At 36.9% G+C, this 72,089-nt stretch overlaps 1 non-coding gene and 1 pseudogene across 1 annotated transcript; both read right to left on the bottom strand.

Annotated features, from left to right (window-relative positions):
* Positions 1 to 47,568: 47,568 nt before the first annotated feature.
* On the bottom strand, positions 47,569 to 48,252 carry LOC125352778 (annotated as a pseudogene).
* Positions 48,253 to 59,603: 11,351 nt separating this feature from the next.
* Positions 59,604 to 59,710, bottom strand: LOC125341197. The gene has a single exon (XR_007208910.1). It is a non-coding gene; the product is annotated as a U6 spliceosomal RNA (small nuclear RNA).
* Positions 59,711 to 72,089: the final 12,379 nt, after the last annotated feature.

Genomic DNA, 72,089 nt, shown 5'->3' with positions numbered 1-72,089 from the left:
AAATACAAAGGTAATTTGATATATTGTCTGGTCTAACCCATTGATATATCATTAGAAAGTTTTAATATGATTTAATGATTTAGGTGAACGCCCAAATAACGACTGTGACTGTAACTTACTCAATGTGTGCTATGAATCAGGTACCATGCTGAGTCTGACAATTACTCTGTATTATTTAATATTTACAAAAACTTTGCACCTCTATTGAGGTGTGGGAAAACTAAGTTTTAGAAGAGAGGAAACTGACTAAGGTCACTTTGCCGGCCAGAAGTAAAACCCAGATCCAATCTCATATACATATCACTCCCCCAGTCAAAGGCTGTAGAACTGCTGTTTTCCACAGAGGTGTCTTTGCAGGGAGAGTTGTATTTTTTATAAACAGTATGAAAGGTATATATGTGCAGTCACATTCATTTTATAGATAATTATTATTATATAAAATAATAATATGCTGTGATCATCACTAGCACCATTTTTAAAAAAATTTTTATTGTCAAACTGATATACAGAGTGGTTTGAGTTTCATACATTAGGCATTGGATACATTTTTTTTTTGGCCAGTCCTGGGCCTTGGACTGAGGGCCTGAGCACTGTCCCTGGCTTCTTTTTGCTCAAGGCTAGCACTCTGCCACCTGAGCCACAGCGCTTCTTCTGGCCGTTTTCCATATATGTGGTGCTGGGGAATCGAACCAAGAGCTTCATGTGTAGGAGGCAAGCACTCTTGCCACTAGGCCATATTCCCAGCCCTGGATACATTTTTTGTACTGTTTGTTACCTCCTTCCTCATTTCCCCCTTTCCCTCCCCCTTCCCCTTTCCCCCCATGAGTTGTTCAATAGATTTACACTAAACAGTTTTGCAAGTATTGCTTTTGTAACTGTTTGTCTTTTTTACCCTGTCTTTCTCAATTTTGGTATTCCCTTTCAGTTTCCTAGTTTTAATACCTGCATACACGGTTTCCAATGTACTCAGATAAGATACAGAGATAGTGCAGGTACAACCACAGGAAAGGGATACAAGAGGATCATCAATAATAGAAGCTATGGTTTCACATCGCATGTTGAAAGTAATTACAACAGTGATATAACAGTCATTTCCATAACATGGAGTTCATTTCACTTAGCATAATCTTTTGTGTTCATAAGGGTATAGCTATTGGGCTCTTGTGATCCTCTGCTGTGAATAGCCTAAACCTGCACTAGCACCATTTATAACTTCAGTTTTACTTGTTAGCTTTTGCTTTATTATTTCATGCGTCAGTAAGATTTACTTGAAAAGCCAACAGCCTTCTTTCTTTTAGACCCTGAACAGAAACATTTTTTTTAATTGGGGAGAAGTTAAACAGATAGGAGTTTAGTGCAAGACTTACTGTAAGTTTGGAATACTCAGAATCTTGTGCTGTAATTGCAGAAAGATCTATTTGAAGAAAGCTGTCTTTTTCTTGGTGACTCAGAAAAAGCAGTCTCTGAACATGAAGGTGAATAACGCTGGAGCTGTAATTGACTTACTGAGTGTGTGTGTGTGTGTGTGTGTGTGTGTGTGTGTGTGTGTGTGAAAGACTAAGGCACCGTAGAAATGAGATATTGTCCATTCTTTTAGGTCACATGGCTACTGCAACTGGGTTAGGGTGTATGACAATTTTTTTTTTTTTTTTGCCAGTCCTGGGCCTTGGACTCAGGGCCTGAGCACTGTCCCTGGCTTCTTCCCGCTCAAGGCTAGCACTCTGCCACCTGAGCCACAGCGCCCCTTCTGGCCATTTTCCATATATGTGGTGCTGGGGAATCAAACCGAGAGCTTCATGTGTGGAGGCAAGCACTCTTGCCACTAGGCCATATTCCCAGCCCCGTGTATGACAAATTTGATAAGAGACAATCTGAAGCAAAAGTTAAAACCAGACCACCTGGCCAGATGCACGCTCCAAATTTATAATTGTATCTTTAACAGGAAAAAAGAAGGTTCATATATTTGGCATATAAGAAATCAGAGGAAAACCCCTTAAATTCCATCCCCAGAATACTTTAGTGGCTTTTTTTTCTTTTTGTCAGCCATGGGACTTGAATTTTGAGGTGCTGTCCCTGAGCTCTTTTGCTCATGGTTAGCCACAGCACCCCTCATGGTTTTCTCATGGTTAATTGGAGATAAGAGTGTCATGGACTTTACTGACTATGCTGACCTTGGACCAAAATATTCAGCTCTCAGCTTCATGAGTAGCTAGGATGGCACACCTTTGTTTCCTTCAAAGATTCAACTTTGCACAGAGTTTAAAGACTCTTTACCAAGTAGAATCTAGCCATGCAGCTATCTGAGTACCCTAAGGTAATGTACATGAAAAAACAATGGAAAATAGTAAAGTCAAATGTAAATGATAGAGAATAAGTACATGTACATATTAGAATCCTTGGTTCATTGCTTTAAATTTCATCTCTTTAAGCCATTGAATTCATATTTAGTAGACAGATATAGGTATTTTGTGACTTGGCCAAATGTTAATATTAGTATTATATAATCATCTTTTCCAAAGTACATTTATGTTTAAGAGATTTTATATATCCTTATACACATATACTTATATACACATATACATGTATATGCATATTGTGGCAAATGAAATAAAGGTACAGGGCATATTGTGAAAAGCCTAGGAAAAAATTTCTCCACATTTGAATGAAGAATTTATTGTTTTAGATGATAAACCCAAGAAACCACTTGTTATTTTTCTGAAGTGATGGGTGATAATTAAATTTACATTACCTGCTAATGAGATTATACTCTTTCCAATGTCATACCATAACTGCATAACTAATTTTATTGATCATGATGATTATGTGCTGCTTCTCCCCATTGAACAGATGGCTTTCTTCATTTGGAATTATTATTTTCATATTTGATACCTATTTGTGCCATGTTCATTGTGCTATCTATACAATATTCAATGGCTGATGACACTGACTTCATGAAACTTGGAAGCTAGTAGATAAAATAAATATATCAACCAACACTAATAATAATAAATAAATTGAGAATAACGACTATGTAGGGCACTGATAAATGGTGACAAAGCAAACAGTTCAGCTATAGTGCAAGTTAAGGTATGCTTAACATTGTTTGGTATGGTCAGTATGTTGTCAGCAAAGATAAACATGGGCTGTCTTAACAGATCAGAAAAATGTACACTGTGTCAATGCATTTTATAAAGAAATTCCTTAGCCTTTTGAGTCCTTTTCATTACCTGAAATCACCTGTAAAGCTAAGGAGAAAATGAATACTAGTTCACCACTTTACATATCCTTCATAGCTGGCCTCACACTTCATGGGTGATATTCAACACCGGTGGTTGCATTTTTTAGCCTTGATGGTCTCAATTAATATGGAGACAGAAGGACTCATTTAAAAATACAATTAACAAAGGTTAGTGTTTGAGTGTGAGTACTAGTAGAAGGGAAAGGGTGAGTGGAGAGGGTGAAGAGGGTAAAAGTGGTTAAAACTATTTTATGTATATCCGTGAACATGAAGTAATGAAGTTTGCGTAGAATGATTTGGGAAGAGGAGAAAGGCAGAATGGGGTAAATTTGATCAAGATGCACTGTGTGCATTTATGGACTTGTCAAAAGGAAACCTCTTTGTACAACTAATCCATGCCAAGAACAATGTGAAAGAGAATAAAATACAATGAGCCAATGAAATGCCCAGCTTTCCATATAACACTGTAGCAGAAGTGGATGTGAGATTCCTTCTGTTAACAACTACCTTCCCTTCAGGCAAATTGAAGTTGCCAAATTATAGAATCACAGATGCAGTTTCTTTTGGAATTGGGACTTCCGAACTTCCAACAAGATAGCATTTGAATTAAATGTTTGACTTCCAAATTGGTGGGGATCTAGGAAGTATTCTTAGAATGACATAAACACAGGTATTAAGTCATCTAGAACAGAATTCTAAACCCTTTTCAAAATCTGAGAGGGGTGAGAAAGCATTCTTCCTAAGTGAGATGGGTACAATGAAGTTTCTCCCCCATCTGTAGAGCAGAGGGACATATCTATTATTCAAATTTCACCTGAGACTTCCAGCTTTCATGGTTCTCTTAGGTCCTGACAAATGAAAACATGGTGAATCTAAGTTTTCAGACTATCAAAACAGTAGCTCATATTAAAATATCATCAGATATTGAATGTGTGCATTAGTGTGTGTGTGTGCATCCGTGTGTGTAGCATATTTAGTTTTCATACTTTCACAATTTTATTAGATCATCTGCATATACCTTTTGTTATAGTAACTAAACAAGTGGATTGTCTTTGGACAAAGACTAGCTATAATTAAGATATGACAGAGGCAGGTGAAATGTTAGCATATTACAATTTTGGTTTAAGCACCCATATGCTTTTCATTCTTTCTGTAATGAAATTCCCAATTAGTAAAACTCTTTTATGTATTTATCAACTGGTGATACAAATATGATGTGATTTCCAATAATTCACAGTTATTAATGATGAAATAATTATTTGTTAGGTAATAGTCATTATCACTGTTTTATATTATTTCCTAAATAATTGTTCTGGCCTAGTGTGCAGATATTCAATATCTCCTCCTTAAGACTATTCTAACCTTCATCCTTAATCATATCAAGATTTATGTGAGAATTCAGGGTTTAGGTTCATTATTAAATAATAATTTTATTTGTTAATTCAAACTCAGGGCCTTGGGCTTATTTGGCTTGCATGGTTGGCAGCCAATCATTCTACAACTTGAGACATGCCTCCAAACTGGCTTTTTATTTGTAATTTTGGAGATGGGAATCTCATGCACTTTCTGTGTAGGCTTTAAAGTGTGCTTGGATCTTACCCTCTGGAGTAGCTAGCATTACAGGTATGAGCCACTGGCCCAGGAAAGGGGGCTGGCTCATTTAAAAGGGATTAGTTCTGCTTCCAGTGACATGTAGTAAAAAAAACTGAGAAGTCTTGTTTGAACATTAACACCAAGGTTTCCACTCTACAGACCAGTTTCTGCTGCATACTGTTGAAGGCAGGAAAGATTTTGTATACCTATGGATGCCATGCTGCATACATCTATGCTGCTAGTCCATTATTACCATAGTTTTGAGTTCCCTGGTTCAAGTTTGTTTTGCTCATGTGCATATGAACAGTCATTGTCTCAATCAATTATACTCAATAAAACATTCCTCAGGTCTTTCAATTTTAGTCATACAAACACAAACTATTAATAACATCAACTCTCCTTTTCCTTCCTTCCTTTTGTCTCTTTCCCTCCATTCTTTCTTTTTTTTTTCTTTTCATTGTATCTGTAAGGATTCTTAGTTCATGTAAGAAAATCTACAAACTTAGTCTTAAACATAATCATCTCTTGCTTGAACTACTAATTACTGCTGGATTTTCCCAGTCTGTCTGCTTCACTCTTCCATTGGCTGGCAAATCAAAGGAGGATTGGAACTAAAAAAAAAAGGTCATAAAAATATTAATTCTCTCAAGAGACATGATCCTTATCTTTATTCCATTCCTCTTTTATCCTTTGGAAAATTTAATCCCCTCTGAAATGCTAGACTGTTCAGGAAATTAGAGAGGAGTTAGAGAAACCCAGGAAAGTCCTATGTTCCTGGTACGTGGAGGGCCACATTTACATTGAGGCTTTACCTTAGTGCGGCAAGTCCTATGACCCTAGTCTAACAAATCTACTAGAGGTTGGGGGACAGTGTGGATCCTCAGGGTAAAATGCAGTCTACACTTCTCAGTAAAACCTGGTGCTTCTTTTGGTTATACATAAAACACATGACACAAAACCTTAAGATTTATACTCCAATAAGGACCAGGGAAGTGAGAATATTCCTGAAATTCATAACACTTCACCCTTTATTCTACTCACCAATCCCTTTAAATTATTTTTGTTTCCATTTTACTCACTGAAGTTTATAAGTTGGTTTTCATCTCAGAGAACTTCATCTTTTTCTGACACACCAAAGTGCTACAGGGTGCTTCAATTTTACAAATCTTATGGAATCAATCAGAATGACAGCAGTGTTAAAAGTTATTGCACTCAAACCTATTCACAATGCAGCAACTCTCATACAAACAGAATCAGCCTGTAACATGACATTATGATCAGTAGAGGAACTGGGAATGTGGCCTAGTAGTAGAGTACTTGCCTCATAGACATGAAGGGCTGGGTTCCATTCCTCAGCACCACATATATAGAAATAGCCAGAAGTGGCAATGTGGCTCAAGTGGTAGAGTGCTAGCCTTGAGCAAAATGAAGCCAGGGGCAGTGCTCACGATCTGAGTTCAAGCTCCAGGACTGGAAAAAAAAAAAAGAATCAGTAGAGGATCCTTTCTTCCTTTCTTTTATTCTGCTTTCCTGGATATTGGTGGTGACAGATTAATACAAGACATTCTATATTCATTAGTACTTCTTATTCTAGGATTTCCTTTCTGTCTGCACCAAGTTTTAGAAAATAGCACATCATGTATGCTAGGGTATCATAACTAGCCAATACCTTAATTTTCAGCAGCAACAAAACTGCTCACATAGTTTTCTTAACTAAAGAAAATAAAAAATTATATCCTCTAGGGATTTTAAGCCAAGTTCAAATAAAATTTGGCACTTAAAATGGTGAGTTTCTATGCTTTTTACAGCATGATCTGTTGAGACAGAAACCCTTTACTTGTAATTATGGATTTCATATTTGCTTTAAGGAAGTCTCTCTCAGGAGTGGTTCCAAGAACGCAGGTAATTTGTGTTTATTAGCAGGTGCCTCTTTTAAAAGTTAGAGACTGGGCTTGATGAGGCAGGGATGACTCCAGTTGACCTTACAAGACACATAACACTTTCTTTTTCAGCACAAGGAAACACTGGGTGGCTATGCAACTAAATAAATCTAAGCTAGTTCTAATCATCATATTGTATTTATTATTACTACTAGTGATTTCCAGTTTAGTTGCACAACACTGGGATACTTTTAGAAATATTCAAACCTAACAGTGCTTATTTGCCAGCAAGTCATTAGAGAAGTACTGGTCATTTGAAAGCAAAGGTATTTTTCATTTGCATAGCTGCCTGGGTATGCCATTCTAGTAATATTCCGCCTGGGTGATTGCATTTGCAAATGTATTAGGATATCCAGTTAATGTATTCTACCCTAGGCAGGGATGGCAAGGGAAAAAACCAACAACAACTCAGACTGTTTTTAAGCCAAATACATTTGAGAGCCTGGAATACAATTTGAAGCTCAAGCCCCTAGGGATGCAACTGCAATGGCTAGCTGCAAACAAATTTCTACAGAAATCTTCTACAAGAAGACTTGCAGCGTAAATACTCACTTGTCAGAAAGTCAAAACCTGCATCAAGAAGTCATCTATGAGTGAATTATGAGGCTGAGAATCAGACAAGATTTCCAGTCTTGGTTCTTCTACTTATCAGCTAGGTATTCTTAACCTTGTTAGGTTTTAGGGCCTTATGTGTAAAATGGGAATAATCATACTAATCTCAAAGGGTTTATTTTAAAGAAGACAATGCTAGTATAGGACAAGCACTGTGTTCAGAAAATATTCCTGGCACAATTGATGGTTATTGTAGATGAAGAAGGGTTTTTCTTGAAGGCTATCCATCTTTAAATTATCTTTGTTTTTTTCAAATTTTTATTATCAAACTGATGTAAAGAGAGGTTACAGTTTCATACGTTAGGCATTGGATACCTCATCCCTCATACCCCCCTCCCTCCCCCCCTATTCCCCCCCCCACCCAGGTGTTCAGTTCACTTACACCAAACAGTTTTGCAAGTATTGCTTTTGTAGTTGTTTCTCTTTTTTTACCCTGTGTCTCTCAAATTTGGTATTCCCTTTCAATTTCCTACTTCCAATACCAGTAAACACGGTTTCCAATATACTCAGATAAGATTAAAAAGATAGTGTAGGTACAACCACAGGAATGTGATACAAGAACATCATCAATAATAGAGGCTACAGATACACAGGGATGTTGAAAGTAGTTACAACAGTGATATAACAATTGTTTCCATAACATGGAGTTCATTTCACTTAGCATCATCTTATTTGTTCATAAGGGTATAGCTATTGGGCCTTGTGTTGCTCTGCTATGACTTGCCTAAACCTGTACTAATTATTCCCAATAAGGGAGACCATAGAGTCCATGTTTCTTTGGGTCTGGCTCACTTCACTTAGTATAACTTTTTCCAAGTCCTTCCATTTCCTTACAAATGGAACAATGTCATTCTTTCTGATAGAGGCATAAAATTCCATTGTGTATATGTACCACATTTTCCTGATCCATTCGTCTACTGAGGGGCATCTGGGTTGGTTCCAGATTCTCGCTATGACAAATTGTGCTGCGATGAACATTGTTGTGCTGGTGGCATTACTGTGATTTTGTTTGTGGTCTTTTGGATAGATACCCAAAAGTGGGGCTGCTGGGTCATAGGGGAGTTCTATATTTAGCCTTCTGAGGAATCTCCATACTGCTTGCCAGAGTGGCCGAACCAGTTTACATTCCCACCAACAATGAAGTAGGGTTCCCTTTTGGCCACATCCCCTCCAACAATTGTTATTACATTAAATTATCTTTTGAAACCTCTGGGGAAAGTGGATCTTAGCAATTCAGAAGTGTTGTCTGTATAACATTTTCCATGGCAGGCCTTTCAGGAAGAAGCATTGTCTGGAAGCATAAGGATCATACTCAAGGTCACCTGAGCTCTCCTCTTCCTTCACCATGAGGGCTAGAACATATTCCTGTCCTGTCACAGGAGTAGACTCTTTATAGACAGCACTCCCTATGTAGTAGGAAATATTTCCTGCCAAATTAGCTGGCTTTCTGTAGATTGAATTTCTTAATCCATCCATATAACATTTTCCTTATGTACAAGTGTAGCCCAAGAAAAATGGACATAGTGGGACTTTTTTCCCCTTTCTCCTTCCTAAATCTCCATGTTCTCTCTGGTTTAGTGCAGAGGCTGACTATCTAAGGGACTTCCTTTTCTGATACCAATTGTATTTTTCATTCAGGGACTCCATTATCTTTACTTGATACTAAACACTGATTGCTGTCACACTTTCAATCTTAGCCTCTCAGTTTCTTCCAGTCTAGAAGGCTCCTGGGCTTCAAATGCAAATTGGTATACTCTTGACCAGAATTCTGCATAGCCAACATGGGAGACCTATTTCACTGAGACATAAAGAAGCAACTTCACGTTGACCTTATTCAACCTCTTTAGACTGAAACTGCTAGTATAATTTTCATGCTCCAGTTTCTCAGTTACTCCTCTATATTATTTCACCTAATTGCCTAAAAATATTAAATAATTATAATACCTAATACATATTATGTGAAGGAAATATTATCATTTTTGTTTTGCTGTTGAAGTAATTGAAGCATAGATCAAATTTATGCCCAAGGTTATACAAAATTGAGAAAACTGAGAACTTAACTCAGTTATAGTAAATCTAGCAATTATTCTTCAGAAATCTAGAAGATTATTTTTCTTCAAATTATTCACAGAATGATAGTTTGCATGTAAGTAGCACAGTAGCCTGATTTCTATTTTGTAATGAATCATTTAAAGCTATCTATCAACCTGTCTGTCTGTCTAACCACCCACCTACTACGTACCTGCCTGCCTATCTACCTATTTACTCCTGTTGAAACACCTAAGAATAAACATTGAGTATCAAACATAATTGTTTGTTATAATAGAGACAAATAAATAAAAAAATATCAGAATATAGTACTCAGGTCTAGCACTACTGTTAGTCTGGTGTTCTTGTTTGGCTTGTATAAGAACAATTGTTCTAAACTTTTAAGATTTTTATTCAAAAGTACAGTTTCCACTAAGGCATAAAATGGTCTTCTAAACACTTGCTCTTGGCTCAGTGTTATCTATCTCCATCAGAAACTGGCAAATGGCAGATTTATGGACTTAGAAATAATGGGAAGACAATGTCATTTTTAGTTTTCTTATTTTGCTGATCAGTTTTACATAGCAGAAAAAAATGTGGATTTGAAATATGACAGATATGGATTCCTAATAGAAAACCTTGGTAAATGACTGGAAATCTTTGAGTCTAGCTTCCTTTTATGCTACAAGTCCCTGAGTATATAAGGCACTGACCTAGAAAGTGAATCCATGTCTACGTGACTCCAAGATTGGTGCATATAAGTCACCAGACCACACCGTCAGGATCTCTCCCTGATCCTTGTGTCCCAATGTTCAAAAATCATATATATATATATATATATATATATATATATATATATATATATTTTTTTTTTTTTTTGCCAGTCCTGGGCCTTGGACTCGGGGCCTGAGCACTGTCCCTGGCTTCTTCCCACTCAAGGCTAGCACTCTGCCACCTGAGCCACAGCGCCCCTTCTGGCTGTTTTCCATATATGTGGTGCTGGGGAATTGAACCGAGAGCTTCATGTGTTGGAGGCAAGCACTCTTGCCACTAGGCCATCTTCCCAGCCTACAATGAGAATATTTTAACCATAAAGACATTATAAAGTTTGAGAAGGCATATTTAACCTTATTTAAACATTATACATGGCTCTGTGTGGGTACACACATATATATGTATATATACTGTATATGGATACATGGATATGTGAGTGTATGTGTGTATGTATACGTATATACATATGCACACTTTCTATTTTTATATGATGGTCAAAAAATTAATGAGAAATAAAATGACAAAGTGGGAGCTCAAAGTCAAAGTACCTTTGACTCAAATAAAGTATTTCAACTTATAGTCTGATATTTCATGATTTAGTCTTATGCTCTATATGTTATTGCAAAGAAATATATATCCATGTGTAGAAATTCTTGATAAAGATTTATTCCTTAATAAGAATTATTCCTGTTATTATTCTATTAAATATATCAATGATGAAGTGATTTGGGAAGATATTTACAGATTTATTTTCTGAGAAAACTTGTTGGGTCATGCATGAAAATAGACATAGAGGAAATTTGCCAAAAAGACATTAATATTCCATAAATTGTAGGGGAATGGAAAGGGGAAGGTGCAAAGCATTCTTTCAAAACATCTCTATTTTCTCTCCTAAAGATAAGGTCTTTCAGGCCAGCCACATACAGGGCGCGTCTGAAGTTCAGTTTTCCCCAGAAGATGCAGAGGCAGCAAGAAAGGCAAGTTTAGCTTTAGGCTATATTCTTAGCTGAAACCAGACTAGGGCAAGCAAGAGGAGTCAAACTTTGAGCACTTTCCCTTTATCCCTTCTAGAAGAGAAAGCATGAAATAACCACATTCTGTTATCGATGCATTCCCCATCTGCACCCATTTCTCTCAGAGGGCTCAACCCATTAATGTGCTTGTTTCATATTAGAGTAGCAAACTTCCAAATTTAAATTCAAGAAGATTCTGGCCTTATTAAGGAGATTGAGCAAACAGAGAAATGACCTGTGTAGTTTTCCTGTGAATACAAAGCCCCGTAGACATTTTTGTAAGGAGTGTACTGCATGTACTGCATGGGATTGATTAGCCTTTCACAATTTTTACAGTGGACAAGAAAGGGATATATTCAGTCTGCATAAGTGTTCCTCTGGAAAAATCTTATAAAAACAAGCAAAGCAAAACAAATCATAACAAGTCATCTCCATCAAATAACATTCTGCTCTGTTCAACCAATGATGCTAGAGGACTGAATATGCTATGCAACAGGAAATTTTTCAAAATAAACATGATAATGAAATAAAAAAGGAGATGGCTGTACCTAAGAAGAAATATGAAATAGCCTAATTTAATAATTCTTAATGTAATGATATGTTAAATATTACAACAAACAAGATAAACCTGTACAAGTCAAAATTCTAAATTTGATGTTAGATATACGCTTGTGGCATTTCACTAAAATGTAGAAAATTATGCTAGAAAAGCAAAAGTAGACATTAGATGAAGCAAATTGACCAAGGGTATCACTGATATAACCTTAGGAGTCACAAAGAAAAGCTGAGTGCAAATGGTCAACAATGAAACACGCTCAGATATATCAAAAAGAAAAAATTTCTGGTGTAATGATAAAATTTGAAAAGTGAAAATGATTTTTATTGGGCTAAGCAAAATTAAAGACACAAGGTCAACATTTATATATCTTCGGGATGCAAGTAATTAGTTTAGAAAACACAGTTTAGAATCATGAAGGAGCACTCCACTCTCCTCTAATATTCAAACCTGCATTTGTTTCCCTGAAACAGTTACAGTAACTGCCTATGGACTTGTATTTCATTTGTAAAGTAAAACTTGAATACATAACTAAATTTTATTTAAAAGCACACAGAACTGGAAAAAATAATGGTAGGCAAAGCAAATTGATAGATGCATGGTTTGTTTATCTACCAATGTTTTTACAAAACATTCATGAAAAAGCAAACCTTTCAATTAAAAAATGTGCAACAAAAATTGGGAACCACAATGGGAAAAGTAGAAAAGAGAGTTAAAATTAAGCCCTCAATACACAGTTAGATAAACAGATAACAGATGAGCCAATGAAATATTTTGTTGACAATAAGCTTGAGACAAAGTATTAGACACCCATAGATTTTTTGAGTAAAAACATGCATGAAGTATTATTTACTGGCAATACCTAAAATGCAAATTAAATATTTGTCTTTTTATACACCAAGGATACAAAAAAGTTTTCAGTGTGTTCTCCAGAAGTGAGAAAAACATTGACATTCTCATTCTCTGCTGCTGAGAACATAAGCTATTAAAAATATACACACAGGACCTTACTTCCTAGTGCAACTTCAATTCAAACCTTGGTGAATGGAACCTTAGGATCTGAATCTGGAAGAAGGAAGGGTACAGGTCCCTTGGTAGCCCAAACCTCAGTTCCATGGTCTGGTCTCTGTTACTATGTTGCTCCAGGGTGCAGTGGATTAAGGGGCACAACAATATAAAAATAAATATTATATCCTGTTCCTTCACTGAACTCAGTTATTGACTATAATAATTTTTAGTGAATTGTCATTTTTTAAATAAAAGATAATGTTTACTTTGGGAGCCAGTGTCTGCTGCCTGTAATCCTAGCTACTCAGGAGGCTTACTTCTGAGGATTGCAGTTGGAAACCAGTTTGAGCAGGGGAGTACATGAGGCTCTTATCTCCAACTAATCTTCAAAAAGCTGCAGCTCAAGTGGTAGAGAGCTCTAGCCTTGACAGAAAAAGCTCAGGGACAACAAACAATTGCAGAGTTCAAGCCCTAGAATGGCAAAAATAAACAGGCGATGTTATCTGCACATAAAGATAATTACACACAGAGATGGTAATGTGGCTCAGCGGTAGAGTGGTTGCTTAGCATACATGAAGCCCTGGGTTCGATTCCTCAGCACCACATACACAGAAAAAGCCAGAAGTGATGCTGTGGCTCCAGAGGTAGAGTGCTAGCCACAAGCAAAAAGAAGCCAGGGAAAGTGTTCAGGCCCTGAGTCCCAAGCCCCAGGACTGGAAAAAAAAAAAAAGATAATTCCACTCCTTCCTTATGTACGTACACGCTTATGTTTCTATTGTCAATTTGACCTTGCTAGCAACTCCAGTACAGTACAACTTAAAAGTGGTGGGAGTAGATATATTTACCTTGTTGCTGAGCTTAGGATACAAGTACATGTGGTTTTACTGTTAAGTAAGATATTGGCTATCAAGTGTTCTTTTTTTAAAACAAACATTTTTATTAACATATTTCATTTGTACAGGTAATTTAATAGTGACATTTTAATACAAGAATACAATTTACTTCATGAACTCATTCTTCCGCATCCCCTCTCCTTTCTAAAATAATTTCAACAGATTCCATTGCTCTATTTTTTTAAATAAATGCTTGTATAGTACTTTAACAGAAAGAACATAGTCAAAATTGACTGTTTACATGTATGAAAGTAAAACAATGAAATGCGTCAGAAGTATTTTACAACATGATGAAGGGAGGGAGATATGGGGGGTGATACTGAATAGAACATTATAAACATATATGAAAATGTCACAATGAAATCCTAAATAAATAACATATATATTTTCTTTTGTTTCTGTCTTGGCACTGTCCTTCAGTTCTTTTTTTCTCTCCTAAAAGAAAAAAAATAAAAAAAAAATTACACACAGTGAGACCAAAAGCAGACACTTTTAAGAGAGAAACACAAATACACAATCCCTATGTGTCTCTTTATATAAAATTACATATATATATCTACATACACATATACTTATATATTTACATGAAGGTACAGACTTGAGGAAAAAAGGGTGAAAAAGTGCAGCAGTGGAGCTCACTGGACACTGGTGAAAGTGAGCTATACAACTTGTGGGAACGAGAGACTGGAAGAGAATGAGGAAGACATCGTGAAAGGAAATGTACTCATCACCTGATTCATGTAATTGTAATTCCTTTGTACACCTTCTTTATTAAAACAATAAAGCAAATTAAAAAATAATTAGAGGTAAATTTATCTGTATTTATAAAAATCTTCTGCTAACCTATGAAGCTATTAATTCCATTTATTTTCTAGCATGAAAGCATATTCAGTGAAGATAATTCCTAATAGATTAAAACCAAGAAGACTTTAAATGTCAAACAATAGGAGATCACTAAATATACTCTCATAGAATTTCAGAAGGTGATTTAAAGAAGTTGAGAAATCTCTACAAAGTAATTTAAAATAAAAAAACCCACCCCAGTACATATAATCATAATTGAATTTTATTTTCTTACTGTTTCTGTGTTTACAAAGTAATGTATATATAAATAGTTTCATGTTATCTGTACTTACATATAACTCTTGAAATTACTGGTGATTGAGTGGATACCTAAGGGGTGTGTGTGTGTGTGTGTGTGTGTGTGTGTGTGTGTGTGTGTGTGTTGCTATCTTCTAAGTTTCTATAAAGAAAAATATTTTACTTTAGAAATGAAAAGAGCTATCTCTGTAAGGGTTCTATATATTTATATTATATATACTATATTATATTACTAAGAGTGCTGAGGTGGAAGGAATTTTAACACATGCTTGTTTTGATTTTCTTAGGATCATCTGGAGTTCTAGTGGGAAATAGGACATTGAGTTTTATGTAGAAGATATAAAGAGTGTATGGATAATGATTCCTCACATGGCTTTAGAGGTCATTTTTCCCAGTTGTAATAAGGTAAGGAAAAGCAGTTGACATTACTGAGTCCCACTTACGGATCAAGTAACATCAAAGAACTTTCCATTGGTTATTTCCTTTTATTCACATAAGAGATATGACAGGGATTAGCATATCATTATCATCCCTATTTTTCAGATGAAGAAATATGGGCCTAAATAATCCAAGTGCAGAGTTTAAGTTCAGTAGCATACTACATGGATAAGCTTGGATTTAAATTCAAATAATCCAATCTCTCATGGGGAAAATTTATACACACACACACACACACACACACACACACACACACATATTCTTTTTTGAAATTTAAAAAGTAAATTTATTTCCTTCACTTTGAGGATTTGAGGCTACTCTTACAGTGTGTTTATAGACACCTGACAGAGAATGCATGATGTCTTTGGAGGCTGGAAGAGAAAATAATCGAAGCTGACATGGCTGCTTCAAATCATTCTAACTTGGAATTCGTTAGGGGAGATACTGAAGCCAATTTGCTCAGGAACTGCACGTATGAGACTGTCCTGTCAGAGAGCCATCCAATCATGCCAGGCACCTCCACAGTTCATTCCAAGAGACACCTGTCAAAATAATGAACTGGCAATCTGGTGTTCTCCTAGCCACATGAGGAAGAAAAGTATTTATCTTTCAAACACAGCTTTCTATTTTATTTACACATTTTAAGGGTGATGACTAATTTCACCCTCTAAGTCAGAAGAAGGCCTGAGGATATAGATTTTAGTCCTATGTAAGATTCTTAAAAGTGGATGCTTATTGGGCAAAATATTATCTTCCTGTGTGTAAATGTTACTTTTTCAGCTGAAGTATAAATACAGAATCTCATTTTTCCCTTTGATTATTTGAGTTACACCATTACTAGGTTTATTTTTATTTTTTAATTTAATTTAATTTCTATTGCCAAGGTAATGTACAGTTACATACTTATGGCATAAGGCAGTGTGAGCATTTCTTGTCTAACTTCTTACATCCTCATTTTTTCCCACCTTCCTTCAGCCCCAATTTTCCCCACCCCCAAGTTGTACAGTTGGTATACAGCAGATTGTCTTATAAGTATTTCTGTTGCATTGGTTCGCCTTTTACTTTTTGTCTCACCATTTTGATGTTCTCCTTCCCTTCCCTAGTTCGACTAAACCTATATATAATATCAGGGGTACCAAAATCAAATACAGTGACAACAGGGGTAAAAGCATAGGGAAGAACAACAAAAGAAAAAGGCATTATGTCAGATAGTATGTTGAAAATAACAACTACAATGACAAACCACGTATTTCCATAACATGGAGTTCATTTTGCTTATCATTATCTTATGTGATCATATGCACATAGCTATTGAATTATTGTATTCATCTGTTAGTCCTATCCTAGAGATTTACTAATTATTGCCAATGAGGGAATCTATACAGTCTACGTTTCTTTGGGTCTGGCTCACTTCATATTAGAGCATAATGCAACGTTGAAATGCAGGTATCAATCTGTGATCAGAATTTGAAACTATTCAAAGATTTTCTTTCTTTTTTGAAATTATACACTGGTGAATTAAAATCCCAGGAAGCTAGGACACAGAAAGGTGCTAAGGGCTATATTATCTGAAAAACCAAATGAAGTCATTTTTTTTTTCTTTCTGAACTAATACAACAACACAAAGAATTTACTCTGTTAGGGCTGGAGACACAAAGATAAATAACCCAGCCATCCTAACAGCCAGGAGTTTGGAGTCCAGAAAAATACACAAAACTGTAAACAACCTCCACACTGCTTTCCAGAGGGGGTGAACAAGTTTGCATTCCCACCAACAATGTAGTAGGGTTCCCTTTTGGCCACGTCCTCTCCAGCTTTTGTTATCATTGGATTTCCTGATAATGGACATTCTTACTGGGGTGAGGTGGAATCTCAATGTCATTTTGACTTGCATTTCTTTTATGGCTAGTGATGCAGAGTACTTTTTCATGTCATTATTGGCCATTCTCATTTCCTCTTCAGAGAAGTTTCTTTTTAGGTTTTTAGTCCATTTGTTGAGAGGGCTGTTGGTTCTTTGATTATTTATTTTGGAGGAATTTAAATTTTTAAGATCTGTGTATATATTAGATATCAGGCCTTTGTCCCGATCTGTGGGCTTTCTATTTATCTTGGAAACTATGTTCTTTGCCATGCAGAAGCTCTGCAGTTTGATACCATCCCACTTGTCAAACCTTTAATTTGTTGCTTTTCTGGGCCTTTGGTGAGGAAGTTTTTTCCAGTACCAAAGAGTCCTAGAGTTTCTCCTATTCCTTCTTGGAGGTTCCTAAGAAGGCTACACATAAAGCTCCCCTATGACCCAGCAGCCCTACTTTTGGGCATCTACCCAAAAGACTACAAGCAAGACCACACTAAAGCCACCAGCACAACTATGGTCATTGCAGCACAACTTGTCATTGCTAGAACATGGAACCAATCTAGATGCCCCTCAGTAGACGAGTGGATCAGGAAAATGTGGTACATATACACAATGCAATTCTATGTCTCCATCGGAAGGAATGACACTGCCCCATTCACAAGGAAATGGAAGGATTTGGAAAAAAATCATATTAGGAGGACTTCCGGGAAGACGGCGGAGGAGCAGCAGAGCCCTAGCTGAGCTCCCGCCGACATCGCAGTTTTCTCACCCCATAGAAACTTTTACTCCTAGAAAGACAGCCAGAGTAAGTTCTGACATTACAGGAATTCTGGCTAGGAAGGAAAAATAGACTTTGCTCATCTGAAAACACAGATTTGAGCTCCAGGCGGCATCCCGCCGCCTTGCAAGTGCTGGCGCCAGCACAGCGCCCGGCACAGCAACCTGCACTCCACACGGCTAAAGCACACGGCATAGACCAGGAAGAAATCCTCCAGATGGTGGCTGAGCACGGATGACCTGAAATCGCAGAGAAAGCATGAGTACCCCACGAAAGATATTCTCACTCGAGCCCACAGAGCAGCTTTTGGAAGGCAGCCCTTCCCCCACTGCCAGAGCAAAACGCCATATTTGCCACTGGCATAGGATCAGACTAGACTGGAACTAAAGTAGGCCTGGGGAAAGCGAGGACAAAGGAGCCATCTTTGAAAAGGGCAAGAGGAACCGACCAGTGAGAGCCAGCTCCGCCCAGGAGAACGCCCCCTGCCCTGGCTGGAGGCGAGTCCTGGGCCTTGGCTTAGCCAGAGGTGCCCCGCCCTGCCTACCAGAATTTCTAAATTTAAAGCAATAGCGGCGTGCAGCTACCAGTGGCACGGAAACACCAGATGGGGGAACAAACAGTTCCTGAGACAGTTAAACGGTCCCGTCACAGAAGAATCCCAATTCCCAGCCCGAAACGGAGCTGCATTACATAGCCACCTCCGCCAAGGAGGCCACCCCGCCCAGGATGGAGGAGCCTCCCCCAGGCAAGCAACTCTCAGCCAGGTAAAACAGGCCAGAGGCGCCCCGCCCTGCTGAGTACACAGCCTATTCAAAGCCAGGCGTCAAAGGCAGCGGCCCCACAGCAGACAGAGGGCCCACAGTTCCTGAGAGTGCTCACGTCCCCATCTACAGAGGACGCCCAAGGCCTACCTGCAAGCTGTGCGAACCACAGAGACCCAGGATTGCACCAACAGGGGAGAAGGATCAGAGCAGATCCACCCCCTGCAAACTAAAACCAAGTCAGACCAGCCAATCAGGAAAATAGACTGGAGACCATCGCAAGGAAACCAGAGACTGGGGAAGACCACCCAAACAAGGGGGACTCAATTTTTTTTTCTTTTCAAACATTTTTTAAACTTAAAAATTTTTTAAAAAAATTTTTTCACTTCTGAAACATCGTTGGTTTTTGTTTGTTTGTTTGTTTTCCATTTTTACCGGTTTGTTTTATCAAGTTATTTTTTTTTTTTTTGTTTGGGTTGTTCCTTTTCGTTTTTTTTTTTTTTTTTTTGTCCAGTCCTGGGCCTTGGACTCAGGGCCTGAGCACTGTCCCTGCCTTCCTTTTTGCTCAAGGCTAGCACTCTGACACTTGAGCCACAGCGCCACTTCTGGCCGTTTTCTGTATATGTGGTGCTGGGGAATCGAAACCAGGGCCTCATGTATACAAGGCAAGTTCTCTCGCCACTAGGCCAGATCCCCAGCCCCTCCTTTTCTGTTTTATTCCTTTTATTTATTTTCTTTTTTTAAATAATTTTTCTCTGTTTTGTGGATCTGTCTTCCAGCATTTTTACTTTATTTCTCTCTTTGCGTTCTCTTTCTTTAAAAATTACTTTCCTATGAATAACACCTCCACTCTTTTCTGCTAACTCTCCATTGTCTATCATTTTAACCTTGTTCTTTCTACTGATTCTACTCTTCTCCACATTTCCACGTCACTGAAACTAAACCAAAATCACCACCCCCCCCAATACATTTTACTCTATTCTCTTTACTACCTCCAACTTACCCTCCTGACATACTGCCTGGACCTCCAGGTTCCATTGACTCCTGGTTATTGGATAGAGGGTATCCCTCCTTAATCCGAGTAAATCAAAGGGGTACATAGAGAAAGCCAGTCCTAAAAGAACTTAATATAAAAACAAGAATTACTTATAGGGTTGTAACTGTAAACAAGTAACTATTGAATACAGGGCCCAGGATCAGTTGTTATATTGAAACTGCATTCTTTAAGAACACCAAATCTAATTTTATAGACAGGTATACAAGGTATCTGTATATAATTGTGAACTTGTAAGATTTACACAACTGTGCTTGGTAAGGTCTGCTTTGGGTCTTAAACGGTGGTCACAGGTGCTGGTAGACTGGCATTCCCAATCCAAATGGGCAGAAGGAACACAAGAAAGATGGCAAACAATGAAGTCTTATCCCCCACTCAAAACAAGCAGGAAGCAGAGCAGTCAATTAAAAACATATAAGAGAACCCTCAAAATGCTCTAAAAGTCTACTGATAAACATAATAAATGAAAAGTTTGAACCTCTTCAGTCAATTATTCTAGAGCGTGAGGAGGCAAAGCAAAAATTAATGGAGAATTTCATGGCATCGACAAATAGAAAGATAAATGAACTGCTAGAGTCAAATGAAAATATAGCTACCCAGCTTAAAGATTTGAGAGACAACACTCAAAACCAGAGTAATGAAGTTAATGAAGTAAAGAAGTCCATACAAGACCTAAAAATGACATGAAAATCATCAGGAAAGACCAGTCAGAAGGAAAAGAGATTTGAAATCAAGTAGCTAGCCTACAGTCCCGACTAACTGAAGCAGAGGATCGAATCTCAGGAGCTGAAGATTCCTTAGATTCTTTGGAGAAAGATAAAAAATCAATACAAATCCTGTCCAATCAACAAAACAAATAGCTAAAGGAGATTCAAGACACAATCAGGAAGCCCAATTTAAGGATAATAGGTATTGAGGAAAACTTGGAGAAAGAGGTTAATGGGATAGGCAATCTATTTAACAGAATGTTAGGTGAGAACTTCCCAAATATCCAGAAGGAAAGGAATACAGATACAAGAAGCATTTAGAACCCCAAACCGACCAGACCAGAATAGGACATCCCACAGACACAATGTGATCAAAACAGGATCAGTAGATTACAAGGAAAGAATCCTTAAAGCTGTTAGGGAGAAGAAAACAATCACATATAAAAGAAAAGCAATCAGAATTACCCAAGATTTCTCAACAGAGACCAAGAAAGCAAGGAGAGCCTGGAATGAAGTATACCAAACACTAAATAAAAATAAATACCAACCAAAAATTCTGTACCCAGCCAAGCTCTCATTCACAGCCAAAGGTCAAATAAAAGTCTTCCACAGTAAGGAAAAACTGAATCAATATATATCCACCAAACCAGCCTTACAGAAAACCCTCAAAGATGTACTATACAGGGAAAATAATCAAGATCCCAATACAGACAGAGAAATGAACACTAAATAGTAAACATCAGATCAAGAAATGGGAAGACACAGCTTTAAACAAGATAGTGATAATGAAAGGAACAAACCATCATCTCTCAATCCTAACTCAACATTAATGGACTTAATTCTCCAATCAAATGACATAGGCTCATAAGTTGGATCAAAAATCAAGATCCTTCTTTCTGCTGCCTCCAAGAGACATATCCAGCAAAAGTGAACATCTTCTAAAAGTGAAAGGCTGGAATTAAATCTATCAAGCAAATGGCCCCCATAAGCAGGCTGGAGTTGCAATCCTAGTATCAGACAAAATTGACTTCAAATTAAAAAAGGTAAGAAGAGACAAAGAAGGCTACTACATACTAGTAAAGGGATCTCTCCTACAGGAAGATATAACCATTCTAAATATCTACACACCAAATGAAGCAGCACCCAACTTCATCAAACAAACACTACTGACTCTAAAAACACTCATAGACCCAAACACATTGATAGTTGGGGACTCTAACACTCCACCATCACCTCTGGACAGATCAACACGCCAAAAACTGAAAAAAGAAATCACAGAACTAAATAATTGCATAGACCAACTAGACATAACTGACATCTACAGAATATTCCACCCAGTAACAACAGAATACACATTCTTCTCCGCAGCACATGGAACATACTCCAAAATAGATCACATCGTAGGGCACAAAGAAAATCTGTACAATTCAGAAGTATCAAAACCATTCCCTGCATTCTCTCAGACCACAATGGAATAAAATTAGAGCTCAATTCAAACAGCCACCACAGAAAATCCTACAATTCATGGAGGCTAAACAACACACTGCTGAACCTTCAGTGGGTCATTGAAGAAATTAAAATGGAAATTCAAATGTTTATGGAATTCAACCAAGTTGAGGACACAAAGTACAAGCTCCTTTGGGACACAGCAAAGGCAGTAGTCAGAGGAAAATTTATATCTCTGAGTACATACATCAACAAACTGGAGAAACAGCAACTCAATAATTTAAGGAACCACCTTAATTTCCTTGAGAGAGAACAACAAGCCAAACCCCAAGTCAATGGATGGAAGCAAATAATTAAAATCAAATCAGAATTAAATCAATTAGAGACTAAAAAAACCATCGAAAGAATCAACAAAATAAAGAGTTGGTTCTTCGAAAACATCAACAAGATAGACACACCCCTGGCAAACCAGACCAAAAAACACAGGCAGCACACTCAAATAAATAAGATAAGAGATGAAACAGGTAACATCACCACAGAAATAATCGAAATTCAGAAAATAATAAGGGGGTATTTTGCAAACGTTTATGCCAACAAATTCGAGAACTTGGAAGAAATGGATGATTTCCTAGAAAAAAATTCATATCCCGAAACTTAAACATGAATATTTAAACTTTCTAAACAGACCCATATCCAGTATTGAAATAGAAATGGCAATAAATGATCTCCCATCCAAGAAAAGCCCAGGTCAACACGGATTCACTGCAGAATTCTACAAGGCCTTCCAAACAGAACTCACACCAATATTTCTCAAACTCTTCAATGAAATTGAAAGAGAATGTTCACTACCAGACTCATTCTATGAAGCCAGTATAACCCTCATCCCAAAACCAGGCTGGGACTCATCACGGAAAGAGGACTACAGACCAATTTCCCTGATATACATAGACGCAAAAATTCTCAACAACATTCTGGCCAATCGACTTCAACACGTCATCAAAAAAATCATACACCACGATCAAACTGGATTCATCCCAGGGATGCAAAGTTGGTTTAATATAAGCAAGTCAATTAATGTAATCCACCACATCAACCGGAACAAGGTAAAGAACCACTTGGTTTTTATCTCTGGATGCGGAAAAAGCATTCGATAAAATCCAGCACCCATTTATGCTAAAATCCCTGGAAAAACTGGGATTCCAGGGAACATTCCTGAATATAATCAAGGCAGTTTATGACAAACCAACAGCTAGCATAACTCTAAATGGTGAAAAACTAAAGCCATTCCCTTTAAAATGAGGAACAAGTCAGGGATGTCCACTCTCTCCCCTGCTCTTCAACATAATATTAGAATTCCTAGCCAGATCAATTAGGCAAGAAGAAAATATAAAGGGGATCCAAATAGGAAAAGATGAAGTCAAGCTTTCTCTCTACGCAGATGACATGATCCTATACCTAAAGAATCCCATAGGCTCTACCCCCAAGCTACTAGAGCTGATCCAAACTTTGGCAATGTTGTAGGATATAAAATAAACCTTCAAAAATCAATGGACTTTCTCTATGCTAACAACCTGAAGACTGAGGCTGAAATCAGGAAAGCAACTCCTTTTGCAATAGCCCCCCAAAACATAAAATATCTAGGAATAACCTTAACCAAAGAAGTGAAAGACCTCTTTGATGAGAATTTTAAAAGCTTGAAAAGTGAAATTAAGTCAGAACTAAGGAACTGGAAAAACCTCCCATACTCCTGGATTGGGAGGATTAATATAATCAAAATGGCAATATTGCCAAAGGCTATCTACAAATTCAATGCAATACACATTCATATCCCAACACCATTTTTTAAGGAAAAAGAGGAAGCAATCCAGAAATTCATATAGAACAATAAAAGACCTAGAATAGCAAAAACAATCCTAAGCAGAAAGAACAGTGCTGGAGGAATTACAATACCCAACTTCAAGCTGTATTATAAAGCTATAGTAATAAAAACAGCTTGGTATTTGTACCGGAACAGGCCTGAAGACCAATGGAACAGAATTGAAGACCCAGAAATGAACCCACAGAACTACACCTACTTAATCTTTGATAAAGGAGCTAAAATAATAGTATGGAAGAAAGATAGCCTCTTTAACAAATGGTGCTGGCAAAACTGGCTCAGTACATGCAACAAACTAAAACTAGATCCTCATATATCATCCTGCACCAAAATCAATTCCCAATGGATTAAAGTCCTCGAAATCAAAACAGACACCCTGAAAACACTAAAGGAAGGAGTAGCAGAAACACTTAGGCTCCTTGGTGCACGACAGAACTTCCTTAAGAAAGACCCAGAAAGGCTACAAATCAAAGATAGGTTGGACAAATGGGACTGCATCAAACTGCAGAGCTTCTGCAAGACAAAGGACATAGCTGGCAAGATAAACTGAAATCCCACAGACTGGGAGAAGTTCTTTACTGGCCATTCAATGGACAAAGGCCTCGTATCTAAAATATATGCAGAACTAAAAAAATTACCTTCTTCCAAAACAAAACCGCAAAGAACCAATAGCCCCCATCATCAAGTGGGCTAAATACTTACAAAGAGACTTCTCTGGTGAGGAAATGAGACAACTACAAAAGCAATACTTGCAAAAATGTTTGGTGTAAGTGAACTGAACACCTCAGGTGGGGAAAGGGGGAGTAGGGAGGGGGGTATGAGGGACAAGGTAACAAACAGTACAAGAAATGTATCCAATGCCTAACGTATGAAACTGTAACCTCTCTGTACATCAGTTTGATAATAAAAATTTGAAAAAAAATCATATTTGGTGAAGTGATCCAGACCCAAAGAAACATAAACCCTTTGGTGTCCCTCGTAGCGAATAGCTAGTACATGAGTAGGCTAGTCATGGTAGAAGATCAAAGTACCCCAATAGCTAGACCCATATGGTTGCATAAGATGATGCCAAGTGAAATGAACTCCATGTTGCGGACAAGGGTTATACCACTGTTGTAATTATTATCAACATGCCATGTGAAAGTGTACCTTTTGTATTTTTTTTTGCTTTTTTTTCTTGTCTGTTTGATTGTTTTGTTTAGTTTTGTTACTCTTGTATTCTCTTCATGTGGTTGTACCCCCGCTACCACACTATATCTCATCCAAATACCCTGAATATTATTTATATGATATTAGAATTGGGGAAGGGAAAAGGAATATCAAAATTGAGAGACAAAGGACAAAAAGACAAACCATTCCAAAAGCAATACTTACAAAACCATTTGGTGTAAATCAACTGCACAACTCTTGCCGGGAGAGGGAAAGGAGGAGGGGGGAGGTGGAAGAAAATAGGGGATGAGGTAACAAGTTGACAAGTAATGTACTCACTGCCTTACATATAAATCTTTAACCCCTCTGTACCACACTTTGACAAGAACAAAGTTTAATTAAGAAAACCTGTAAACAAATGGTTTGAGCACACAAATAAAGCTTCTTTAGAATGAAGAAGTAAGTTGATGATAGCCTCATATAGTCTAAATTGTGCAGAAGAACAGAAGTTATATCACCTAGCGCTTCTAGGAACAGAAGGATTTTCGAGGAGAGGCAAGGTTGGTGCTAATATGTACCAAACAGATGAAATGAAAAAGAAAGAAAAGAAATAAGGAAGAGAAAGGGGAGGGGGAGGTTCAGGTAGAAAAGTAGGGGAATGCAGGAAACTTTTCAAGCAAGAAAGCATGAAATTACACTGCTTATATTTCCACAAATGTGACTGGCTGTGTGGTTTGGCGAGGGAATGTAAAATTGAAATATCTGCTTTATCTAACATGCAATTAATTTTTCAGTGCTTCTGCTCCCATTTTACATTCAGTGCTTTCCATGCCCCTGACTGAATTTTAAGCACTATTACACTTGCTTGTAGCAATTAATGTGGAATCCTTAGTAAGAACTGACTGACTTACGTGAGTGGAAGCAGCCATGAATGTACCACGACATATACTCATGAGAACTTCTGATGCTACCGGAAAAGATATGGTATGATAATAAACACATGGACTACTCTCTTTTAGTTTTTTAATTATCTGTAGGTAGTAGTACAAAGGTGTTGGACATTTAACAAAGTAGTTTATGAATACACTAACTTCTTTATTTTTTGTTTATATATATATTTTTATTATCAAACTGAATTACAGAGAGGTTACAGTTTTAGGCAGTCACAGCAGAGGATCACAGGAGCCCAATAGCTATACCCTTATGAACACATAAGATCACGCTAAGTGAAATGAACTCCATGCTATGGAAACGGTTGTTATATCACAGTTGAATACACTATCTTGATCAATGCCATCCCTTTCGACATTCTCACCCATCCAGCCCTACCCACCTCTTCCCTCACCCTTCTTAGTTTTGTAGCATTTACATTCGATTCTTGTCGGCATTTTCCCCCTATTCTCTTCATTCAACTACTTTTTTATTTTGAGCCCTACCTCATTCCCTTTGCATACCCACTTCCTGGTGTCTTATTTTGCTAAACTTTGATTTTTGGCTTTCTAAGGAATTACAATATCTTATTTCTCCATGAATCTATCATATTTCAGTTAATACAGTTGCATGCACTTGCATACCACACACTGTATGTACCTATGAGATCTGTTCTCTGAGCAAAACTTTTAAGTACACCAAACAATCTTGTTAACTACAGGCACCATGTCATTTAGTAGATCTCAAGGACCCAATCAGCTATATAACAAACCCACAGTATATCCAGTGCTACTTAATAAAAACACAGCTAAGGAAAAAGCCACAAACACTCTGCTCTCATGCAACTGGTAAAACAAAACCTTTTAGAACCTAGATGTTAAAACACAATCCAATATTTTGGTTTTTATTTGTACTTGCCTTGTAACTTACAGAAACTTACCTTGTCAAGTGGAAATCTCATGTGATATAAGGAGAACTTTTTGGCTGATTATTCATTCGGCTATTTTTGTAGTATCACAGATATTTAAAAATTTAAATATGAATATTTAATTGCTGCTAACATATTTTCCAAAGTATTATATTGAGATGAAACATGGACTTGAAAATTTATTTTTCATATAACCCATCTGCTTGCACAGTAATACAATTTATGACAATAGAAATTATCACCTTAGAAAAAAGGATCCTGGAATTTTCAAAGAAGTCACTCAGGTGACAAACATCATCATGTCAATATCTCCCATCAGACTTGAAAAGGAAACTTTTCAATATTCATGCTATTATGCAATTAAAAGAAAACACAAAGAAACAAAACAAAGCAAAACAACATCTTTCCCTCTCATAAATTTGGAAATGAAGTTGTATCTCCAGGATTTGATTTTTCTTGAACTACATCACAAGGAACAAAGGCCTTGGCAAGCCAGACATTTGAAAGAAGAAATTAGGAAAAACAGCAGGCCTGGGTCATGCTTCTATTGCTGTCTGTGGAGATTGTAAAACAGTGATACAAAGGAAAATTTTACAAGAAGTATTGGAGAATAATTCAATGTTTGGCTATGTAATATTTTTTTCTATATTAATTTCAGGTTTCTCTTTCCTTTCCAATGTTTTGGTTAAATCATGGAGTTGAGAGGCGATGGAATGCAGTAAATAATTCAATGCATATCCTACAAAATTAAGTGAAGGAAGGTGGGGGGAGGGAAGAGTGAGAATGTTGAAAGGAGTGACATTGTTCAAGAGAAGAGTGAGAATGTTGAAAGGAGTGACATTGTTCAAGATTCATTGTATTCAGAAACTGCTTTGTTAAATGGCAATTTCCTTTGTACAACTATCTAAAGATAATAAAGTATTTAAAAGAATATATTTTAGAAGTGAGAAAATGAGTGTTATGTGATGTTCATGACACATATTTTTCACATACACATGTTCTTCCCACATACATAGCAAAAAAAACTGCAATAGAACATACCAAGAATACGATTATCTTTCTTTTTTTTTTCAAATTTGTATTATCAAACCGATGTACAGAGAGGTTACAGTTTCATACGTTAGGCATTGGATACATTTCTTGTACTGTTTGTTACCTCGTCACTCATTACCCTCTCTCTCCTCCCCCTTTCCCTTTTCCCCCATGAGGTGTTCAGTTCACTTATACCAAACAGTTTTCCAAGTATTGCTTTTGTAGTTGCTTGTCTTTTTTTTACCTTGTGTCTCTCGATTTTGGTATTCTCTTTCAATTTCCTAGTTCTAATACCAGTATAGACGGTTTCCAATATACTCAGATAAGATTACAGAGATAGTTTAGATACAACCACAGGAAGGTGATACAAGAACATCATCAATAGTAGAAGCTACAGATACACATGGGACACTGAAAGTAGTTACAACTGTGATATAACAATCCATAACATGGAGTTCATTTCACTTAGCATCATCTTATGTGATCATAAGGGTATAGCTATTGGGCTCTTGTGATCCTCTGCTGTGACTGGCCTGAACCTGTGCTAATTATTCCCAATAAGGGAGACCACAGAGTCCATGTTTCTTTGGGTCTGGCTCATTTCACTTAGTATAATTTTTTCCAAGTCCTTCCATTTCCTTACAAATGGGGCAATGTCATTCTTTCTGATAGAGGCATAAAATTCCATTGTGTATATGTACCACATTTTCCTCATCCATTTGTGTACTGAGGGGCATCTGGGTTGGTTCCAGATTCTAGCTATGACAAATTGTGCTGCGATGAACATTGTTGTGCTGGTGGCATTACTGTGATTTTGCTTGTGGTCTTTTGGATACATACCCAAAAGTGGGCTGCTGGGTCATAGGGGAATTCTATATATAGCCTTCTGAGGAATCTCCATACTGCTTGCCAGAGTGGCTGAACCAGTTTACATTCCCACCAACAATGAAGTAGGGTTCCCATTTGGCCACATCCCCTCCAACAATTGTTATTGTTAGTTTTCTTGATATATGACATTCTTACTGGGGTGAGATGGAATCTCAATGTTGTTTTGATTTGCATTTCTTTTATGGACAGTGATGTAGAGCACTTTTTCAATATGTCTCATGGCCATTCTCATTTCCTCATCAGAGAAGTCTCTTTGCAAGTCTTTTTAGCCCACTTGAAGAGGGGGCTATTGGTTCTTTGTGGTTTTGTTTTGGAAGAAGGTAATTTTTTTTAGTTCTGCATATATTTTAGATATGAGGCCTTTGTCCGTTGAAAGGCTGGTAAAAATTTTCTCCCAGTCTGTGGGCTTTCTGTTTATCTTGCCAGCTATGTCCATTGCCATGCAGAAGCTCTGCAGTTTGATGCAGTCCCATTTGTCCAACCTATCTTTGATTTGTAGCCTTTCTAGGTTAAGGAAGTTCCGTCCTGCACCAAGGAGCCCAAGTGTTTCTCCTACTCCTTCCTTTAGTGTTTTCAGGGTGTCTGTTTTGATTTCGAGGTCTTTAATCCATTTGGAATTGATTTTGGTGCAGGGTGATATATAAGGATCTAGTTTTAGTTTGTTGCATGTGTTGAACCAGTTTTGCCAGCACCATTTGTTAAAGAGGCTATCTTTCTTCCAAGCTATTGTGTTAGCTCCTTTATCAAAGATTAAGTAGGTGTAGTTCTGTGGGTTCATTTCTGGGTCTTCAATTCTGTTCCATTGGTCTTCAGGCCTGTTCCGGTGCAAATACCAAGGTGGTTTTTATTACCATAGCTTAGTAATGCAGCGTGAAGTTGGGTATTGTAGTTCTTCCAGCACTGTTCTTTCTGCTTAGGATTGTTTTTGCTATTCTAGGTCTTTTATTGTTCCATATGAATTTCTGGATTGCTTCCTCTATTTCATTAAAAAATGGTGTTGGGATATTAATGGGTATTGCATTGAATATGTAGATAGCCTTTGGCAATATTTCCATTTTGATTATATTAATCCTCCTAATCCAGGACCATGGGAGGTTTTTCCAGTTCCTCAGTTCTGACTTAATTTCGTTTTTCAAGCTTTTAAAGTTCTCATCAAAGAGGTCTTTCACTTCTTTGGTTAACGTTATTCCTAGATATTTTATGTTTTGGGGGGCTATTGCAAAAGGAGTTGCTTTCCTGATTTCAGCCTCGGTCTTTGGGTCGTTAGCATAGAGAAAGGCCGTTGATTTTTGAAGGTTTATTTTTTATTGTGCAACTTTGCCAAAGTTTTGGATCAGCTCTAGTAGCTTGGGGGTAGAGTCTATGGGATTCTTTAGGTATAGGATCATGTCATCTGCGAAGAGAAAAAGTTTAACTCCATCTTTTCCTATTTGGATCCCCTTTATATTTTTTCTTGCCTGATTGATCTGGCTAGGAATTCTAGTACTATGTTGAAGAGAAAGGGAGAGAGTGAACATCCCTTCTTGTTCCTGATTTAAAAGGGAATGGCTTTAGTTTTTCACCATTTAGAGTTATGGTCTATAGGCCTCTTTCCGTGATGAGTCCCAGCCTGGTTTTGGGATGAGGGTTATACTGGCTTCATAGAATGAGTCTGGTAGTGAAAGTTCAATTTCAATTTCATTGAAGAGTTAGAGAAATATTTGTGTGAGTTCTGTTTTGAAGGCCTTGTGGAATTCTGCAGTGAATCCGTCTGGACCTCAGCTTTTCTTGGATGAGAGATCATTTATTGCTGTTTCTATTTCAATACTGGATATGGGTCTGTTTAGAAGGTTTAAATCTTCATGGTTGAGTTTGGGGATATGAATGTTTTCTAGGAAATCATCCATTTCTTCCAAGATCTCGAATTTGTTGGCATAAAGGTTTGCTAAATAATCCCTTATTATCTGTATTTCAGTTATTTCTGCGGTGATGTTACCTGTTTCATCTCTTATCTTATTTATTTGAGTGTGCTGCCTGTGTTTTTTGGTCAGGTTTGCCAGGGGTGTGTCTAATGTTTTTGAAGAACCAACTCTTTGTTTGTTGATTCTTTTGATGGTTTTTTTAGTCTCTAATTGTTTTAATTTTAATTATTTGCTTCCATCTACTGGCTTGAGGTTTGGCTTGTTGTTCTCTTTCAAGGAAATTAAGGTGGTTCCTTAAATTATTGATTTGCTGTTTCTCCAGTTTGTTGGTGTATGTACTCAGAGATATAAATTTTCCTCTGACTACTGCCTTTGCTGTGTCCCAAAGCAGCTGGTACTTTGTGTCCTTATCTTGGTTGAATTCCATAAACATTTGAATTTCTGTTTTAATTTCTTCAATGACCCACTGATGGTTCAGCAGTGTGTTGTTTAGCCTCCATGAATTGTAGGATTTTCTGTGGTGGCTGTTTGAATTGAGCTCTAATTTTATCCATTGTGGTCTGAGAGAATGCAGGGAATGGTTTTGATACTTCTGAATCTGTACAGATTTTCTTTTTGCCCTAAGATGTGATCTATTTTGGAGTATGTTCCATGTGCTGCGGAGAAGAATGTGTATTCTGTTGTTGCTGGGTGGAATATTCTGTAGATGTCAGTTATGTCTAGTTGGTCTATGCAATTATTTAGTTCTGTGATTTCTTTTTTCAGTTTTTGGCGTGTTGATATGTCCAGAGGTGATAGTGGAGTGTTAGAGTCCCCAACTATCAATGTGTTTGGGTATGAGTGTTTTTAGAGTCAGTAGTGTTTGTTTGATGAAGTTGGGTGCTGCTTCATTTGGTGTGTAGATATTTAGAATGGTTATATCTTCCTGTAGGAGAGATCACTTTGCTAGTATGTAGTAATCTTCTTTGTCTCTTCTTACCTTTTTTAATTTGAAGTCAATTTTGTCTTATGCTAGTATTGCAACTCCAGCCTGCTTATGGGGGCCATTTGCTTGATAGATTTGATTCTAGCCTTTCACTTTTAGAAGAGGTTTACTTTTGCTGGATAAATGTGTCTCTAGGAGGCAGCAGAAAGATGGATCTTGATTTTTGATTCAACTTACGTGCCATGTCATTTGATTGGAGAATTAAGTTCATTAATGTTGAGAGTTAGGATTGAGAGATGATGGTTTATTCTTTTCATGATCACTATCTTGTTAAAAGCTGTGTCTTCTTATTTCTTGATCTGATTTTTACTATTTAGGGTTCATTTCTCTCTGTATTGGGATCTTGATTATTTTCCCTGTATAGTATATCATTGAAGATTTTTCTGTAAAGCTGGTTTAGTGGAGATATATTGATTCGGTTTTTCCTTACTGTGAAGGACTTTTATTTGACCTTTGGCTATGAATTAGAGTTTGGCTGGGTACAGTATTCTTGCTTGGTAGTTATTTTTATTTAGGTTTTGGTATACCTCATTCCAGGCTCTCCTTGCTTTCCTGGTCTCTGCTGAGAAGTCTGGGGTAATTCTGATTGCTTTTCCTTTATATGTGATTGTTTTCTTCTCCCTAACAGCTTTAAGGATTCTTTCCTTGTACTCTACTGATCCTGTTTTGATCACAATGTGCCAGTGGGATGTCCTATTCTGGTCTGGTCTATTTGGGGTTTTAAATGCTTCTTGTATCTGTATAGGCCTATCCTTCTTGATATTTGGTAAGTTCTCAGCTAATATTTTTAAATAGGTTGCCTATCCCATTAACTTCTTTCTCCAAGTTTTCCTCAATACCTATTATCCTTACATTGGGTTTCCTAATTATGTCTTGAATCTCCTGTAGCGATCTGTTTTGTTGATTGGATTGGATTTGTATTGATTTTTGACTTTCCTCCAAAGATTCTGGGGAATCTTCAGCTCCTGAGATTCGATCCTCTGCTTCAGTTAGTCGGGACTGTAGGCTAGCTACTTGATTTTGAATCTCTTTTCCTTCTGACTGGACTTTCCTGATGATTTCCATGTCATCTCTTAGGTCTTGCATGGACTTCATTACTTCATTAATTTGGTTTTGAGTGCTGTCTCTTAAATCTTTTACCTGGGTAGCTATCTTTTCATTTGACTCTTGAATTTAATTTATCTTTCTATTTTTTGAGGCCATGATATCATCTAATACTTTATGGAAGGATTGCTGTATTGATTCAAACTTTTCTACAAGCACCTGTGATCACCATTTAAGACCCAAAGCAGACCTTACCAAGCACTCTTGTGTTAATCTTATAAGTTCCCAATTATATACAGATACCTTGTATACCTGTCTATAAAATTAGATTTTGTGTTCCTAAAGAATACAATTTCAATATAACAAATGATTCTGGGCCCTGTATTCAGTAGTTTCTTATTTACTGTTACAACCCTATGAGCAATTCTTGTTCTTATATTAAGTTCTTTTAGGACTGGCTTTCTCTATGAACCCATTTGATTCACTCGGATTAAGCAGGGATACCCTCTATCCAATAACCAGGAGTCAATGGAACTTGGAGGTCCTGGCAGTAAGTCAGGAGGGTAAGTTGGAGGTAGTGAAGAGAATAGAGTAAAATGTATTGGGGTGGGTGATGACTTTGGTTTAGTTTCAGTGACGTGGAAATGTGGAGAAGAGCAGAATCAGTAGAAAGAACAAGGTTAAAATGATAGATAATGAAGAGTTAGCAGAAAAAAGTGGAGGTGTTATTTATATGAAAGTAATTTTTGAAGAAAGAGAATGCAAAGAGAGAAATAAAGAAAAAATGCTGGGAGACAGATGCACAAACAGAGAAAAATTATTTTTTAAAAAAAAAAAGTAGAAAAAGAACAACCCAAACAAACAAAAAAGAAAAAAAACTTCATAAAACAAACAGGTAAAAATGGAAAACAAAAAAAAACTAACGACGTTTCAGGAGTGAAAAATTTTTTTTTTAAAAGTTTAAAAAATGTTTGAAAAGGGGCTGGGGATATAGCCTAGTGGCAAGAGTGCCTGCCTCTGATACACGAGGCCCTAGGTTCAATTCCCCAGCACCACATATACAGAAAACGGCCAGAAGCGGCGCTGTGGCTCAAGTGGCAGAGTGCTAGCCTTGAGCGGGAAGAAGCCAGGGACAGTGCTCAGGCCCTGAGTCCAAGGCCCAGGACTGGCCAAAAAAAAAAAAAAATGTTTGAAAAGAAAAAAAAATGGAGTCATCCTTGTTTGGGTGGTCTTTCCCCAGTCTCTGGTTTCCTTGCGATAGTCTGCAGTCTATTTTCCTGATTGGCTGGTTTGACTTGCTTTCAGTTTGCAAGGGGTGGATCTGTTCTGACCCTTCTCCCCTGTTGGTGCAATCCTGGGTCTCTGTGGTTTGCACAGCTTGCAGGTAGGCCTTGGGCGTCCTCTGTAGATGGGGACGTGAGCTGTCTCGCGAACCGTGGCTCCTCTGTCTGCTATGAGGCCGTGGCCTTTAACGCCTGGCTTTGAATACGCTGTGTACTCAGCAGGGCGGGGCGCCTCTGGCCTGTTTTACCTGGCTGAGAGTTGCTTGCCTGGGGGAGGCTCCTCCCTCCTGGGCGGGGCAGCCCCCTGGCAGACCTGGCTATGGAATCTAGCTCCCTTTTGGGCTGGGAATTGGGCTTCCTCTGTGAAGGGATCCTTTATCTGTCTCAGGAACTGTTTGTTGCTCCGTCTGGTGTTTCCGTGCCGCAGGTAGATGCTCTCCGCTTTTGCTTTAAATTTAGAAATTCTGGCGGGCAGGGCGGGGCACCTCTGGCTAAGCTGCATCCCAGGATGAGCCTCCTGCCTGGGCAGGGGGCGTTCTCCTGGGCAGCGCTGGCTCTCACTGATTGGTCCCTCTTGCCCTTTTCAAAGATGGCTCCTTTGTCCTTGCTTTCTCCAGGCCCGCTTTAGTTCCAGTCTGGTCAGACCCTATGCCAGTGTCAAAGCTGGCACTTTGCTCTGGCAGTGGGGGAAAGGCTACCTTCCAGAAGTTGCTCTGTGGGCGCGAGTGAGAATATCTTTTGTGGGCTACTCATGCTTTCTCTGCAATTTCAGTCCGTCAGTGCTCAGCCGCCATCTTGAGTATTTCTTCCTGGTCTATGCTGTGTGTTTTAGCTGCGTGAAGTGCGGGTCACTGTGCTGGGCCCTGTGCTGGCGCCAGCACTGGTGCAGCGGCGAGATGCTGCCCGGAGCTCAAATCTGTGTTTTCAGACAAGCAAAGTAGATTTTTCCTTCCTGGCCAGAATCCCTGTACTGTTAGAACTTACTCTGTCTGTCTTTCTAGGAGTAAAAGTTTCTATGGGGTGAGAAAACTGTGATGGAGTGAGGTCAGCTATGGCTCTGCTGCTCCTCCACCATCTTCCTGGAAGTTCTATGATTATCTTTCATTGAAGGAATTTAAATCGACTTTGTTTGTTTCATTTGTTTCAATTTCCTACATCACTTAATTCAGTTATTCAAAGTTATTATTTACCACTTATTTGTGTGTATCTGTGTTTGTTCTTGAGTGTTTGTATGTGTGTGTGTGTGCTGGTTCTGGGGCTTAAACTCAGGGTCTAGGAGCTTTTCTTGTGCTATTTTTTTCTCAAGGCTAGCACTCAACTACTTTTGGCTTTTGATGGTTAATTGGAGATAAGAATCTCATGGATTTTCCTCCCCAGTCTTCTTCTCAGATCTCAGTCTTCTGAATACTATGATTGCAAGTGTGAGCCACCGGTGCCTAGGAATATTTACTTTTCTAATATTAAAAAAATTATTCTATTCTCCAAGTCAATCTTAATTTCTGTCTCACATTTTATCTTATTGCATTACTTTTGATTTCTCATTCAATACAGTTCACAGTTTACAACTACATTCTCCTCTCAGGTTGTACAACATTTTGTGTTTCTTGTTTACTATCCTTAATCAAGAAGACATACTTTGGACATTGTATTTAAATGAAACATTCCTCAGGTGTCCTGAGTATGTTCAATCTACTTTATGGAAGTTTATGTAATCAACTCTTGAGAAATCTATAGAAAGTGGAGAGGTGATAGACATTGAATAAGAAGATTGGTCCAGGCTTCTTCTTCCTCCACAGTGAAGTTCTGTACTTGTTTCTACTCCTTCTTTCTGTTAATTATTTACCAGAATATTTCCAAATCATTTTGAAAAGCTTAAAGAGATCTTCAAAAACACAGTAGCAACTTGGATATTAAAACTGATTAAAGAAAAAGCAGGATTTTAACACTTTCTATCTTTCCCATCCAGGAAGTTGGAAAGCTTTTCTGTACAAATGAACTGAGGAGCAGGGACAAGTGGTTAGCACCACTAGCTACTCAGGAGGCTGAGACCCTGCAGATTGTGGTTTGAAGCCAGCCAGGGCAAAAATGTTCCTGGTGAACTCTTATCTCCAATTAATCACTCAAAAAAAGAAAGAAAGAAAGAAAGAAAGAAAGAAAGAAAGAAAGAAAGAAAGAAAGAAGTGGTGTTGTGGTTCAGTTGGTAGAGTGTTAGAGAGGAGCACACAGAGGTTTAGGGACAGTGCCCCAGGCCCTGAGATCAAGCACCACCACCACTACTAACAACAATGACAACAACAACATCCACAACAAAAGTGAAATGAGGAACATGCACGAAGTCTTGGATAATTAATTTTCTAGATGACTGCAAGTTTTTGAGAATGCTATTTCCTCACTGTTGGTAATTTTCACAGTGTTTGTGAATGCAGACTTCTTGTTACATACTAAAATTTATTTTACACTTAGAGAAGTTACTTATTTCTGTAAATATTTTGAATCATATACCAGGTATCTATTCTCTCATTGGGAATATATACATACACACACACACACTTTTTTTTTGTCACTTGAATTTTTAGGTAGTCAAGATCGCTGGGCATTTCCTGGGCATTTGTGATTTGTTGTTTAGTCCAGTATCTAGCCAATATTACACTTCAAAATATCATTATAAATTTCATAGTGTTAAGCCATGCTCTCTTCCTGAGATGAAGTCTACTTGCTTGTGATAGCATGATCTTCTAATATATCACTTTATCTTCTGAGATTTCATTTACAGACTTTACCATCTATCTTAGATAGAGAGATGATAGACAGATAGGTAGGTAGTTAGGTAGGTAGGTAGGTAGGTAGGTAGATAGATAGATAGATAGATAGATAGATAGATAGATAGATGTGGTCAGTACTGGGGCTTGAACTCAGGACCTCGGACTAGACAGAATAGCACTGAGCAGTGCCTACATTCCTGTTCTTCTGGCTATTTTTGAGATAGAGTCTCATTTTCCACTTGTGTGTGTCTGAGCCACAATTGGCCTACTAAAGCCTTCCCATGATTCCTTGGCTCACAGGTGCATAGCACAATGTCCAACTTCTCTTGGTGGACATGGAACCTCATAGACATTTTTGCCTGTGCTGGCCTGGATCCATGATCTTCTGGGTATCTTGGAATGACCAACATGTTCAACACTCACAGCTATGTGTTGCTGAGTAGGAGTCTCACAAGCTTTTCTGCCTAGATTGGCTTAAACCTTGATCTTCCTATGTTCAGCCTCCCTGGTAACTACTATTATGAAATGATATGAGCCACCAACACCTGGCTTGTTTTCTAAACTCTTATATGAACTTTGTATTTGTTTGTTTATTTGTACTGATTATCATATTTTGCTTTGAGGTTTTTGTAATTTCAGAAAATTAACTGGATAGACTTTCATCTTTTCCTATGTTGTAAAGAAAATTACACAGAATTGAAATTGCCTTTTTTTTTTTTAATGTGAAACAGATTGTCCTTTAAACTATCAAAGGATTTCAGGTGATAGTTTATTGCAGTAAATATTTTTATGCTGATGTAAAGGCACTAGACATATAAAAAATATATGGTTGTGCCGAAAAGGAAGATGGAAATACAGTTCATAATATTAATAGATTTTTGACTTGATGTAAAGCATGTTGAATATTTTTAATTTTTTTTCTTGCCTTCTAAATTATCTATACTACACCTGTGGTTATTGAAAGTGTTAAACACATGAATGGAGGACATATATTTCTGCATGACATAACTCTGAAATGCTTTTAGGACTCTCATATAATAGTTCCTATTATTTGTCAGCTCATGCAATATTGCAATACATATGGATATACACACACACATATATATGAAATCAGAAGACTAAATTTATTGTGTAGAACTTGGCAAGTAAAGTTTCTCTCACAAAGTCATTAACCAAGAAAACTTCACTGCAAGTATGACAATAAGTCACTTTAAACATGGTGAATATTATATAGTGGCAATATTAGAATAGCTGTGTAAAATCCCACCTGTTTAATTTATAGAACCTAAGTCTAAAAACAGACTTGCAATATATCAAGAGAGAAATTGATGTGCTTGTTGAAGTTTTAATAGCATCTGTACAAAATCAAAGAAGTCTCGACAAGTTGTGAAGTCTTTCCTTCTTATTTCAAAATCTAATATGAAGCTAAAGAAATAAAGATAACATGATAACAAAGTGCTAGAAACTGGACTCAGGCCTACCTAAAAGAAATAAAGGCCTACATTAAAGAAGTAAAGGTAATATAATATTAAAGAGGAATAAAGAAATAAAGGCCTACATGATATTAATAGCATGGTATTAATTAAAGAGAAATAAAAGCCTACCTTAAAGAAATAAAGATAACATGATATTAACTAAAGATCTAGATATTGGACTCAGGCCCACCTCACTCTCAATATACAAAAGTCTTTATGATGACTTGCACTTAGTTAGAGATCTTTCTGAAAATCAGTGAACTTAACATGATGTATACACAAAACAATATTTACAAATTTTAATGTGAAAGGCATTATACAAGATTTTAGAGGATAGTATAGAAGTGCATCTTATCTTTATTGACTAAAGGATATAGAAAGGTATCTTACGTGTGAATAGTCTATTCAGACAGTATTCAACCCCTACCCCTGGCTGCCCAGAGTCTATTTATCTTTTCTTCCATATACCTATTGACCATTATCTTTTGTTGAATTTCTCTATATTGCTCACTTATATACTTGTGATGTATTACATATTTCTTTATGTCCTTTCCTTTTATATTCTTGTCTTTCCCTCTCCTGAGTAGTTTTTAGATTGATTCATACTTTATGTTTAACCATTTAAGTATTTAGGAATATGTATATATGTGTGTGTGTGTGTGTGTGTGTGTGTGTGTGTGTGTGTGTGTGTGTGTATTTATATATCCATGAGTATGAATGCCTTGTAGGTCTAACTTCCAAAATATAAGTGAAATGATGGCATTTTGTTTTTTTGCACTTGGCTTGTTTCACTCAGTAGGATGTCTACAAGTTGCATCCGTTTTCCTGTAAATGACACAATTTCATTTTTCTTTATGGCAGTGTAAGATTCTATATCTTTGTGTCTATCAATCAATCAATCAATCTATCTATCTATCTATCATCTTTCTCCATCAGATAATTTATTTATCTATTCATCTGTGTTGGGTACCTCAGCTGATTCCATCATTTGGGTATATGAAACCTGTTGGGGACATTATGTATCAGAGAGAAGGGTGCAGGGAGTGTGAGGAGAGGGGTGAAATTGATTGGAATACAATGATAACATATATGGAGATGCAACAATGTAATTTCCCCCCGTATAATTCATATAAGATAATTTAGAATAAAAGAAAGTTAGTCAATTGCCATTGGCTCATGCCTATAATTCTAGCTATTCAGGAGATCTGAGGATTGCAGGTCAAAGCTCAAGCAAGACTGCGAGACTCCTATCTCCAATTAATCACTAAAGTACCAGAATGGAGCTGTGGCTCAAGTAGAAGAACACTACCTTTGAGGGAGAAAAAGGTCAAGGACAGTGCCTAGGCCCCAAGTTCAAGCCCCAGGACTGGCACACAGAAACATACACATAACACACACATACACACACACACACAATTCATCTTAGAATAAACCAAAAATGCCTATCTTTTAAGGAAAATGATTAATCCAACTGCATTCTAAGTCAGTGTTGCTTCTCATCAGGAAGTATCATAAAGGGTTATACATGAAATGATTTGAGGAAGGTGCTACAGATTAACAGTAGTTCTATCTTTGTGGGAGCATGGTGACTGTGAGGGAATGTTAGTTTGTGTCTGAAGGAGAGGAAACACTCCATCTTGTATTAAATTGTTACACAAATATGCACATAAGAAATATTCATCATTTAAGATTCATAGTCTTCTGAATAGCTGTACATTGTACTAATATTTTTCACACACAAAAGAGAAAGAACTGGAAAGCTTTTGTTCCACTGGTTTTTTACTCATGGAGTGGTTTAAATCCCATAGAAAGAAGCCATGCCTGCCTCTGTGCTAGTTTCTGATTCTCTCTGTATTCCTCAATCTCAGTTTTCCCACACATTTCAATTGTGCCATTCTGATTTATAAGAATTCAATTCTCATTTTATAATCTACATTTCCATGAGTGAACTTGAACACATTTTTCCATTACTCATCCATTTCTATCATTTACATTTCTCCTCACATGAATTTGCTTTCTATTTTCTTCACCTTATTTTTTAATTCATGACTTGATAGTTTTCTATGAATTTGTAGTTGGTTTATAGAGATTTTTAATACTTGTCTGTACAAGTTGTGAAAAATTTTCCTGTATCAATTTCTTTTTAAAAATAATCATAGCTAATGCTTTTTGCCATGAGTTTTCAGTTTGATATAATGAAATATTTCTTGTTTTCATTTGTCTTGTAAGTTTTTCGTCTTTCTCAAGAAAATGTCTTAGTTGAACCTATGCAAATATTATTTTCTAAATTTTATAGAAACATTTTTTTCACAGAGGTATATAAATGCAAGTATGCATCTATTTACAAATTCATTCTTTTTATGCTGTGTTGGAAGACCTATTTTCCTTTAATCACTATTATTTTTACTTATTAAATGTTTCTGTGATAGTTTTGTATGTATAGTACGATAATTTTCTTTTTGATTGTACTGGCAGATTTAATGAAGTATTTTCAAATCCAATCATTGAAGACATGTCTCCACCTCTTGAGTTTGTGAATATGAGCACACATTAACTATATTTCTTGTTTCTTTATTTCAGACTTACTCATCTTCAATAATGCTTTTATCTACATCAAACATATTGCATAACTACTTTCTATCTTTGCTAATAATTCATATGTTTAGAAATCTTTTTGTAATGTTTTGCTATTACTGGTTCTGTAGGATTTTTTTGTATACTATTATTATACAAAATTTAAAGAATTCTGTAGTTGCCCTTTTGATTTCTTTTAAAGTGAAGAGTCTACAGGACTGTTCTTAGATGGTGATCGTCTATGTATGCTAACTTCATGGCTTGCACATAGCACCATGCCCAGCTTGTTGCTTAAGATGGGGTCATGTTAACTTTTTGCCCAGGCTAGACTAGAATTGCCATCCTCTATCCCTCTGTCTCCTGAGTATCTATCTCCTGGGTGGTAATTTTTTAATATAAAAATTGTTGGGGTATTTTATAATTTTATAAGTAAATGTTTAAACATTACATAGACCATAGTATTTAAAATGTGCTTTGGAGAAATTATGGAAGGTTTCTCTTTTGCATTAAGCAATTGACTTTTATAAATACTCATGGGCATTAGAGAAAACTGTATTTTCCAAGTTTAATTGTGAGCAGGTTTATTCAACAGACTTATATTTATCATCCAATTCCTCCCTGGCTTTTTGTTTATCACACTTTATCATTCAAATTGTTAGAAAGGTGTATTACATCTTCTGAGTAGTATTGCTGAAAGTAAACATATTTATTATTTATACTGTGTTTGTCACTAAAACATATAGATATGTTACAATAATAATAACATCTTTCTGGTTATAAAAGTCTCTAGAGTAAAAGAGGGAGCAGAGTTTTCTACCTGTTTTGTAAAAATTGTCACTATATACTAGAAATTGGGTTTCACAATTTCTTAATGTATACACAATGGCATAGTGATAGGTATGATCAAATATTTTAGGGATATCAAGGAAGATGAGGGTGCATATTATTATGAATATCTTTGGTTTAAGATGTAAATTAATTAAAGAGAACATAGAACTTAATGTATTTAAGAAAAATCAGCACAAGAGGAGGAGGTGGACAAACTTAGGCATAAATAGTGCCAAAATCAAATCAAATCAAAATGAAAACTTCTGTCATATCTATGTTGCTATTTATCCCTCCACTGTCCTCTACACCTGCTTGGACAGAATCCTCTCATGAGTGATAGATTACCACTTAGATAGTTTCAAAACCATCATCAGAAATAGAGACTAGGAAAGGATTTTCCTAGTTTCCATTAAGGAAAATCCCAGTGAAATGTTCTGAATTAGTTCACTGGCATCTCAGTCCATCAACAGAGCAAGAGGCTCCCCCACTGGCACACACGCTCATATCTCAGCCTGTGTCATCCCTTTGTGGCCAAGGAGTGGGGTGCTGTCACTGACCATTGTCCTTTCATTAAAGTTAACACTAAGTTTAGGACTTCACAAGGCTGTCCTACCAAGAAAATCATCAATCTGTGCAATTAAATTATGTATGTAATTAAATTATGTATTATGTATGTATTCTGTGTAACCCTGACAAATATTAGTGGAAGCAACACTGTCTGTTGTTTAAAAAAAAAAAGATTATGTCTTCTTACGCAAAAGTGTTGGCTCAAAGGATCTGAGCTGATTTCTACACTGACCAAAACTACCTTCATTTTCTCCTTGGAAGGAAGACTAGCAAACAACCAATAGGTTAAAAAAATCTGTTTCTGAACTAAATTAATGAGCTTTTTGCATTGCCTTCCTCCCATGTCTCCCAGATAGCTGGGATTTTAAGCATGCACCACTATGCCTGGCTAGTATTCTAGTTGCCTGAAATCCTAGGACTGTTATCCATTAAGCGCTGCTTCTAGAATTCTAAGACTTCTCTAGTCCACATCCCCCAAACCTTTCTGATGACTTTGTGCAAACAAATTCCATAGCTTCTAAACCACATTGTTGAGTAGTCATAATATGGTAGCCACTTCCATCCTTAGATCTCGGCTATTGAGTAGGTAGGATTGTAGACATGAGACACTGGTTCCTGATCAATGTACTTCTTTAACAACATTTATGTTTTCATATTTGTCAATGCTTTAAAATCTTTTTTGTTTATCCAGTGGCATCTCTTTTACTGACTGTATATTTTAGAGCTGTATATCACGTAGTGATAATAGGGTATACATTGTTTTATTCTAGCTTTTTATGCATTGATTACTTCCATTTAATTAGTTGGTCCATTTAGTATGTATTTACAGGTTGAGATCAAGAAGCTAAATTTATTGCATTATCCTCTAACCACCTTCTCATTAGCTTTTCTCATAAGCTTATGACATTTTTTTCATATTATATGTACAAAAATCTGTTTCTGTTTCTTAAAATTGATCTCTGAATTTGTGGTTTTCAAGCTTATGCTAAATACATGCCTCCTGACTAGTAGAAGATCACTGGTCTTTTATAGTAATTGTAAGCTGCAGAACACTATAAAGAGAAATATGAAATTCATAAGTATTTTCACAATTTCTATTGTCACACTAATTTGTTTTGTTCAATGAGAATTTTGTGCAAACACACGAAACCACAAGTGTACTGATATAATGTGGATGGATTGATTTTATCTCCTCCTACTAAGTGACTGATTTTCTTTTCACCTGAAAGTACCCTTCTTTGCTCAAATGGAGTCTTTAATTCTTCTTTTAAGGTTTTAGTTTCCATGTAGTGCACCTAGATCCTATCTTCCTGCTAGTCTTTAATTGAGTGCTGTTTTCAAACATCCTAGCAAATAAGTGGCTACTGTTTAAAGATTTTTTTCTTTGACATCAAATTATTTCCAGGCATGTTTGTTTTCTGTAATTCAGGCCTGTGCCTACTAGCTTTCCTTTTATATTTCTATGTAGCTCTGTTATCAATCCATCAATCAATATACCTATTTACCTATCAACACACCTCTACACCTTTTCAACCTAAATTGTGGACAGACTAACCCAATATCTGTTCATAAATTATCTGTAAAGCACATCTTGAGTAGGACAGTTGTCTGATTTTGTAACATAATTATAGAGCAGCAGTATTTCTTACTCTGTAGCTTGAAGACAAGATAGAGAGCACAGCTCTCAAGATATGCTCCACGTTCTAGTAAGGATGTACTTCATGTCGTACTTCCTGATAGATTGTGGATGGATTGTTTTTGGCCTCCTACCTTCTGTGTCTGTGATATAACAGACATCTGAAATTCAGAAATTGCTGCTAAAGGTTTTAAATTATATCCTTCCTCAAAGTATTTCCTTGTTGGGACTTGACTTCCCAGAAAGCACTGTGCCATCACCTTACCTTAGTTGAAATTCATTTCTTATCTTCTTTGGGAGTTGACATTTCTAAATGGATTCTGGAAGAAAGATGCCATTAGAACATAGGGAATAGAGAAGTGCTTGGTGTTTGTTTGCACATGAACCCAAATGATTAAATCTAGAAGAAGGGAGCTAGAAAAGGGCCAACATCCTTTTCTATTGTCATATTGGAAAATCTGATTGTAGTTGCCAACTTAGCTTCAAAGCTTGTGAAGTTAGCAAATGTTTCTCTGGATTGGCCAGTAGACTAGATGTGCATTTTCTTGCTAATATTATTATGAACATTCTTCTTTTCATAACTCCATTAAAATTTAAGTGGTGAATTTAGAAGAGGCTGACTCAGAGAATTTTGTCTTATAAAATTTTAACCAGAATCTTCCAATGCATTTATACCTGCCATAAAATGCTCAAGACTCTAATTTATAGAAATTTGAGGCTTATGCTTTGCTATGTACAAAATATCTAGTCTTAGAAAAGAGAATGCAGTTGTGCTGTTTATAAAAGATAATAGTTCATTTCCTATGGCCTATCTTTAACTAAGAATCATGGAAAATACTAGTATTTATATTAGCTTACCATTTCATATTTTAAAAAAAGGTTTCAATGCTCATTTATACTCTGTAAGATTCTCTAAAATGAAGCATGCAGATTGTATTCACTTCTACATAATATAAAAACTACAAGTAGTTTTTCAAAAGAGCTTTATTAAAATAATTTTGTAATTATAATTTGGAATCCAATAACACAACTAGTAATATGAAAGATAATTTTCAGAAAATTATTTATATAAGTATAAAATTTTATTTCAATGGTAGAATGAGGAGGACTATTTAATGCTCTATCAGTAATAGGCTCCAATTCATTTCATTATGCTGGCTTTCCTTCCATGAAATTAAAAGTTGAAGATGGAATCATTTGTTCATATCTTTGTCTATGGGAATGATCTAATTTTCATGAGAATGGTTCTACTTATTTGTTAAAGAAATTTACAAGCATCCCCAACAAGATGTAGCACTAAAGTAAGATTAATGAAAGGTATGGTTTAAAAGAGCATTTCAAAGATGGCATCTTTTACCCTTTTTACGATTCTTTTAATGAAATCTTTTAACTTATTTTTAATTCCTATTGAGGGTCTCAAATCTAACTCTTCTGTTTCTGTGATATTGTAATGAAAAAAAATTACTAACTTGATCTCAGCAAAGGTGATCACAAGGAAAGAAGACTAAAAATTCATCTAACTCAACTTCCATATTTGTTTTTCATCTCAGAGAAGGTTAAGTGACTTGCTCAAACAAACAGCCTTTGAGTGCCACACTGAGGGCCAGAGTCAGATCACTGTGTCTCACAGTCAACTATACTTGACCCCAAGGAGCAATAGGATGTTAGGTGGTTTGGTACTTAGTGACAGAGATTAATGGAGTCAATAGTTAAGATCGAATTCTTCACAGCATACCTACTTGGTCTGCTTCAGATTTGGATGATTTTGCTCCATTATTGTTTAATTCTCCTTTCATTTGCCTTTGTCAGTTATATCACTTATTTAACATCCTCCAGGGTAGAAAGGATCCTATTAGTAGTTACTTTGGGTACTATACACAGAAAATTATTAAAATACTGGGTGTTCAAAGGTTCACAAGCAAGACCACTCTAAAGCTACCGGCATAACCATGTTCATTGTAGCACAATTTACCATCACTAAAATATGGAACCAACTCAGATGCCTCTCAGTAGAGGAACGGATCCAGAAAACGTGGTAAATATACACAATGGAATTCTATGCTTCTATCAGAAAGAGTGACATTGCCTCATTTGTAAAGAAATGGAAAGACTTGGAAAAAATTGTACTAAGCGAAATGAGCCAGACCCAAAGAAACATAGACTCTGTGTTTTCCCTCATTGGTAATAATTAGCATATGTCTAAGGTAGTCCCAGAAGATGATCACAATAGCTCAATAACTATGTACTTATGATCACAAAGGATGATGCTAAATGAAATGAACTCCAAGTTACGGAATAAGTGTTTTATCATTGTTGATGTTATTTTCAATGTAGTATGTGACATTATGCTTTTTTCTTTTTTTTTGATTTTACCCCTGTAGTTTTACCCCTGATGTCACTGTAACTGATTTTGGTACCAAAGGCAAACAAATGCAACAGCAATACTTAGAAGACAATATATTGTAAACCAAGCGTACAACTGGGGTGGGGAGGGAACTGGGGAGAGGGTAAGGTGGGAGAAAAATGAGGGAGTAGGTAAGAAACGTACTCACTGCCTTATTCATGAAGCTATAACTCCTCTGTACATCACCTTGACAATAAATTAAACAATGATATATTGAAAAGCTTCCTGAATGAAGCATATATTCAAATAAATACATGCATTCAAATAAAAAAACTGGGTGTTACTTTCAGCCTGCTTTTACATTGTATACAAAAAAACCATAAATGGGGGCTGGGGATATGGCCTAGTGGCAAGAGTGCTTGCCTCCTATACATGAGGCCCTGGGTTCAATTCCCCAGCACCACATATACAGAAAACGGCCAGAAGTGGCGTTGTGGCTCAAGTGGCAGAGTGCTAGCCTTGAGCAAAAAGAAGCCAGGGACAGTGCTCAGGCCCTGAGTCCAAGCCCCAGGACTGGCCAAAACAACAACAACAAAAAAACCCCAAAAACATAAATGAACCTGTGCTTATACTTAGTTCCCTGTCTCCAGGATAGTTCATTATGTTGAGATAACTATTACTAAATCTATAAAAAAAGACCCCAAGTGTACACCATGTGAGGCACCAAGAATTTTAGATAAGAGATATTCAATCTTCTAAGCTATTGAAATGAAGGTAAAGATATGATAGATGAAGCTCATTTAATCTCACAGGATTTAAGAGTAATATTTTCAAAGTATTATATAACAATTCTTATTACCTTCTTCACTGGTTTTGTGAACTTGCAAATCACTTAACCACTATGTCCTTCAATTTCTCAATATAAGAATAACTTTGCAAGATAAACTACATTTGTCTCTGGTCCTAGGCCTTAAAATAGCCTGAATAATCAACATTAAGGGAATTTGTTTACCTAAATTCATCTATCTATAAAAGAACGCTGGGAATTTAATGAGGAACCTCATCTATTATGCAAATTATCACAAACCTAAGAACACCTGGCCTTGAAATAGGGCATAAGAGACACATTCTGCAAAAGGCCCAGCCGTAGATACAGAGGATATGAACAGGGAAACTTTCCACATGTGAGCATAATTTTCCATGCAAAATGCAGCAAAACAAGTAATTGATTGTATATAAAATACATTCATTTGTGTTCAGACTTAGTACCCAGATAGAATGGAAAACTGCAGGAGTTAAAATAGAAATAACTTCACCTAGCTAACGGCCTTCTTTTTTTTTCCTGTCACCAGCAGTTTATTTAGTATAGTACTTGCTAGAATGAAAACACCTAACAATATGCCCTTTCTTAACATCATGAGTAGTCTTTTGCCTAATCAATTTTGTGGTTAAAATTTTATATAACATAAAAAAGAAAACTCTGAATCTGTAAAGGATCAGAATAGGCGCAAGGATATAGGAAAAGAAAACTTTTTTTTTAAAATAAATTATAAAGGCCAGTTAACAGGAAAATCCATTGCTTTTCTCTGTAGTCAGTCTTAAAGTATGTCAGCATGTGTTACCTGTGAAAACTAGTAGCAGTCACGGGTGGATGCTGTCATGACACCCAACTCTGTTTCTAGTTCTTTTAACTCGGGTGGAGCTTCCTTTCATTGTCTTTTTCAGATGGTGGTAATTTGGCAAGATTTTCATCAAGAAATCCAACTGTAGCGTCTGGGGCTGTGTACACTCAGTCTGCACCTGGCCAAGGCAGTTTGCACTATAGATCACCGTATTCTCAGGAATGACCTCAAAAGTGTTTAGGTTGCAACAAGCCCCCATGATGCAGCCACTTGTCAGTATTACATTCCTGCCCACATATGCTTTTGATTCAATGACATTGTTATCTCCCATTTTCATGGCTTGGGAATAGCAGCCACTTCAAACACATTATTGGTTCCAATGATCATAGGTTTGGGATCTAGGTCTTCAGTGTCAGGGGTTATATTATCTGGGTAAGCATTGATGATCAGGGCTTGCTCTTCTATTAGGTTCCCTTCACCAATAACAATGGGCCCAGCCTCTGCAATGATGCATGCTTTAGGGTGGATCACCATCCGAGGTCCTATAGTCACATCCCCTCTGATTTCACTTTCTACACACACAACAGCTCCAGGAGCAATCTTCACAGATTCTTTCTGTGAATGGGGAGTAAGAGGTCACAAACTAACAACCAGCAAGCTCAGAGTCTAGACTTTTAAGATTTGCAAATAGTTCTGATTTTTTTTTTAACAATATGCCTAAGAAAGCTGTCTCTCTTGCTGGGCATTGGTGGCTCATGTCTGTAATCCTAACTACTCAAGAGGCTGAAATCTGAGGTTCAAAGCCAGCCCAGGCAAAAAGTCCATGAGACTCTTATCTCTAATTAACCAGCAGAAAACCAAAAGCAGAACTGTGGCTCAAAGTGGCAGAGTGCTAGTCTTGAGTGAAAGAGCTCCAGGAGAGTAGTCAGGCCCTCAGTTCAAGCCCAACATGACAAGGAAAAAAAAGTAAGACTTACAAATTGTTCAAAAGATTCTTTAACAATTTACACAGAACGTACTGATACTTTTCTATATTTTGCTGTGACCCACTGTTGGACACAGCTTTATCTAAGCTATCTGTATCTACCCCAAGCTAACTGGAAGAACTGTCAAATGACTACACCAGTAAAGTAGGAGAATTAGGCAATTTTTATTTGTTGTCCCTGTCCTGAGGCTCAGGGCCCGGGCACTATTTCTGAACTTTATTGTTCAAGGCTAGTGTCTTTACCACGTAAGCCACCGTTCCACTTCTAGCTTTTTTTTTTTGGTGTTCAGAGTATCATAGATCTTCCTTCCTGGCCTGGCTTCGAACCTTGATCCTCAAATCTCAGCCTCCTGAGCAGCCAGGACCACAAGCATGAGCTTAAAAGCTACCTTTTATGCCATGAAGTCTGTCTTTTTGGTAAATTATTAAACGCTGATTAGTCAAACAATTGAGGCTTTCTTGGCCAAAATGTTGCTGCCTTGATTTACAAATTCCAACCCTTTTTGTATTTTGTAAATATGGAAAGGACTGGAAATCAAGACTGCAATGACTTACTCATATCAATTTACTTTTTCTGAAATTCTATTAAATATTCATGCGTGAAAAAGGCTTATTGGTGACTTGCTGAAGATAATGTGAACCGTTTTTCTTGCAGTGCTGAGGCATATGCCAGGCTGCCACTCTATACCCTTAGCCTGCATTCCCAGCCCAATATGAAAAATTTTAACTCTATTTCCCATTTAAGACTTTCTTTCTTTTGCCAGGCCTGGGGCTTGAACTCTGGGCCTGGGCTAAAGACTATCACCCCGCTACTTGAGCCACAGCTCCACTTCTGTCTTTTTCTGTTCGTGTGGTACTGAGGAATTGAACCCTGGTCATCATGCATGCTAGGCAAGCACTCTACCACTAAGCCACATTCCCAGCTCTACGGAAGTCTTTTTTGAAACTTTTCTGATTAAAAACATAAAGTGCTGTAAGATTTTCTTGAAAAACAGATTCATGATGTTCTTTTGAATGTGTGCTCCTTGCAGAAAACTTGCACATTCACAAACTCTCTCTTCTGGATCTTCTCCGCCATCCTACGCAAACAGCCTTCTTAAGAGAAGCTGAATGAAGTTTCCAGAGATAGGGACACAGCATTTCCTGTTTTGCATCTTGAGGTTAATCAAAGTTAAATAGAGACTCTATCAATTGAGCCTAATGACATCAATAAAGCCACCAAGTGAAAAAAAATCATTGTGAGAAGTCCTGAGTTCTTTTAGGTCATCCTGGAGGATTAGGAGATGAGTCAGCCCTTATTATATGTAGCATGACATGAAGGTTGGTAAATCAGCAGTCTTTACTGGGCATTTTTTCTAGCAAAGCCAAATTACTAAGGAACAAAGGCATCATCAGTTTAAACTTACTTAGCTGCTTCTGATCCTTTGAGTGACTGTCAACTGGAAAAATTAGATGTCACACATTGGGACTATGGGGCTCATATTACAACCTGGGACATAATCAAGCTCCTTAACACATTTATGTGGATAAAAATTTAAAAATGCGGAAAATCATAGTTACCACTTGGCTTCTGCTCTGATTCTGTCCGGTGTCAAACACAGGATGCTAGGGGTTGCTTGCTGAGAGACTGATCATGGATGGACACCCTCTAAGAAGCTGTAGCTGAGATGTGACATACACATGTATCATTTAACAAATGTTGAGAGCTGGACACATTGGCTCCTGCCTGTAATCCTAGCTACTCAGAAGGGTAAGAGCTGAGGATCACAGTGTGAAGCCAGCTCAGTCAGGAAAGTCTGTGAGACCCTTATATCCAACTAAATACCAAAATGCCAGAAATGGAGCTGTGGATCAAAGTGGTAGCATGTTAGTCTTGAGCACAAAAGCTTAGGGAGAGCACCCAGGTCTGAGTTCAGACCCCAGAATAAACACAAAAGAAAAATGTTGAGACTAAATTATGTCAGCTTCATCCAGTATATGTAAGTGGCATTTTGTGTGTCCCTCAGTCTTTCTGAAAAAGAACCCTGCTCACAGTACTTCAAAGTTTGGGTATTGATGGCATTTGTAGCTCTTGTCTCCTTTTGTCTTTCTCTTTCTCTTCCCTGCTGGAAAATGCCACCCACACCTATCACAGATAAATTCAGGAAACATGGAGTTGGTTGTTCTGAAATACCTCAGCACATTCAGAAAACTATGGTCTGAGATTCATTTTATTTCTTAAATTTAAACACCCTACAGTCAATGGTAGAGTGAGAATGGTTTCTTGAAGTAGTTTTACAACCAGTGGAGTTGTAAGGTAGGGCACACATCTGCTTGGCATAGGATAAAGCTATTATCCTCAACTCCTTGGGTAAGTTTAATTTCTCATAAATAGTAACACATATTTATTTTGTTTCTTGAAATAATATCCCACCCATTTTCTTCCCTCAGTGCGAAGTAGAATTTTTTTTTTTGGACTAACATCATATTTGAGGATAAAAGCATTTGCAATTCATTTCGACTGTTCAGGCAGACTGAATACTCCTCTTACTAGAGTAGCTTTTAAACGAGAGATGTAGAATTAATTCTAAGCTTGAATGGTTTCACACACACACACACACACACGCGCGCGTGCACATCTTTTCTTCCCCACTTTATGATTTTCACTCTTTTGGCTTCCCCTGCCATTGTTCCTATATGTAGATAGGTAGAGATTGTAATAATTATATTTTTTTTCCTCATGTGTTACAAGCTCAGACTCAGGCTTTGTAATCCTATCACTCTCTTACCAAAGGATTTTCTGTAATTCCCAGTATCAGAAAATCTTTCTGGGAATGAGCCATCAACACTCATTTTAGGGTAGCATCATTTGCCTTCAACGTTGGGCATACATATTATAGACGGTTTTATCCTTGTGAAAAATTAAATACATTTCCTCATTTTTAATAGCCCATTGTTGATTCCAGTCATTGCAGAGGAGTGGTTGAAACTTATTCACACAAATTACCATATATGAATTTTAATAATAAATAAAAAGCTCAATGTATAATGTATTTTTTCAATGACTTTTATAATTAGAATATACATACATTGGAACCTTTTCTTATAAATCCTGCCAGATCCTGCCAGAATCTTACAAGGCCCATTAAAATTCAGAACTCTTGGATGAAATGTTAAATATTTGTTTATGTAAATGAAATTCATAGGACCAATAACTATTTCCTTACATACAGAAAAATATCTGTGTCTTCTAAGAAGGCAGTAAAATTTTTTTTCTAATTTTGTATTACATTTTTTGAAAAACAGCATGTGCTTTTAAGCCCAGCACTTAAAAGCCTCCTGAATTTCTTATTCATTTTAAAGAAAAAAGTAGCAAACTTGAAGTCTACTTTATGATTTCTTTTTTAAATGTTCCTTTTCAGTCAACGAGTTGCTACTCCTTACTGGTGACTGGTCATGGAGAAACAGAGCTGCAGTACTTCTACTCTGATGGAGGGTTGAGAAAAACCAGCTTCCAGGCTATCATGTCTGTCACAACCCCTTAGACTCTCCTAATTCTTTTGGAAAGATACTAACTTCTTTGCATAACCAAGTGTTTTTCTGTTGAAGAGGAACTTCTATGGAATCCAATTATTCATGTTTACATATCAATATTCAAATTGAGTTAGGTTTAGAGCATCTCCAATCTCAGCACTCTGTTAAAAAAAAAAAGATTGCATCATGCAGAGGATGCTCAGAGTTGCTGAGAGGTTTTCCATACACTGTATGATGCAGTGGGCTCTCTGTTCTCTAATTCCTTCCCCTGTAGGCTCTCCCATCTGTGAGAAGACCTAAAAAGTACATGAGTGGCAGGAGTAGCTTACTTGGCAAGAATTTACCAACAAATATTCTGGACCTTTTCCTCTACTAAGAGATGGGATTGGAGCTGACTAGGAAGCATTCCTTTTTATCCTTTCAGACTATAAATGGTGTCTCATCACGAATGAAAAGATGCAAGGAGCACATTGCACATTGTGTAAATGAATTTTCATGAACACCAGTGCAACACTTTCAAGCAAAACTAAAAAGAAATCTTGGCTAAATGAGCATTCATTTTGTGGGAAAGAATGACCAATAAAGCAAATGGAGACTAAAGAAACAAAATCAAATTTTAGAAATAAAGAATTGACCCTTTCCCAAAGTGGCCAATTAGACATTGCAACCTTCCTTCTGTGGAACTATATAATTAACATACGATAGTCACTTCCCATAATTAGTGGGGTCTTCTACCTTCCATTTAATTAGAGAGTCACATTGTGGTTTTTGGCAAGCCAGTTGACATCTTTTAAATACTTAGTGATCATTATTACATCAAATGATTATTTTACTCAGTATTAAAAAAAATGGGCTGGGCACCGGTGGCTCATGTCTGTAATCCAAATTACTCAAGATGCTGAGATCTGAGGATCATGGTTCGAAGCCAGCCCAGGGAAGAGAAGTCCACGAGGCTTTTTATCTCCAACAAACTACTCAGAAAAGGCTGGAGGTGGTGCTGTGGCTCAAGTGGTCGAGTGCTAAACTTGAACACAAAGACACTCAGGGACAATGTTCAGGCCCTGAGTTCAAGACCCAGGAACAGCCTAAAAGAAATGGCTTTCTCTACATTGAAAAAGAAACTACTGTAGGGGAAGGTAAACTTACTCTGAATGGAAAAATTTCAGAGTTTGATATGGTGATTTTAATTTGGAGAATGTATATAAATTAGTGAAAAACAAAGAGGAATTGCTCATCCAACAAATATTCATTCATAGGGGTCTCCTTTCTTGCTACCTTCCACCAAGTGTTTGTTGGACAGCTCATTCAAACATGGGGTTTGATCAGTTATGATAGACAATATATGTGTCTTAATACCAGGTTACCCAGCTTTTTTCACTCTTAGCTGGTGCTCTTCCACTTGAGTCACACCTCTAGTTCTGGCATTTTGCTGGTTAACTAGAGATAAGAGTCTCAGTTTTGTCTGCCAAGGCTGGCTTTGAATCAATAATCCTCAAAACCTAAGGAGCTAGGACTATAGACATGGGTAGTAGGCGCCTGGCTATAAGGCCTTTCTTGAATATTCCCCTTACCTAATCCAACATATCTTATTGCTACAAACAAAAAAATGAATAAGGTATTAGATATGGCTTATGCTGAAAGCCTTTGTAGAGATACAAGTAAGGCCTTCTTGAAGAGTGTTCTCAATGAATTCTCAGACTAGAAGAACTAAGAGTCAGAAGCCAGATGGATGGCCAGAAATGATGGAAGGATTTAGACAGTAGTTCACCTTGCTCACTTACCCACCTTTGGTGGGTAAGAAGCTGTGACTGAGAAGCTGAAGTCAAAGCTCAGGTGTTATAATCTCTGAGAATAAGACTTTTCCTTTATTTAGATGTCAGTCTGTGGTCTTGTGTTGTGACAAACAAGTATTGTGAAATCCTGCATGGTTAAGTGCATGAGCAGGTGCAGGATGCCCAGAGTGAACATGTAATTAACTTATTCTACACAGGAAGACTACTGAAAGGGAAAGTCAATTCTATTTATAATTGTACTGTCCTAGCAGAGTTTCCAAGGTTATCTTTATAGATAAGTATAATTGTCTTCATGTAGTACCCTGTTCAGCTGGACCTTTTGGCTTCAGCACAAGACAACTCAGATTTCCTCAAGGAGCACTCCATTTGAAATGACCTAGGCCAGTACATAACAGTCTGCAGAATCACTGGTCCCTCTGCTATGATGTGTTAGGAGCCTATACGTCATGACACGAGCTGGAAGTATGTTTGAATATATCAAAAGAAAAGTAACCCACATTGTTAATAAAAGGCTTTAAAGTGCAAGCCTACTGATGTTTTTGTTTGTTTGTTTGGTTTTGCTTTTTGAATGAATTTTATCAGGACTCTGCTAAAGACCATCTGGGAAAGTAAACCACCTTTTAATATCCCATTCTCAAGTCCTATCAAATGCCTAAGACAGGAGTTGTGAGATTTGGGATTGACAAGTGACCAAGAGAACTTTAAAAAAATTTTATTTCATTGTGACTATAGAGGTCGTGTACAGAGGGATTACAATTACCTGAGTCAGGTAATGAGTACATTTCCTGTGGTACACTGTTTTCTGTTCTCACTCTCATAGTCCCTTGCTTCTGTCTCCACCCATGAGTTGGATGATTCACTTTCATTAGTGTCCACTGAGCTCCACTGCTGCACTTTTTCACCCTTTCCCCCTCAAGTTCTGTGCCTCCACCCTCCCAAAGATATACACACAAATAAACCATACACAAAGAAAGAAGATAAAATCATCAACAAAATAATGAAAAGAGAGATTTCTTGTTTGTATATCTTGGAGTTTTTTTGACATATATACAATATAATATAGATAGATATTGATAATTTAGGTATATCTGTATTCTATAATATAGATTATATTATATAATTATAGGCTGTACTTATAAAGATAGCTATTGATTATATATACCAAAATATAATGTAATAATATTTAGGTTGAACATAAACCATTCAGGAATTTTCTCCTGCCCACTCCTGTTACATATGCAGAACTGCTGTTTTAAAATCCAACATATTACATTATTATGTATATATCAATATATAATACTATATACAATATAATTTTATATAAATATAAAGATGCGCATAAGTGCTATGCCTTTGTGTTTCTCCCCCGAGGGTGTCCTCTTTTGGTCTCATTGCGTGTGAGTATGACTTGGAGAACGTTTGCAGGAAAACTCTGCCTTAATAACTGGGGTAAGTTGTTAAAGGACTCCAAGCACACAGCCTCTGGAGTCAGGCTGTAGAGTTCCTGTGTAGTCAGCGAACTTACCCTGCGTCTTCTCAACTGAAAGGAAAATAATAACAATGCCTACGGCCTGGGCTGATGAAAAGATGAGAAACTGATAACTATGTCTGGCAATGAATGCTACCAATAAAGGAACACTGTGCTTCTGACGACACAGACCCTTTCCAGGAAGTGAGCAGAAACAGGTGCAGAACTTTATACTGCCCCATCATAGAACACCTGAGTTTTATCAGATCTTGGTGCAATATATATGAAACATTTTTCAGCCTCATTAGCAAGGGCTTTGTAAAGTTCCCATTCCCAGCAGACTCCTTTGGATTTGCTGAAATCAAGAGCAAGTTTCTTGTCTTAGGTAGGCCTAACTTAAGTTCTTTTGAGGTAAGTAATGAGATCAAAATAATTTCAGGCTACCAAGAACTCTAGGAACCATTGAACGAATAAATTCAGCTGCCTTTTCGTTTTCTGTTCACAATGGTATTTCATAACACACAGATATTTTCACATTGGTTTTAGCAAGGGCATGTGAGGTGAAGGTTTTCAAGAGAGCTACCAGGTTTTTCATCTCAGTTATGGGTAAACATCCACAGACAAACTTGTCTACCATGAGGATAATTCTATGTAAACATTTCCTGACTCCTTTTGTTATTCTTGAGGACAGAAATAAGCTGATTTGCTTAAACAGATCCCTGTTTAGAAGCTAACCTTGAAAAATAAGCTGGCAGGGTTTTCAAACAGTCTCAGAGGAAGTTTGCAATCATTCCATTTGCTCTGACAATAGAAAATTTATCTTTCTGAGAAAGGTGTTTACAAATCTTAGTGTGATTTTCTTGAGAACAAAAGCTAACTGTCATAGTTTATTGCTGCCTTCCAAAAAATGCAAAGAACCTTTGGGAAGTGGTTAGAATTAAGAAGCATTTTAAGGCTACAAAATGAAACATAGCTAAGATTGTGGGGAAATGGCACCACTCTGGGTCGGAAGGAGATGGAGGTCATTTATAGTTTTTTTTTTTTTTTCCTTGTAATGTCGATAGACCAGCAATCAGCAGAATTGGTTCTGTTTGATAAATGCTCCTTGTGGAGAACATTTTAGCTTCAGTGATTGCTACCTTTCCCCAGAGTGCTCTGACCTCAGCAGTAGAGATGGGGTTATTCAGGTACTGCCTTGTGAGAAGGAAATCCTGGGAAGGGGGACAAAGGAAGTTAGCTGTCCCAGAGTCTTCCTAATGGGAAATTGAGCTGCATACAAGACATGTTCTGGCTGAAGGGATCAAGAAAATGTGCTACATATGCATAATGGAATTCTATGCTTCCATTAGAAAGAATGGTAGTGTGCCATTTGTAAGGAAATGAAAAGACTTGGAAAAATTATATTAAGCCAATTAAGCCAAATCAAGAGAAATATCCGTTGCATGGTTTGCTTCATTTGTTGTAACTAGAATGTGCCTATAAATCTACAAGTAAACACACCGGATGGTAAAAGACAAAAAATACACTTATATATGATAAATTATACAGGACTCTAGATAGTAACACAGTAAGACCAAAGGAGGATATTCTTAGAAGAGGCTCAGTAGCTATGTGCATATGATCATATAAAATGAACTCCAAGAAATGGGAACAAGAAGTTTTATTTTATTTCTTGTTTTATTCCCTGCTTTGTTGCTGTTTTTGTTTTCTCTACCTTTTGTATTGTTCGTAAATTTATCTGTTTTGGAGAGGGTAAGGGGGAGCACAAAATGATGGTACAAAGGGTGAACAAATGCAGCAATGATACTCACTAGACACTATGTTGAAAATGAACTATACAACTTGTGGGGGGAAGTTAGGAGGGAAAAACAGAGAGAATAAGAGAAGAGGTGACACTGTTAAAAAATGTACTCATGACCTGGCTTATGTAACTGTAACCCCTCTATACATAACCTTTACAATAGCAATTAAAAAATGAATTGTCCTGCAAGTTTCATTTCTGCTCTGCTTTTTACCTTTTCTCTCTCTATCCTTGGGTCCCTTTATTTGATGTTCTTGTGTTATATCAAGATGATTTTTCTTTTCTTGTATTCCTTTGTGTTGTTGCTGCTTGATGTAATTTTTTGTCTCTGATTTTGTCTTCTCATTTTCATTTGTATACTCTTTAGCATTCTCTTTCACATTACAGAGGCTAGAAGGCTGGAGGCTGCATTTCCTGTATTTCCTTGCTAGTAGACTTCTAGTTGATGCTGCAGTCAGTGAGTGGTTCTCACATGCTGTCTACAGCTTCTGTCTCCAGCTGTGATGACTAGGAATCTGGATACCAGCAGAGAGTAGCTGTGAAGTTTTGACAGCAGCTTGGGGATATGCAGCTGTGATTTGACAGTGGTGGTTTTCTACCATTCCAGTGTATTTAGAGCTGTGGTTTGGATGTTTTTTGAATGTTGGCCAAAGGTCCCCAGTGTGGCACCACTTGGAAGTCCTGTGGAACCTTAGGAGTGGAATATGCATGGGACTTCTTGGCAGTTCTTTCAAGGAGATTATTGAAAGAACCTCAGTTTGGCCCTACCATCCTTCTTCCTGCTCTTGGTTGGAGATATCATCAATTCCTTGATGTACATGTGAAGCTTCCATTGTCATCTGGGCCATGTAGAGATGTTTTACCCTCACCATGACTGTGCTATACCATTGAGACTCTCAATCTCCGAAATGGTGTACTAAATGCACCTCTTCTCTTTATAAGGCAGTTGCCTCAGGCAACATTGTTGTAATAATGACACTGGACTAATACCTTCAGTCAGCTGAAAGCTAGCAGAAGCTATTCCACTTCCAAATGTTTGGGAGCCTCTGAAACATGGTATTAATCCTTTTCTGTTTAAAACTCTTAGCACCATTTTCTGTTTTCTGAGTTGAAATTCTGATCAAGAGAGTAGCTATGCTTTACCTAGTCTTTCTTCTCTTTTTTTTCCTTTTATTTATTTTTAAATTTAATTTTATTGTCAAGGTGATGTACACAGGGGTTACAGTTACATAATAAGGTAGTGTGTACATTTCTTTTCAAACTTTTACTTCTTCCCTCATTTTTCTCTCACTTTCCTTCCTCTCCAATTCCAACTCCCTCTGAGTTGTATAGTTAATTTCCAACATATTGTCTCATAAGTATCAATGTTTCCTTGGTTTTCCCTTTATCCTTTGTCTCACCATTCTGATGTTCCCTTTCAGATAATTCAGATAAACATATATACAACATCCAGGGTACCAAAATCAAATACAGTGACAACAGGGGATAAACCATAGGGAAGAAAAATGAAAGAAAAAAGAAATAATTTCTCATAGAACATTAAAAATAACAACAATGAAAAACTTCTTGCTTCCCTATCTTAGAGTTCATTTTGCTTAGCATCATCTTATATGATCATAGTCATTGAGCTATTGTGACCCTCTGCTAGGACTATCCTAGACATATATTAATTACTATCAATGAGGGAAAACATAGAGTCTATGTTTCTTTGGGTCTGGCTCACTTCACTTAGTATGATTATTTTTCCAAGTCTTTCAATTTTCCTATGAATGTGGCAATGCCATTTTTTTTCTGATAGAAACATAGAATTCCAGTGTATATATATATATATACCACATTTCCTTGATCTATTTATCTATGGAGGGGCAACTGAGTTGGCTCCATATTTTAGCTATTTACATAATTTTTCTAAAGGTTAAGTAGGGAACCCCTTTAGGTACAAAGTAGCCGTTATCTCCACAGCCAGTATTTATGATGATGAGAGTCCATTCAGTTTTCAAGTGCTATAAGGCAGACCTCCTCAGCCTCCTCTCATATGGAGACAAAGAATTCTATCTCTTCTAACTTCCTAGTGGCTTCCTTCTGAAAACATCAGTATTTTCTTCTACTTAGAAGCAAAGGAAACTGAGTGTCAGAAAGTTTCAATAACATCAAACCTGCTGAGATCCAGAGGTTTAATCTGAGGTTTTACATGCTTTCTTACCACAGCTCTTCATTCTCCAAAATAGACCTTCTAGGCATTCCTTAAACCCATTTCCAATCTGCATTTTTCTTTCCTGGTTTCAATGTCGTTAATGTTGTTATTTATTGTTGTGAGAATTAAAAGTTTGTCTTCTCGAAAACTTTGCCCATATAAAGCCATGTAAGTATGGTTCCTTGATCCTTCAGACTTCAGTTGAAATGTTATTTCTTTCTTTTTGTTTTTTATATTTGTAATGTGTCACAAATTTGCATGTCATCCTTGCTCTGGGGCCACCCTAGTCTTCTCTGTATTGTTCCAACTTTAATATATGTGCTGCCGAAGAGAGAATGAAATGTTATTTCTTTACTGAAGGTGTTGATCCATTCATTCATAAGCCTGTTTTTGAGTACTGGTACTTTTGAAACACTCATATTTGAAATATAATGGATTATCGAGTATATTTACTTTATGCCTCCTAACACCAAGTACAAGTTATTCCCTTGTCCTCAGCATTTAGAACATTGCCTAGGGTTCAGTGACCATTTGTGGAAGGACAGGAAGGAAAGCTGGGAGGAAGGAAGGGAAGGAGGGAGGGAGGGAAGGAGGGAGGGAGGAAGAAAACAAGAAAAGGAAGGGAAGGGGAAAGAAAGTAGAAAGGGAAAAAGGAGAAAGAGAAAGTAAAGGAAGAGAGTGCCTCAAAGTTTTATTTATCTGTAACAATTACAATAATCATAAGGAGCCAGGACTCACTGCTCTAAAATATTACCTCTCTAATGACACCAACAACAGATCCTGAATGGCAAAATGTAACTGATAATGGTGTCCATCTCATTGCTAACTTTTGTAGATGAGCAATAAGATAACAGCCCAGTTAAAAAAAATAAATCCCTCAGTTTCCCACCACTCGTTTTTAAATGAAGCCTATGCTATTTTTCACAATGATAACTTAAAATTCTATAGAGGCAGTAGAAGGAATGCAAGAGTCATAATCAGCAGGGGCAGAACTCCAGAATAAACCTCTCAACACAGTGAGAGCAACAAAGAGAGCAGCCCTACCCCTTGTCCTCACCAAAATTCTAAATTTACTTTCTCCACTGAAGCTGTCCACTAATCACAATTATCTTACCATCTCATATCTTATCCTTTCTCTGCTGTGAAGTCCCTGGAAATCAGGGAGCCCATTTTTAACTTGTATGCCTTACTCCTTTCAGATCAATGCCTTCTACAATACCTCTTATCAGAGGATGCCTCAATCAGGAACTAAATATCCCCATAGTGTGAGATGAAAAGATGCTTTGATTTTCAAGCCTTCACCATCCACAGAGTCTCTTGAGTTGAATTGATTTCTACCCAACTGTGTGTATGTCCAGAGGCCAGTAGTATCCCTTTGATTTATTGATCCGAGACTAGTGATCACCTTATCATCTCTTAAATATTGACAGTTGTTCAGATCAGCACTTGGAAGACATTGTGAGTGGATGCCTGTGAAGTCCTTGCTGCCTCATGTCAGAATAACATCATGTACCTATGAATTAGAAAAGGCAAGAAAGTCAGTTTCCACCACAGTATAAACAACACATTTCAGAGCTATTAATTGGCTAATTCTTTTAAAGACAGAAAAAAACCCAAGGGTGAATAGTCTATGTTTATTAATTTATTGTGTCACGGCAAACAAGCCTAGCCAAAAAAGAGAAAAGCAATCAAACCAAAACAACATCCCCCTCCCCCCACTTTTCTTTGTGGTTTTAACAGAGAATAGTTAGAAAGAGACCAGAGATATAAAGGAATTTCCCAAATAATGTGTTATGGTTTGCTCTATATAAACTCTATAAAACTGAAAAAAACCCCACAATTTGGAAAATTCAAAGTCAGAAATGCAGTTTCATAAGAAATACAGTCTTTGATATGAAGTTCTGGACTGGGAGAGGGAGCTGCATTATTACACCTTGAGGAAGGCGTGTATGGGCGCAGGTCATGAGCAGGAAGAGAACAGGGGATCCTTGAAGATTGATACGTTCATATTTAAATAGTGGGTGCTGAATGGCAAGGGGATGAGATCATATTGCAATCAGGAGTCATTAAGAGCCCTTGAGAGCTCCTCAATAAAGACAAGATTTGATGTTAAGCTTTATTGTGAGGTAGTATTCTGTAGCAACGTGAAGTCTAGATTAAAATAAGGACTGAGTGTATAATATCAATATATAAGGCTTTTCCAGTACTCCAGGAAGGAGGTAGAGTACAATTTAATTATGGAGACAGACATGACAATTAAAATAAATGAAAAGAGCCAAGTGTAGTGGTCCACATCTGCAATGCTAGCTAGTAGCTAGGATTTGAGGTTCATAGTTCAAAGTTGGCCTGGGCTTATAAATCTAAGAGATTCTAAACTCTAACTAACCACCCAAAAGCCCATTTGGAGCTGTGACAAGTGCTAGTCTTAAGAAAAAAAGCTAAGGGACTGTGCCCAGGTCCTAAATTCAAGCCCAGGTCCCTGCACAGAAAGAAAACACTACTACCACCACTACCACCACCACAACAACAATGACAAATGTGAATCATGAAAGTCTAGTAGAAGGAGAGCTAGAGACTTAATCTCCAATAGAGTTTGGGAACAGAGGGAAGTTTAAGGTCTAGGAACCCTGAAACTATCAAATGTATGATGTAATTAGTTGGCAATATAAAGGGATAGAAATCATGTAGAAGGTGATATGAACTGTTTATCTTCCTTTATTTGCTAGGTAGTCATTTGAAAAGAAAGATTTGGGAGTGAGAAAAAGTAACGGAGCATGTATAGGAACAATCAGTGTGACAGACCTAGAGAAAAGTAAAGGGGTGAATCAGAGCAAAAGAAAGCAAAGAATGGGCAGTTCCGCTTTGCATGGACCGTGTGTGTGGCAGGGTGGGGGAGGCTCAGGAGCTTCTGATAGCCCTATGTAGTGCAAGATGGAGCAAGTGGATATGAAAGAAAAAAGTCAGCATTCAAGGAAGGAAGGAACACAGGGGTGAAGAAGGTTCTGGTGATATTCTAGTCCCTAAGGGGTGGCTACATCTCCCTCCATGGTACTTTAGCCATTAAAATAATATATATCCTTTTGAAGAGATTTGATAAATTAGTTTAAAGGGAATTGCTATAATTTGTAACCCAAAAAAATCATGACTATTACCATATTAAAAGGTTAGAAGTGGCCTTCAGTTGTTTCATTACAATTTTAAATGTGCTACAAAATTTATTCTCTCATTCATTTAACATGTATTAAGTGCCTGCTCTGTTCTGAGTATTGTGATAGCCTCTAAAGACAAATTGGTTTTTGAATTGAGGAGAGAACTGACTGGAACAGGAAGGTTTTGAAGCAAGTCTGGTGTAGTAGGAAAGACAAGCTCAAATTTATGAACAGGCAGAGTTCCAAATGCCCTTCTGTAAATTGGTTGGTTGGCAGTCAGAAGAGATCCCTCCATGGAAACCTCATTGTGAATGGTTTGATGTGCTGGAGGTAGCTTGGAAAAGCCAACTCTGCAGCTCTGATGTCAAATTTGACATAAACCAACAGTTTGACCATGTGTAGGTGCAGCAAGTTTTTCTGGGCAGCACCTTAGGAGGTGAGACACAGTTCACCCTGATGTGCCTGCTCTTCTCTTGATCTGGAGGATGTCACTCGCATGTCTTGGAAGGACCATGGCAACCATGTGGTGTAGGAGAGTTTTTTAAATCCTTTAAAAAATGGGTGAGAGAATATTAAGCATGCTTGTGATTGGAGAGAGCACCCTAGGTACCCCAGCTGGAAGGCGGATGTGGAATTCTCTCCATTGACTCCCAGTTGCTGTTCTGTAAAGATATCTATAAGTCAAGCTTTTCAAGTAGGGCATCTATATAACACAGCTGAAATTGGATTTCGATTATCTCTACAATAAGAACAAATAAACCATGCTAATGTAACTATAAGGTTTTAGATTCTGAACTTAAAATATATGTATGCATATTTATACATATATAAAGTATATATTTATATGTTGAAATATATATTTACATATTATTTCATGATAAATTGATAAATATTGATATTGATAAATAAGTTCAATAAATCTTCATTAAGTATCTCCAATAGATTTCATATTTTATTCAGTATATTCCAGTCCCTGAAGTTAAAAAAGTAAGCAAACTTGGAAACTTATAATCTAATAACACAACAAATAATTAGTTAAAAATGATTAGCTTAGCATTATTGAAGGGAAGAAACCATTTACACATTGCTGATTCTTCCAAGAAGCTTTTATTTTTCTCCATAACACTTATTGCTAGTATATGTATGTATATTTATTTCTTATTTGTCTGTCCTCACTTGAATGTAAGTCTTATAATGCCAGGAAAAAAATGAATTCAGGCCTTTCCAGACATTCACAGAGATAAGTATAAGGAATAAGTGTTGTTTACTAGACTGTCCAGAAAAAATGGCATGCTGGAGACAGTCCAGGATGAAAAAGAACAGTTTACAAAGTTCATGGGGAAGAATGTGGATCTCTACTAAAACTACCAATCCCCCCAAAAAAACTCTCAAGTGGTAGAGCACTAGGATTGAGTACACAAACTCAAGGACAGTGTGCAGGCCCTGAGTTCATGCCCCAGGAATAGCAAAAAATTAAAAATTAAAAAAATACACAAAGGATGTGACATTAAATAAGATGTGTTATGCTAATAGATTGACATCTTGAATTGAAACTCCTTTGTGCAACTATTGAAAGATAAAAGGGATGGAAATGTGGCTTAGCGGTAGAGTGCTTGCTCAGCACCACATAGACAAACAAACAAACAAAGCTGGAAGTGGCACTGCACAGAAAGGAACTTCCTAATCTAAGAGAGCATATTTCAAGATGTTATAGAGAGATAAAGAGATGTATGTAGGTAGGTTGAGGTAGGTAGGAGGGTAGATTGAGGTTGGAACCAGGGAGAAATTTAAATCCTTCTAAAAATAGCTAACAGAAAAAAAAAGGCTGAGTATGTGCTTAAGTGTTGGAATGTTTGTTGAACAAGTTCAAGGTCCTGAGTTCAGGCTCCTATAGTGCCCAAATGTCCAAAACATTCTCTCTGGGGCATGCCTATTGAAATAATGTCAACATTATTTAATTCACATTCCATTCCTCCTCCAACAATGTATTATTTATGATTTTTACACTGTTTTTTTTTTTTTTTTTTTTTTTTTTGGCCAGTCCTAGGCCGTGAACTCAGGGCCTGAGCACTGTCCCTGGCTTCTTTTTTGCTCAAGACTAGCACTCTGCCACTTGAGCCACAGCGCCACTTCTGGCCATTTTCTGTATATGTGGTGCTGAGGAATCAAACCCAGGGCCTCATGTATAGGAGGCAAGCACTTGCCACTAGGCCATATTCCCAGCCCCTTTTACACTGTTTTTCATAGTGTCTAGTTTTGATGTTGGATTGAATTCATTTGTTTGGAACAATCTCCTAAATGTCTGAAAATTGAGTGCTGTATATTTCCAAAGAGATGATACTTTCAAATGGTTAGTCAGAGGGAATTAATGTTTTGATTTCTCATTGTCTTAAATGCATTGTTGTTTTGTTTCTGTGATTTAGAAAGATAAATACTGAATTTGATCTCTTTAGACTTCCTCTAGTGTTAACATATTAGATTCAGTCCCCTCATATGTAAGAAAAGGCAACAAGTGTACTGTAAATAAGTGAATGTGCAGTAATTTATCAGGATTCATAAAGACAGTTGTAATTAAAGACTTAATCTGTCTCTACACAGAAGAAATGGGGCTGGGAATATGGCCTAGTGGCAAGAGTGCTTGCCTCATATACATGAAACCCTAGGTTCAAATCCTCAGCACCACATAGATAGAAAAGGCCAGAAGTGGCACTGTGGCTCAAGTTGGTAGAGTGCTAGCCTTGAGCAAATAAATAAATAAAATAAAATAAACAGAAGAAATGTATTCTGAGCAATTGGGTTATTTTTCAGCAAAAGTCTTATAGAACTGAATTGGAAAGCACAAACAAAAAATAGAAATTGTGTACAAAATATACATTCAAATTTTTAGAAAAAAATAAGGCTTAATTAGATGGGAAGATCATGATTTGTAACTATACATGACATGAGGTGAATGGTAGTACATATTTTTGTTTCAGTGAAAATGATTTCCTATGGTGACTAGAAATTTTTTAGGTTTCAAGAGTATCTTAATTTTAACATAGGCAATAGCACACTGAAGAAATTACTCCTCTGAGAATACACTGCACAAAGATCAAACCCCCAGATTTTTTTTTTTTTTTTGGCCAGTCCGCCTGGGCCTTGGACTCAGGGCCTGAGCACTGTCCCTGGCTTCTTCCCGCTCAAGGCTAGCACTCCGCCACTTGAGCCACAGCGCTGCTTCTGGCCGTTTTCTGTATATGTGGTGCTGGGGAATCGAACCTAGGGCCTCGTGTATCCAAGGCAGGCACTCTTGCCACTAGGCTATATCCCCAGTCCGAAAACCCCCAGATTTTTAATTTCCAGTTTTTCCCTTCCAAAGGTTTACAGATTATTGTCTATCTCCTTCACCTGTTTCCCTAATCATAGTTTTATGTTAAACACTTAAAAACTACCCTTGGTAATAATTGTAATTTTATTTATTGGGAAATGCTATGAAGATGAATCATCACAAAATGGAGAAAGAGCATTAGTATTGGATCTTTCCAACTCTGAAAAAAAATGTGTTATTGAGGATGAAATAAAGATCAGATTTGGAAATGATGGTTAAGAAAAGGTCAAACTGATGGCACCCTGATGAGGACTTAGGAAGAACAACTACATAAAATTCAGCTTAGAACATGGCAAGTGTCAAACTCAGGAAATCATATATGAAAATACATACCAGTCTATATAACCAAATGTATATTGATATGAGGGCAAAGTGAAGCTAATAGGATGCTGCTCATCAAATTGCTAGATAACAATTGCAAAATACTGAGCAAAAGTGCTTCGCAAATGAAGCTACCGGTATTTGAGGAAGGTGTCATTTATTGCTTGGTTTATGTCAGCAGATCTCCTATACCTTTAGGACATCACTTCCATCTTCCATTCTTTGTCAGAGAAGGAAAGATGGAGTAGGTCTGTAGTCTTTATAAATATAATTTAAAGAATATAATTTGACACATCCATTTCTCTCCCACCCTTTTGGCTATAATTCTGTCAGGCTGAAACATGAAAGAAATGTCATTTATAAAATTAAATTCCCTATAGACCTTTCATAGAATTCAGAGTGAATGTTTGGGATTTTTTTCTCTTCTCTACATTGCAGCCAGACAATTATTTTCTTGTAACACTGAGTTTATAGTCTCTCAACAAGATCCGTGCTGCAATCTAATGTCCTGGGAGTCATTAAGACCTCTTGAAAAATTCAACACTCTCCTTCTGGCATTTTGTAATTATCACTCGCAGGCGACACATGCTCACAGTTCTCCCTCCATCAAAACACTCCTTTTTTAACCACACTGCAGAGACCAAATAGCAATTTTTAGATTCAAGATTCCCTCACATTGTTTTGATCTCTTACATTTAAAAAGATTATTGATAGTAGTGAATACCGTGTATCTAATGGTGGTAGGCATATTTGCATGTGGGATGAGGTGAACTGAAGTAGGCCAGTTCTTAGAGAACTTTCACGAATGAAGTTTGTTGCTTTGGGACTGAAATTTTTGGAAGCCAAAAGATTGAAAAGTACTTAATTTCAATCTGCCATGTCTGTCTGTGTGTTTTTCTTCTTTCTTTTTTTTTTTTTGGCCAGTTGTGGGCCTTGGACTCAGGGCCTGAGCCAGACACAGCGCCGCTTCTGGCCATTTTCTGTATATGTGGTGCTGGGGAATTGAACCTAGGGCCTCGTGTATCGGAGGCAGGCACTCTTGCCACTAGGCTATATCCCCAGACCCCTCTTCTTTCTCTCTTTCCTTTCCCTTCCTTCCTTCTTCCTTCCTTCCGTTCTTTCCTTCCTTCTTTCTTTCCATCTATCTCATTCTCTTTCTCTCTCTCCCAATGAGCACCCTAGGCTCCTTAGCTGATAAAAATAACAAATGTGAAGGAAAAAAAAATGCATAGATGAAATTGAATCCCTTCTGATTTTCTTTATTATTCTTGCAACCATATAGTGGCATACAGTAATGAAATAAAATATTATTACTTTTAAAAACCATTCTTAGCATTTATATAAAAAAGCCTTTTAGTTTGAAATGTCTTGGTATTTCTTTGATACATCATAAGAGATTCAGTGCTTTTATGCCTAGTGCCTTTTATCCTTCTTTGTCTTTTTTGCTATAAACTTCATATTTTGTTTTAATGTCTTTTGTCTAAACATAAATTTACATATTATTTATGTTTTTGAAGTACTTCATTTAATGTACATCAGGACTTTTAACTTTCTGTAACTTGCTTTCTCCTGTATCTCAACAAATACAAATGAGATCTCTTAAACCATAACCATTAGCTAACCAAGAATTATACTATTGAGCATTAGTTATATAATAAAAATGATATCAGACAAGTTTTTCATTTTCTGTTTTAGTATAAATATATATGTATGTATATGTTCAGCACAGACATACATTAATACATTCAACACCATGGTGTGTGTATATATATACATATGTCTATATATATAGAGAGAGTATCTTAAAACATCTCTAGATATATTTATTCCTTTCTATAACTTTAGTAACCCACAATAACCTTGGGTTTGATTATATGGGAAAGAAACATGTTATATTTATGTCTCCCAGTTTAGCATCATAAAATTAGTGTAATTCACACCAAGAAAACATTTCTTTATATATTATATTGTGTATTTCTGAAATGTATTTGTTTTGGTACCTGGGCATTTCTGGCTATAGCCATAGCTTTCAGTGTTTTATCTATCACTCTTTTCAGTAAATGGGCCTGTGAGCATCAATTTCATCAACTATGTTGCTGTTCATAAGTTCTCTTTGAAATACCACCTCCAAACCTGGTTGTATTTGTTTGAGAACATTTTGGTGAAGAAGCATATTTCACAGGTAACTAAAAACATATGACAATTTTATTTTATATATATGCTTTATATTAATTATTATAGTAATGTATTTATTATATAAGGGTGTACAATACTAGGCTTGGGCCAATTTTTTTTTGTTTGTAATTATTTACTTCACTCACTCTTATGTTGTGAGCAAGAAGATTAGTGTCTAGAAGACTAGATCATGCTCTAGTGCTTCTTACTACATCAAACCTTGTATACATATGGCTTTGGCCTATAAACCATTTTATTCTTTGCTTTTTCTACACCAATATAAAAATACCTGTTTAATTTTGTTTCATAATATTTCATACACAGATGAGTTGTAATTTGTCTTACTAATTATTAGTCAGTGCACACTGTAATTCTTGATGGGTTTTCTTTTTCAATAAAATCAGTATTAGATTTTTACACATGCATCTCAGCAGGAGGATTCCTGGTCCAGAAAGTCTGAGAATGACGGCTATTCATTAACTTGGGTCAGGAAATGCTTTCTTTCCCTCAGGGAATTTGGATGAAGATGTCTTTTTCAGAATTCAGTATAGTCCTAGCCCTAGTCCTCACACATACTATTTACAGATCCCAACACTTATCATTCATTTCTCAGTATTGTTACAAAACTGAATAGAAATAATAATTGCCTCTCACAAAATGTGGAAGGGATTAGAAATAGTATGAGTTCCCACATATGACCCATATTTGGTGAATAACAAACAATTGCCTACTGTTAACCTTCTAAGGATAGTTCCTGATGAAACCAGAAATGGGAAAAAAATCGTAACAAACTAGTGGAAGAAAAGCTTGTCGAAATCCTTGATTCTAGTACAAATTGAGGTACAGTATAAAATCATGTTAATATATTCATAAGCATTATTAGGAGATATGTCTGTCAGTGAAAAGTGAAGAAAAAACAGTAAGTATATCATGAAACATAAGGGAAATGAAGTGAACCAAAATATGGAATTATATGGTTATGGTATTGGCATGAAGACTCATATATCTGTAGTATATTTAGGAACCAGGAAATGAGATATAATTTTAGTAACTTTCTATATTTCAACTTATTTCTCTCATACAATTTGACTTTTTGTATGCTGACAGTAGGAGGTAAACCCCTTTGTTAATCAATGGTATTCCATGAATTCCTGTCTAGCTGTTCCTCTGTATCCATTATTATTTTGAAAACCAAACTGAAAACAAATAAGTGAGCACTCTTCCAACATCAAATCGGAGCCAAAATTGAAGGAGGATGAAATTGAGGCCAAAAGGTTAAGAGAGGAAAGCTGTAGTTGTTCCTTTCCTGGGCCAGTTCCTGGTAGTTTGAGTGAGCAATTACAGGTCTCCAGTGAGCCAGATATCTGTACTTCAACCCCAAGTCTGGATAATTTGCTCCTCACTGTACTTGTCCTTGAATTTTTTATAGTTTTCTCCTGATGCTTTGGGTCCAAAAGTCTTCCCAATTTCAGACTGCAGCCATGACAGTACAAGGCATAAAGACATTTTAACACCCCTCTCCCTCCTAGAATATCAGAGTCAACAGTAAGTGAATTTAATGTAAAAATCATCATTCAAATGTGTGATCCATGTAGACAGCTAAGGGAACACATCTGTTAATAAGGGTATTCGTGTCTTTTCAGTTCTGATAGTATAACTGTTATTTTCTCCCCATTTTATTATTTTCATTCTTATTTTTCTACATCCAAAAGTGAATATAAGTATGTAACTCAAGCTAAAGGATATGTAAGAGCCCAAATACATACATATACATATATATTTGTAAACATGCTCCAGTTCATTTGGGCATGTATTTCATTATATCTATATAACTTTAGTTAAAAGGTGATATATATAAATAATAACAACTTTACAGAAATGAGCCTATATGATTTAGAAAGAAAGGGAACTGCTTATGAATTAATAAATATATTTCATTATAACCTTTTCAGTTTTAATCTTCACATGATTTTGCAGGAGCAAAGTCAATTATCACATGATTGAAAAAAATTCTGAGATAAAATACAAGAACAAATTAATGTGGAGAAGTGAAAGTAATATAGTAGAGAACTGATCGTTGAGGCTGTTTCTCAAGTTCATTTGCCCATTGTCTTTGCCCATTGCCCATTGCTCATTTAGGTTCTAGCAAACTATGTTGCAGGAGATAGAGTGGGCCAATGGCAGGTAGATTTTTTTCTTTAATTCTCTTTTTGCTTCAGGTAGAATCTTCAGCAGCCAAGCTCCCACCAATCCCTCTCTCCCTCCCTCCCTCCCTCCCTCCCTCCCTCCCTCCCTCCCTCCCTCCCTCCCTCCCTCCCTCCCTCCCTCCCTCCCTCCCTATCTCTCTCTCTCTCTCTCTCTCTCTCTCTCTCTCTCTCTCTCTCTCTCTCTCTCAATGCAGTCCATTCCTGGATCTAATGCTTGTCAGTATAGTCTCAGTCCTAACTGGAAGTCCACACCATTCTTACCTGTACATCGTCCAGAGTGTTGGCTTCCACTTTATCTCTTCTTAGGGGTGAACATTGGCAGCCATTACTGGGGCTGTTAGTTCTTCAATGGTGACCCGTGCTTCCAGACTCTGACATGATCAGTTTCTCTGCTTTTTGTTTTTACAAATAAAAAACAACTTTCTGAGGAAAGTTTATCTCCAGGTAGCTCAACTTTCCTCATTTTTATAAGTTTTGAAAACAATGACTACTCTATTAAGATTTAATTCCCTTATAGAGTTCTACTTTCCAGGCTGAACATAGGCTTGACAGAATCATTAAATCATGGGTGAGATACATTCACAACCACTAAAATGTAAGAAATAAGTGAAAGGATGTGAAGTGATGGGCGAAGAACTGTATTATATATCATAATGATGAAATGTTGATATGGGTCTTTTGGGAATGTCGGCTGAAAGGTGGCATTGAAAAAACTTTGACAAGTTGTTCATTAGTCTGTTTTTTGAGTATAAACCCATAGTCAGTTTTTGAGTATAAAATCAGATATTTCCCCTACCATGATTATTTGTAGAACAATTTTATCCAAACTCCATCTGTTCTTCATGGAAAATAGTTTAGAACTACAATTTACTAAGAAATAAATTGCAAATGATTTTTAAATAGATTTTCCAGTAAATCAGTGAGTCAGTCCTTTTTAGTGAATAATTAATTTGCTTTGAAAATTTGGATAGATTCCACTCTGAAAGCAATATAAGTGATAGGAATGAATGCCATAAGAAAGTTTAGAATACACCTGCACTATGATTTTAAATAATTCTCATAGCTAGAATGCTTTGCCGAAGGTTTTATATATTTTGAAGTTTTCAATAACTTATTTGAAGTTTCTGAAGTTATCTTGCTTGAATTAAAACACTGAGGAAAAGATTGCTTCCAAATTTGGCAGCTTTCTGAGCCTGGCTTATTCTACAAATGAATGTGTCTAATATATACTATTACTTACTAGTTAGAGAATTCTAAGGTTTGGATATAAGTTAATTGTGGCCTTCAAGGGTCCCAATATTGAATTTAATTCCTAATCGGGGATATTAGGAGAGTAGAAATTCAATCTGACTATAGTATTTAGAAATGGGGCTGTTTGAAAGTGATGGGATCACAAAAGGCCATTTGAAGATAATCTTCATTGTATACTGGGATATCATAAGAAGTAAAGAGACCAGAAGAAATAAAAATTTATACATTATACCTCATTAGCAAAAA

The sequence above is a fragment of the Perognathus longimembris genome, chromosome 1 (genome assembly GCF_023159225.1).
Source record: "Perognathus longimembris pacificus isolate PPM17 chromosome 1, ASM2315922v1, whole genome shotgun sequence".
NCBI classification, from domain to species: Eukaryota; Metazoa; Chordata; class Mammalia; order Rodentia; family Heteromyidae; genus Perognathus; species Perognathus longimembris.
Note: the sequence above shows the minus strand (reverse complement) of the source record. Positions and strands in the feature narration are given on the sequence as shown.